Here is a 71,366-nt window from a genome sequence, read left to right on the forward strand (position 1 = left end):
TCTGTTCTAAAGAGCTGGCAGGTTTACCAAGTTTGGTGTTTTGGGAAGCCAGCAGCCCTATGCCTCCCCCTCCCCCTTTTTTTTAATAAACAGAGAAGCCTTAAGAACAATTTAACAAAGTCGTTATTAATCTGCACCTCTTTAAGGGCCCAATTGTATTTGAAACTTGAGGCAGTGTATCAGCACATAATTTAATGCAGTTTACGTCTCTGTGTTGGAGAGAAAATAACTTCAGTGTGTGGGATTGCCGTATCTATTACAACAATGTTATTTTGGGCTTTTATTAAGTTCCAGACTGGCCTGGGCCAGCATAAATCAGAAGCATTGAAGTTGCTGTGCATTCAGAAGCGTGTAACTGATTTGAAAATCTGCCTTATGAGGAAAGGGAGAAATTATCAGAAATACCAGTATATTTATTTCAAAAGCGGGTGTTTTAGTAGTCGCCCCACCATGCTATGGAAGGCAATCAGGAGCACGTGCCCGCCGCTGGGACTGGTCCATGTGAACGGTTTCACCTGGGAGCAGTGAAATTTGCAGTGCTGCACCTGTGCGGGTTTGTTACAACAAGAAGCATGGTGTTCTGGATTTTTTGAAATGAGGTATCTTTACAGGGGTTGTTTTTCATTTTTTTGAGCGATCGGAAGCACTGGTGTGTGGTTATTGAATCTGACTGGAACATCTGCTGGGCAATTTTGCTTTAATACAGTCAGTAGATGCTCTTAAATGAAAACTTATAGATTATACAGTATAAACCTGGTCCTGCTGTCGATGCTGGTCCAAGGAGTGATCCTTGCTGTTACAGGCCAACTAAAGTCAACACACTGCAGGATAACATACTGTAAGGAATAACGGTGATCCTGCCCCCAGTAACTGCACTGGCAATTCCATGGATTTAGAAAAACGAAAAGGAGGAGTTTTTCTACTTATTCTGCTGCCCTTTTGCTGTTTTTTAATTTTCAAAGCTTCTTTCAAGACTGTTTCCCTTCATGGATGCGAGATGTGTTTGTGTCTCTTTAAAACCGATAAAAATATCAGCTCAGCTTTGTGAAAAATACTGAACTGGAGCCAAAATGACATCTAGCATGATGCGGGATTATTCTTGGAAGCCTTGTTTAGGCTCAGCATGAAAGGCTGAAACACACAGGCTTTTGCAGACACTCAGGTAGGGTTTGTCTCAGAGGTAGACACGTAACAACAAATGAAAATATTTTCCTGGTTACTTGAAATTTAACTGAGAATCCAGATTCCAAACAACATAATTATTTTTTGGTGTACAGTAGTGAATGTGTTATAGTATTAGGAACAGACTGATACTACTTGAGAACCAGAAACTCCTCATAGTCTAAGACTGGAATCTTGCAAATGCTTATCTGTGTGAATAAGTTTGAATATTCACTAGTAAAAGTAGCAAGTGAGAAGCTTAAACTTCGTGTGCTTACACTTGTAGTCTGGTGTTTGAACTAATTTCTGCGTTTATAGCTAAGATTGAGGGGGAAAACAAAATCAACTGAAAGACAGAAAATACTTAAAACTTTTTTTTTTTTCCCAGGCTGTGAAAGAAGATGTAATTCTGCATGTGGAAACTGGGAAGTGGATTTTGCTGGTAAGTACATAAGATTTTCATTCCTTGATGCTTGAACCTGGTGCCCCAGGAAGAGGTAGAGAGGGAGTCAAGCACACGGAGGGACATGAGCTACACTGAAGTGCTGTAAACAACCTTGATTTGCTGCCGGCTGTTATGAAATAGCATCAATCGATACAACTGAGGAAGAATTTTGATTTTTATAACCAGTAATTTTGATTACAAGGAGCTGTAGATGTCTGCCAGCTATTATGACAGCTCCCTTGCCCATGCTGTAGGGTATCTCCAGTTTTCAGTTTTGTTGGCCTACAAAGTGGAATGAACTCATTCTCATGCTGTTGATGACCGTATAGTTGCTTCTTTCAGTTTTTTCCTCTATGCTTTTATTTCTAGCCAAATAGTCTCCAAGGAAAATTGGTAGAGGCAGATAGTATGGCACAGTAGCTGAAAGCTTAGGACACAGCCCTTACAAACAGCTAAAACAAATTACCGATTATTTGGTGTTACATCATTATTTTGACACAGTACTGAAAGAAAAAGAAATACAAGTTGTTTTCAGGTGTACGAAAGCTTCAATTTTTAATGCAGATGTGTCACTCTAAGTCATGCTGCTGGTCAGTCATGTATCAACCGGTGAATGGGAGGCAGTTTGGCTTTATTGCCCACAAACTGTGGAGCGATCACATTGTGAATACTCCCAGTTCATTTTCTTGTTTTTCAGTCTCTGAGGAGCTATCTCTGAGTTTCATAGAAGTACCAAAAGGATTGAACTTTGCTATCCCCACAGGGCTTCAGGAGCAAAAGTGTTATTTGGTGGCTCAGTTATGGGGGAAGTAGTCAAAATGGGGCTTGAGGTGTCTGTGGATGGAAAAATAGTTGGGTCAGGGCTGTGCCTGTCCATCTCCTCCTCTTCTAATAGCTCCGCAGTGAGCAATCAGTTGTTGTCAGCACCTCCTATGTGTGAAATAGAAATTGAATAATAGAGATTATGTATTTTTTTTAAAACCCTCTTCCCTTTGCCTGGTTATTTTTTTTGGTTAAGAGACCTTGTTTAAAAAGGTTAAAATTAAGTAACAAAGGGTAAAGTTAGTCATCCTGAGAAGGTTATGAACGAAACTGTAGGGAAGGTCCTGCCTTTTTCCACCTGAAAAAGGTCTTGTAGCAAGTGTGTCCCTTGGAGTGGATGAGATCAAGATCTTCCCAGTCTGACTGTTGGTAAAGTTTTATTTATTCTTCTGTTACCTCCATGAATCCAAATATCAGAAACTGAGAAAGTATTTAAGAAAACCTGTATGTCATGTAGGCATGTATGAAACAATTTTACAGTTACTCTGTAGATAAATGTTAGATTGAAAACTTGCTCAAAATATATTTTTTTGTAAAGATTTGGTTTTTACAGCATTTGAGAGCAGTTCCTGGGTTTTTTTCCATGTTTTGTGTGGCTTTTCTAGCTCAAAGCCTCTAGATGGTGGTGCAGCTACAGCACAGGGACGTGCTCCCACCGTGAGGTTTGTGTACGAACCAGCTCTAGAGGGGTCTCCGAAGTTCTTCCCCTGCAGGTTGTCCCTGCAGCCGTGACTGACGCTTCAGGACTCTGTGCTGCTGCTGTGACTGTACAGTGCACTGCAAAGGGGCTGGCACCGGGGGAGAGGGTCTGCCTGAAAGTTTTGGAACAGTTTCTGCTGAACAGTATTGATTTCAGCTCTATTGAGTTCACTGAGTTTTCCCAAAAGGGCTTTTTAATTTAACTGTTGCTAAAAATGCTGCACAAATTACCTGACAAGAGTGCTGCAGAGTTACAAGCCCATCAGACAGCCCCTTAAAAGCAAAGCAGTAAAGTTGGGTGAAGTATTCACAGCCAGATTTAATTCAATGAATTTACCACAGATTACTGACAAACAGCAACTGACTTTTTATGAATTTGTTCGTTATCTCGAATTGTTTAATGCCTGGTTTATGCAATGCAGTTTTAGCTTCAGGGCTGCTGGCAGACTGATCCACAAGTATTGTTTGAGTACTACTGTTAGTACTTCTTACAGAAGAGCCCTATAAAACTCAACAGAGGCCTGGTGTTTTATTTCTGGGCATGTCTATAAAATGGAGCAGAAAGTTATATCCTTACCATAAAGTTCTATGGCTTGGTTTAAAGTAGGTATAATTTTCTACTGATTTCTATATGTTTTTAGTAGAATTTATGTGAAAAAAAAAAAAAAAGGGGGGGGGGTTACTATTACTCTCAGGTTTGGTAGTTTCTGAGCAGAGAGTTGATAACATGGGTAAATCTTTGGGAATTGATCTGTTTTATCCTTGAGTTTGGTTACACTGCAATTATGCTGATGCCCATTATAAGACCATTTTTCACTGTTGGAGTATCAGACCCCACTTGGTTCTGTCTGCCGTTATACGCCTCAGTTGTCATTTCAGGATTAAAAAGGAAAACTGCCTAAAATGCAAGGACATTAGATTTCTTTTGAGCAGAATTACACACCTGTGTCTGCGGTAGCTCCTCGAGGAATGAGGTTTCATTAGTGAGAAGGAGGCTCCACTCAAGTTCCAAGGTATCTCCAAATTCACAAGTGCTTTTTGGGGTCCAGACGTGCACCTCTGAAGTGATATGACCCTGTTACGGACTCCACTAGTGTTGTTCCGCTGACATAAATAGCTTTGGCTATTTGCTTAAATAAATTGAAGATATAAAATTATCTTCTTACAGGTTGCATTGGCTTTAATTTGTTGTATTTGTGTTGGTTTTTTAAAATGTTCCCCACTGTCTTATTTGGGTGTAACAAGAAAAGCTACAGGTCCATGGAGAAGGATTAACCCTCCTGGATGTCTGGTTGACAAGACCTATAACATCTTTGATGTGAACATGTGCATTGGGAACCAGTAGTTTACTGGCTGGATTGTGCGGTATCTTCTTTTCATGTAGTAAAATGTGGCTGATCATCTCATTAATTCCTAGCGCTGTGTTATCAGTGGGTTCAAGGCAACCTCCCTACCAGCACTGCCCGTGTAACCAGCTGCTGTCACATGTGGTTTGTGGCCACATCGCTCTTGAGATTGTATTATAGGTTTTGCTACTTTTGCTTCTGGAACCTGCCAGTGTTTCTTATATTCTACTTGAAATACGAACTTCCAGCGAGCTGTCGAATGGCAGTAGGATGTTGGTTTACCTGCTAACTCGTGCTCTGGAACAGAGATGTCTTCAGCTAGAGGGATATAAAAGGAATTAAAACCTCTCTAGATGACATTTCTATAATGCGTTGGTGTTTCTGTAAGGCATAATAAAATATTCAGCGCTTGAACAGATGGATATAGCCACATTTCTTCTGAAGAGGTTATTTTAAGGATGTGGATTTTACTGGATTAATAGGCCAGTAACTTGGCAGAACTCATCTTTTTGGTGTTTAAACTTGGAGAGTTAGTTACGATTTCCAATGATTTAGCTGTAAGTTACACCATTTACAAAAGATTAACTTCTAAAATATGGATTTTTTTTTTTTTTCCTTTAATGAAAATCCTATTTCCAGATAATTCTAAGAACCTTAATTCTTTTAACTGCCAGACTGATTCCTCTGGGCTAAACTTTGACAGAGTTGGGTTATGGTTGGGCTCAATGATGCTGAGGGTCTCTTCCAACCAAAATGATTCTATGATATTTAGGATTATCAGGTTAACATGTAATGGATGGTGGGAGGCTATGAAAGAGAAAGCAGTTGTTAATGAACATCAGTTTTCAGTAGGTTTTTTTTTATAAAAGAAATCTATCTTGACATATTTCTTGGTTTATATTTGGAAGCTGGCACATGTTGCCATGAGTTCGTCAAAATAAACTTGAATTTAGCCTTAGAAAATTCATTAGAACTCTTACAGGCGCGCTTAGCTCTTCCCCTTTCCAAATTTTCAATCTAAAAGGAAAAAAAATGTAGCTGAGCAGAAACTTGAAGTGTCTGAGGTTTGACCGTGAGAGTGCAGGTTCTGCTGGGACGGCAGCGAGAGGCAGATCCTCTGCTGCCAAAGGAGCTCCGGGCAGGGACGGACCAGGCTCTGGCGGCCACGGCGCTGCCCTGCGGGGAGCTGCACCAGCCGTTCAGCAAGCTCACTGTCTGCAAAAAATAAATCCTTTGATTGGAATTGCTCCTTTTTGTACGTAATTTTTTTCTAGACGCTTCTGTGCTGTTCCAGTTCTGCTTAGTTTTATTTTCTTGTGAAATGTGTTGCTGTTAATACGACTTTTCCCCAATAGGCTGCAGGTAATTCCTTATCATTTACGTGAAGCAGAGTTTGTGCTGGTCAGATCACTGAATTAGCTCTGTTATCAGCAATGATAGTGGGGAAGTTCAGTTGTGTTGTGGATATTTGAGAGCCAAAAAAAGTACCTAAGTGGACTAAAGAGAATGTGGGGGTTTGAAATTTGAAATGTTATTTGGACAGAGGTGACTGTTTGCCTCGCTCAGTGTGGTGTTTCTAGGGGAGCACGTACAAATCATTCTGATGAGTTCTGCCTTTTGTACAAATGCTTCACAGTAAATTGCCACGGATTTTTTTCTTTCAGGTCTCAGCATGTGCTTTTATTTGTGTCTTCTGATAATCCACTGTTTCATTTAAAGAAAATATTTAATCAGCATTTAGAATAGGGGAGGAAAACTTCCTTTCTTTTATATAGCCAATTTTATTTTATGTCATTTCTCATAGATGAAGAACTAAGGAAACAGCCAGTGCACCAATCCAGTATTCCTGGTTCTGTGTATTGCTCTCGAACATCTCAGTGGGCAGGATTCCCCTTAGATAACGCTTTGGAACATGCTGAGAACATACATGTCCCGTATAGATATAGCAGCTGTATTTTAAAACTGCTGAATTTTGGTTTTACTCTTGCAGCTTCCAAGGCGATGAGTCCCTCAGGTTTTGACGAACAAGGCAGAAATTGCTGAGAAAATCACTATTAAGTTTTTTCTTTCCCTTGGAAATAAACTCGGCACAACCTTAAGGCGCCCATGGGGTTCTGCTGGCCCTGTGACACGCTCACCGCAGTTTCCTCCTCAGGATGCAGAGCTGCACCCGGGCTCGTGTTCTGCACAGAAAAGCAGCAGGAGTTGCACACACTGGGCAGCGTAAGGAACCGCGTCTGTACGGTTCGGTGAGCCGGTTGTCCGGACAGCTCCTTCACTTGGGGGAAAATCGCGGTGGTTTTTGCCCAAATGAAAGGGCAACCGTCTTAAACCTTTGAACTTTACTTGTAATACAAAGCTTCAATTAGATAAAATACTATAATTAGCAAATCTTTCATCTTTGGGCATAATTAAATCTTTAAGGATTTAATTCTTAACCAATTGCTTGTAATGACAAGTTCATAAATAAATTAATTCTTCCAATGAGTGTCTGGCAGAAATCAATGAGTGTTAAGAGATTCAGAATGAGGGGACACCGCTACACAAACACGGCTGCTTAATTACGCTTTCATAAAGACTCTTGGTGATAAAGCATTAGCTTGTTCAAAAGATTACGTATTATTTACAGAGAGAGCATTAAAATATTAATTTCAAATACTGTAGAACCCTTTTTGGAACTTCCGTCTTTACCCGTCTCTATTTCCCCATGGTTTATGGTTTGCTCTTTGGTTGATGTTCAGTCCTGGGGTCTCATTCCTGAAACTTTTGCTCAAGAGATTCCTACATTTCTGTTCTTTTAACACTTTATCCTGTAGCAAAGTACAGAACCATTAACTCCAGCGTTTTCTGTTGTTGTAGGAATGGGCAAATGAAGAAAGTGCTGTTTTCTGGCTGACACGTGGCTGTGTGTTTCAACAGATCTAAGTGTATTCATGGTCATCCAGTGGTCTCCGTAAAAAATATCAATATCACCTTTGCGTATGATTAATATGCATTTACAAATTAATGTGTAACTTAGAAGTTTCTTGCAGATGTTACTAAAATGCTCTGAGTTAGAAAAAAAGAAATGTAAAAACTGACTGTACTTCCAGCTATTTATGGGGTTTGCTTGCCTTTTTTTAGGCTGTTTTCTGGCTTGAGGTGCGCTGGCCACTCCTGACTCGTACCCAGTGTGCAGTGTGCTGAGCATGAGCCTCTAAGAGCCAGCAGAGTGGGCTCTTTTTTAGTGAATACAACAGTGTAGTATATTTTTCTAGTAGAGAAGAACTAGTGTTCAGGAAATGTGCAGGTTTTTGTTGTTCTCCAGTGGCCCTCTACACCGAACCCTGTTCACACTGGGTATATTGTTCTTGCCTTTAAAAGAAGAAAAATTTTGTCAAAATTAACTTATTTTCTGCCTTTGCTTGTTAATTTCTCTAATATTGAGCAGCTGTGCTTCTCTTTGGCAGTTTGCATGTTCGTCTTTGCTGTGAGTGTGGCAGCGACATGGCCTAACCTGTCAGAACTTTATCTGCAATTTTACATAACGATATATGGGTGAAAATTTGTAATCACTTAAAGACTTTGCCTTTAACTCTTTATTTAGGCTCTGCCTTTCTTAGCACCCATCCTCTTCAATATTGAGAATTGAAAAATCCCCTTTGGGCACCCACACCTTTACCTTTCTACAGCACACAATCAAATTGATGTGGTTGTATTTAAAGATGACAAAGTCTCAGCTGACTGGTGTGCAAAGGGGCGGCACGCAGGACAGTACAAGATTAGTTCGTTGTGATATTTACCGCAGTGGGACCCAGCTTAGTCAAGACTTGCAGCAGCATGAGAATAAATTTATTGTCTCTGTAGCAAAGTATGAACCTGCATAAGGAAACTGGGCCTTAAAAACTTATATATCTATATATCTATATCTCTATATATATCTATATATATATATAGATAAGATGACAACAGTACCCTTGAGGTGGCAAAGCATCTGCTCAAGAAACACCTGATTTCAAACCACCTTTTTAAAATGTATTTCATCTATTATTCTTTTTTCCCCAGGTGTTGGTTATGTCCTTGGTCATCTCACAGTCTTTCTGCCTGCTGTCTGGTAGAAAAAATCTGAGCATGTGGGAGTGAAAGATGAACTGAGAAGCAGAATTCCCTGAGGAACATTCCTTAGCTGGCCACTCTGAGCATCTTCAACTGCTCCGAGAAGACCAGCTCAATACATTTCAGAATAGTCAGTTCACTCTCTGAGCACAATAAAAAAAATCCCTCTGCTGTACAAAAAAATACTATATAAGTTTATTATAATTTAGGAACATGAGTTAAAGTATCTTACAATAGCTTAAAATCCATGGCAATCTCTCCTGTCTTTGTGTCGAAATTTATAGCATATTTGACAGCAGTGGGGAATTCTGATGGAGTCTGTGATTCAGTAACGGAACTGAAGAAATAGACAGCTTGCTTGCAGTGGGGGTTCCACTCGCAGTTTCCCTACAGGAGAGAGTTAAAAGTGAAAGCAGTCAAAACTCTACCATCTTATTGCCAGACAGTAATAATGCACTAAGAGTTTTTGTTCCCTGTTCAGCATACAATGATCAGATAGTTATCACTTGCATTGCCATCCATTCCATTATAGGAATACATAACTTGAAATACCACGTGCTACACTGTAGAGGAAAAAATTGATTTGGTCAAAGAATATTTATATAGAATACTGAAAATACTTACTCCTTCCCTCAAAAATTTTTGCTTTTGTTAAACTAAGAAAATAGATGTGTATGACTAAATTCTACTTTGAACTAGCATCATATTTAAGTTCTGAGTTTGGTTCCAAACTATGGGAGCATTTGGATCCAATTCAGACTCTCGCATTTAAGGTACATCTCCCGATCCCCCCAAAAATATGAACAGATGGTTCTACTAGTTCTGTCTATACAATGTTCAAACAGTGTAACAAAGAGCACCTCCATAAACCAAGTGGGGCCAACACAGACCCATTCTTCAACACTGTAATCCCATAGACTTTGGCATAATAAATCAGATTGAAGAAATACCTTTTCATTTGAAATCTGCGTCAGTCCTGTACTAACGGAGATATCGGTGGTAAGGTGATATTCCATCCACAGAACGGCTCCGTGGCTCTTGCCTTTCCTGGGGAGAGGTGGAGGATCAAAACCTGTTACTTTGTGCACCACTCACAGCCCAGTGTTCCCTTCAGAGACCCCCCCAGCGTCCCCTGCTGCTGAACTGTGAGCATATACTGACCACACAGCCCAGCTCAGCTGACGTGGCTGCTCCACCACAAGCACACTCACTCCGGGTGGTGCCTGGAAATGACAGCTGGTGCAAAGGCACAGAAACCCCACCCAGATGGTTCTGCATTTTGTGAAACCTTCAATTTTGTTTCACAAAGAGAAACGTAATGTGTTTGAGTTACATAACCTCTAGATATAACTTCTTCCCCCTGTATTTTAATTCTTAACAGAATTTCAAGTTTGAACAGAATTAAGTAAAATCTGTACTTACAGTGAAAAATATCTCAGAAGACGTGACAAATATCAAGGATGTCAGAATTATAGTTAAAAGGAAGAGTGGTATACACATTAAAGCTATTAAACAGAACAATCTGGAAAGCTAAATAGGAGCCTTTTCTAGAAGAACTCAGCAACAGGGAACAAACAAATATTAAAAACATCCAAACAATGGTTTATTTTATGTAAACTATAACTCAACCTATTTAAGTTTTAAATCATGGTAACATCTAGAAAAACATTATTTTTTAAAGACAGGCATATTATCTACGAAATTACCCTGTTATACCCTGTTGTGAAGAGGCACAGGAAATGTGTGTCACAGTAACTTCCACAACTTCAGGTCACATTATCAGAAACAGTAAAGTTCCCACTAATTAACTGTAACATACAAGGACCTTTAAGATGAGGTAAAGAAATGGATGATAACAAGATATTTATTGCAATGAGAAAACTCACCGTAACAGATTTACAGAACCCTCTGTGCTGAGACCGTGGGGCGGGACAGTCTCTCTGAAGTCAAATGTCAAAACTTCCTGCGGGTCAGAGAGTGACTTGCAGGGATATTCCCACAGAGGGTGAGGTTCTGCTTCCTTGGATTCCCTAAAATTCAGAGAATTCTGAAGAAAGAACATAATAAAACTTTCTCAAAACAATCCAAAGGCAAACAGTCCTCGTTTTCAAGTTAATTTTGTGTCCTGAACCCACAGTATTTAAGCTTTCGTACTACATGGATGAACTAACTGCTGTGACCAGAGTCCTCAGCAGTGAGACAGAAACAGGCACTTTCAAAATACAATGAACTTAACTTTTCTTCTCCCTTGAGATGAATTCTACTCTAGAACTGCGTGTACTCCACAGTGACTACAAAGGCATCTAACCGGCTAACTCAAATACGGGTATTGACAATAGAAGTGGATATAAATAAATCTCGCCCTTCATATACATTTCTTAGAAGTCAAAAAGCCCTTTTCTCTTTCAAAAGTACCTGCAAGGCCAAGCAAGGGCAGCAGCATTCATCTGTGAACAGCTCCCAGATGATCTGATTTCAAGCTCACAGTAATATTTTGAGAATGGTATATTTCTTTTTGAATGAAGTATTTTTAAAACTGCAAAGTACTTGAGGGCCTGACAAATGAGAAGAAACAACCCAAACCCCATGTCCCCAAAGCTACTGTTTTGCAAGAACTAAACAGCCACCATATTTATGAAAAACGAAACCAACGGTGTTCTGCCTAACATACACGTTTTTCAACAGTCACTGAATAATGTGTTAAGCTAAAGTGAGTTTTGTTCTGTTTTCTCGACTTCTTACCTGAATCATGTCATCCATAGTCTGGACATCAAAACCTTCACAGGTGCCGCATGGACTCCGGATTCTCCACAAGTCCTAAAAGAAAATCAGGATTTTGTTTGGCTTTATTAAAGGAAGTATGTTTAAATAATTGTAGCTGTAGATCAGACATTTGTTAACAAGCCAGGTAAAGACTCTTTGCTACCTATACATTCCTAAACCACAAGAACCAGAAGATAGTGTAATTCTGGGAAAGTATTTTGCCAGTCAGTTAATTCTTTAGCCACTGTTCTCAACCGCTCTAAACGATCTGCCACACTCCCTACCCTCTGTGCAGGGTTTACTTTAGCGCAGCACGGATCTGCCCAGATCAAACCCCGCTGCCCAGCACAGGTCAGTGCTCCAGCTACATCAAACATCCTGCTGGACTACGAAACTTCCCTTTAGCGCTCCAAAGATCAGTAAAATCATTTCAGGCACTTCACACTGTGCCCCTCGTTGACTTTAACAATCCACTGGCCAGACAGTATTTCAGTTCAGCTTTTGTCTTTTCTATAACTGCATTAACGGTCTCTTAATAGAACAAGAACATTCACTAACTGTGGATATATAAATTCTATTGCCTGTTCACTGTTGCATATAGCAACCTCAAATGTTCCTGCTTTACAAGATGTCAGCAAAAGCACTGTAGATGTCAATAAATGCTGTTGTAATTTAGGCCAGAATACAGCATGAATTCATTTTTTTTTAAATGTGACCCCTGTTATGCTCAAATTCAGAACTGTGCACAGCTCAAGTTGTAAAAACAATTCAATGATGAATTCTGCCTGGAGTCTTATACTCATAAAGCATCACTGCAAAACCTGTTATTTTGCAGAATATCTAATTTTGTAAATAACCACATTCCTACATGCTTCAGCAATATCTCTGTAATCTAAAGAAATATTTTAAAACACTCAGCCATTTTATTTAAAATGGTAAAACTATTCAAGTTAATTTTCTGGTGAGATGGCTTAAATAGCAAAACTCATCTTTAAGATGTCAAATATTCTATTCTCAGGTGTAAGTGCAAAAAATATGCAAGCGGACAGTATTAAGAGAGATAAACTTGTCATTAAAAAATCCTGGAAGAGTACTCAATTTTAAGTGAATTTGTGTAACTATCTTACGGACAGTTCTAAACATTCTCACCTGAAACTCCACAATGATCATGTGCAGAGACGCAGACTGAGGCAGGACAGTGACATCGCTGGTGAGGTGCTGGCTCACAGCTGTCCGGGCGTACCAGAAATACAGGTTATGCCACGGCAACAAACTTGTAGTAAAGAACGGCTCCCCCACAAGAACAGAAATCTGGGCACAGAAAGATAAAAAGCGTTATAAAAAAGAAAACAATAAGACAAGCTGTTTACATATTCAGTAGTTGAAAATGCAATATAGCAAATGCAGTCATCTAGAGAAAAACTTCTGCTTTTCTGTACGGATTTAATTACTGCACATGCTGTACACAGACATCTTTTTGGGGTTTTAGTTAGCAAATTTTACAAGTAATTTTCCTGCAACCACGTCTGAGAGCAAATATTGCAGTTTTAAGTTGGAAGGGTTTGTAATGAGTCATAGAATGTCAAAATTTTTAATTTAAGGATGTTAGTACTTCTGAATCCAAACAGACTGCAAACTTCTGAGTGGCTTGAGAAACAGAAGCTGTAGCCCAGTAGAACACATGCACTTGAGCCAGTTTAACTGCCCTCACAGCTGGTGTAGATTATGCGGAAGGGAAAGTCATACCCTTTCGAAAACAAAGCGAAAACCCTCCCACATTCTTTAGACTACACCTCATTGAGTTTCAGTGGGACGAGGTCTGAACCACCTAACTCATTACACTTGATGTGAACTGGGATATAATGGGATTCATGGTGGTTACAGTAGGTCAGTAGGAAATCAAGATTCATTGTCACCTTCTGCTCCCCACCACCCCACTGCAGTTCAGTATTGGAGAACTGTGACGTACCTTTTGGTCTTTAAAATGAGAAGGTGTCAGCAACTCAGGACGTGCTTCTATTATTTTAATTTTATCTTCTAGATTATTTGCTTTAAAAAACTTAAAAAAAAAAAGTATTAGCATACCATCTTCATCAAAAGCTACAGTTGAGACCCAAACCCATACCAAAATAGACGGGTATCCATTCTTGAGAGGGGAGGTATCTCTGATGGGATCTGTTCCTCCAGGTATTTGCATAAAGTTCTGGACAATTACCAGGAAAAAATAGGAATAACTCTCGCCACCCAACATATCCCACCTCCCACAGTCCTGTCAGACTGTAACATCAAACACGTTCATTAAACTGAATTAATCTCCGAGCAACTGATGCCAGGACAACCAAAGGCTCTGGCCTTAGAAATACCAGGAATTCATTTACAGCTTTAGCAGAAAATGGATTACTCACTTTTTGCATGACAGAACAGGACACAGCAGAGTTCTCCAACGTAAACACCTAAAGAAAAAGACACAACAGTTAGTCAACCAGCTTTATCAATTTTAATTAAAATAAAATGTAAATAATGAAGGGACTTCTTTGATGCCCTAGTGAACACAGCTCAGAAGAACATGCATCTATTCCACAGCCCACTGACATGTACCTTTTAACAACAAAAACATCCGCAGTAACTATAGGGTAAACAACACTGTTTTCACAGCCACAAAGAAAAAAACCCAACAGAATGCAAATATTTGTTTTCCATTTTTAAGATGCATATAGCATATCAGCATTTGCTCTAGGCATGTATTATATTTACACTGGAACAAATGCAAGCATGTTGCCACTGTGCTGAACCAGCCTCCAGCAGCACTTACTCTCCGTAAAAACATTGTGTTGGACACTATCTGACTGTATCTGCTGGGAAGAGCTCAGATGTGCAACACGGCACATCAGCCTTTTGAAATAAGAGAAAAATTCAAAACCAATGAATAGTTAAGCAATACAGTGCTACAGGGCTAGGAAAATATTACGGAAATCTCTGTGTGTGCCCTGGTTATCTGTAGCAGGTCTAGTCGCTATTGAAGACAAAAACACAGGGGCCACGGGTTGCTGGTTTAACTCAGCGTGGTTGTTGATTTCTATGAATTGCCTGGCACCTTCCTCTGGATTATACTGCAGTACACATTCACAGATATTCAGTCCAACTATAACAGATTTTAGTGAAGAGCCTCACGAGAGAACACATCGAGTCAGTTACACACATACATGAGGCAGCCAGGTGGCTCTGGGCTCTCATTTACACCCAGACTTGGGATCCTTACTGCTCCTATCCTGCTGCTACAGACCTTCCATGTCAGCCTAGATAATAAATGTAGTTATGGAATTGGAAAAGAAAAAGAATTGCCATGCACTTAGGTCAGTAGAAAGAGTTTTTCCAAAAGCACCAAGATACAAGATGGCAAACAGGAATCCATGGGGAATGAGGAACACCATTTTCATTCAAGGCTACACACTGGTAAAACCGGTAATTATTATCTCCCTAGACTTCAGCTTGATCAGAGATGAACTTGCCCTCCACTTCCACATAACGGGAGCCTTCTTCTCACTTGTCACTGGAGAGGCACTGGAAATAACTAAATAATTGCCTGGAAATGTTGAACTATATCAGAACACTAAAAATACTAAGCTAAAATGCAAAGATCAGAAAAACGGAAGGGTACCTGCTGTGCTCCGAGGTGGTGGGCCAGCACCGGCAGCAGGCTGCCATCACTGACACAAAGGCACACACTATCTGCTTTCAGAACCTACAGAAAATAAAGTCATTCTTATTCCTGTTCAACATGAAAAAGTTTTCAATTCTAGACGTTTTGGTGGCATTTTTTTCGCACTTTATACACTTCTATATCAAATAAGGACTGGGAGATACAGTGATTAATATAAACACTTCAGGCAGAATAGTGTAAGAAATGTTCATATATTTCCTTTGATTTAGGTTGGAAAAAGTTTGCACAAAAATGTATTGAGTGTCTTTATTCAACTACCAACAGTCCTTCTAACAAATACACAGTGCTGCTGGAAATTCCTATGCAAAAATAGCTGCTTAAGTTTTAAAAAATACCGAAGTTTTCATGACAAAATATAACTTGTATCTGCTGATGTAAATAAAATATACTTTGTGAGCAAAGTTCTTTGGCAAGGAAGAAACAAATTCCATAAATAATTACTGCAAATAAAACAACACACACATTTATCACAGAAGCTAAAAACCCTACCGGGAACACACACTCACTTTCATCAAAGACTTGACGTATTGGCACGTTCGGTTCTGATCATTTAATTGCCCAAAGCGTGGTCTATTCCAAAGCAGATGAGCCTGACATCTACAAACAGGGCTCTCAACACGAACATCCGCTTTATTCTCCTCTTCTCTAGAAAAAATTCAACAAAGTATTAGTTACAGCATCAGTAACATGTTTTCACAAACAGGTACCTTTACTAGGATTAATGCATATGGATTCCACTGTTACTTGTTCAAATGTACTAGTTCTCCAGGGCCAACTTTCATCTTTTTTTAAAAGACAAACCCAAGAACCCCCAGATTTCCTCACTAACTGTCATGGTTAGGTATTTCAGGCTTTGATCTTTTAGAAAAAAATTACTTCTTTGGATTCCTAAGTAAAAAAAAAAAGACACATAATGGAAAGAGAATTCAAATTATTTCACTCCTCCACTTATATGCCAGCTCAGCTGAGCTATGTTTGAGGATTTCCAGGAACCGACCACGAGTGGTTTTGTTCCTCCGTCACCGAATGCCACCAGGTACACAGCAGGAGCCTGCAGTCCAAACCTCAACTGTGTTTTTATGCATAGCTTGTTCTTTTTCACCTGTGCATTGCCCATAAAGTGGCTTTTAATAATTTTCTAGTCATTAGGTTCTTATCTTGCTCGTCTACAAAACGGCTGTTCTAAGAGCAGCAAATACTTGAGCTTGGAATAAAATATCAACCTTTTTCATACACGTGTATTGTTACCTGGCTTTCTGCAGCTTATACCACACGGAGTACTCGTCCCGACAGGCAGTCAGGTACAGCTGCTCACCCTGGAGAACGGGCTCCTCATTGGGAAGAAAATACACGCACTGCATCCAGTGATCCCTCCACTGAAAAGGGTTGACAAAGAAAACCTTCGGAATTAACCCATGAATAATAAATGGAAAGTAAACAAATAGCAGGAAATCAAGTAGTAAGAATGAGCACAACTTTTTGGATATACGCTAGTTGAAAGAATCCAGCCTTGCTGATGTGAACCAGATAAGGGCCAATACCATATATTGAACAGATATATCTTATACAGATTTGTTACAATGGAATAATCCTGACAGCACTGCCTTGCTGACTAGCTAAGCTTGTATTTTAATCAAATGAAAAATCCAAAATACACTTTGCATTTATTAACACAGTTTCGCCTCTATAGTTCATTTATGTTAGAAACCTGTGCTGAATTGCTGACAGTGACCAGTGGTTGGAACCTCTTGCATAAAATTAGGTCACTTAGTGTCACTCATACAACAGCATGACTATTTTGTGTTTCAAAAAGCTATTTTCTGCACTGCAAATATTTCAAGCTGATTGGTCATTCTAAGCTGACCAAATGCCCTGAAGCTTGATAGTTTCAAATTTTATTCTCAAACACAGTAAGTGCAAACAATGATTTTGTTGCTTCTTTTTGATTAAGTTGATCCTACAAGTAAATACATTCATACAAAAAACACAGGAATCCAAATTAATAGTGACCTCCTGTTCCTCTCAATATCAGTATCAACTCAGTGTTTTCCCACACCAGCCTTTTTATGGGACTATAAATATATTACCATAAGCTTGTCACTTATTTCCAGATTTAATAGAAGAACTACATAGAAGCAAATCACAGACTAATATTTTGACCAGGGACAGAGATCAGTTAAGGAAAAATACATGGAAATCTTTATTTCTTTAAAATAAAATAGTCTGGAAGACAGCTTCAGTTTTTAAGCTTTACGTTAAAGCTTACATCTAAGTTTTACACTAAAGAAAACCTAAAATGGGTGCATACTGAAGTTAACATTTGTTTACTTATCATCTTCCAATACATAAAACATTAGCAAAGTTCATGTTTAGAGACAGCTGCTTAAAACACCCAGTATGGTATTTACTCAGGATAATTACTGGTAGTCATCTCATGATAGTATCCAAAGGCTCAGTATTTTACCTGGAATGCAGAAGTGGATTTTACCCAGTATGGAGCCATAGTGCAATTTATCGTCCCAGAGGGGTCCATGTCAATATCCCACCAGGAAAGTACAATTTGTGCCTTGCCAGATTTGACAGGCTCCAGCTGCACTCTGTAGCAGGTAGAAGCACTTCTTACTGGCTTACTGAAATCCACACTGCAGAGAAGCAGAAAATTGTAAAAAATAAATAGTTTGGCATTCTTCTGAAATTCTCGGTAGCTTCCTAAGCTAAATATACAACTTTTATAAAAGGCATAACTTTTGTTTTGAAGAAAACAATGCCTGCCTTACCTGAACATTGTCACCACATCACTAAGGATAGTGAAGTCACTTGAAGGCATCTGGTTCAGCTGGATATCACAAACAGAAGGAACACCTGGACACTTCTCCACTTCTGAAGGGGAGACAATAATTTTTTCACCATCCTCTGCTTCGACACGAACAGGAAAAAGTTTGTTCCAGGACCACATTCTTTTGGATTCCACTAACTGGACATAGACTGTTGCCCTGTGAGGAACTGCCTCACATCCTTCCTGAGAGTTCAAAACAAAGGGTAAACACATTCAACTCATTTGACTTATTAACATGCATGAGAATTAAATCAATTGAAATGTGAACCAATTTAAAGAAAAGCTGAACTGGGAGCTTTGGAATCTTAAGCACAAAGAGACTTTCGTAACTTCAGAGTGATTTCTCTTTGTCTATCTGTAACATACGATACAAGGAGTAAGAAAAATAATGTCTCAAATATTTATGCAATGACAATTTTGTGTCCATGTTTAAAGAGTAGAAAACATGTAAGTTCTAAAAAAACCACTGTGAACTAAGAGCTACCTGTAAAGTCCAATAACAATGTTTTTACAAAAAGGACTAACTACAATTCAGAGTTATATACGGAGAGCAGTAAAAAGTTACAGAGTGCTATTGTCTTTGTATGTAAAACTGGTGAAATGAAACCTAGACACCTAAATGAAGTATTGCCATCCACATTTTAATTAAAGGAAAAAAACAGAAAGGGTAAAAGAGAAAGCCCTAAAACCTACAGATTATATGTCAAAAAAATTGATTGATTTGATTACAGTGTTTAAAGCACTTCCACAGGCAAAAAGCATGCAGAGTAGCAAGAGCACCTTAGGAAAAAAAACCACCAACAATCAATGCCTGGCACAGATGAAGCCCAGCAAATTTAGGAGGACACTTTCACTTTTTAAACCATCTTGGGGCTTATTTGCCACTGAAACAAAGTACTACGGAAAGCTCCAAATCAGAACTGCACACCTTTCTGAAAGACATTTGTTAACCAGCAAGTTATTGGTTTCAACACGAAGCAACTAAGCATGATTTCAGAGCCTGTGATGTAAAATATGTACTCCAATAGCTTTGTTCTAGGAATTAATCTAGTAAATTATTCACTGGATAAGAAATTAGCATATCCGGTGGCACATTTACAAAGGATACAGAAGCCTTAATAAAGTCTAATCTCTATTTTACTCCAAGAAAAGACATAAAGAGCTTTTCTAGGATAAATTTGACAGTCTATCAGTTTTTACTGTTACCTGTACAAGATACTTGTGTGCATGCTCATAGGTTGGTAAGGCTCCTTCTCCTATCAGCTCTGTATCAAATAATTCTGTAACCAGGATGTTTGCACGACATTGCATATCTCCATCTAAAAAGACACAATTTAATATTGTAATATCAAGACTTGATGCAAGTCTTCCAAGAAGATGCTATCCTGAAAACATGAGTAATTAAAAAAAAACTTATTCTTGTTACAGAACCTGCTGAAGTCTGCAAGTTATCTTCCTTTAGAAGTTTACTATTAAATACAAACAACTACTGAAATATTATTACAACACTTCCTTTTGAAGTAAATTGCCAATGTACTTTCTAGAGAGTAAAGGATTTGCTTGTTTTTATTAAAAAATTAGGAAAATACGTAATTCTCCATAGTTTTGAGGTACTTGCCAATTTTTTTAACCCCGGCCTATTCTTCTCACCTGGGCCAACTGTGACTTCAGTGGAGTGCTTGTTGATCACCTTGATTTTGTCACGAAAACCGTTTTTCTCCACTATCTTCACAGCAGCATTAGCCATTGGCTTGAAAACCTATAGAGAGAAAGAGTGTAACAAATCAGCTTAACTTTCAAAAAGTCCTGCAAAAATTTTAACATCTTCTGTATCTTTCCCTATATTAGAAGTTCTTTACCATGAAACAAGACAGCAAGCCTCACTTCAGAAGTTCACAGAGCTCTAATGTCAGTGTTACAAACCATCAGCTGTCTCCAAAAGCTACTCCAATACACATTTATAAGACAAGAATACACATTAAGAATATTTTAGCATTTACATTAAACAAACTTGTTATTTTTAAAGATTAAGGTATATTTGCATCGAGAGGCCCCAAAAGATGTATATGTGCTCAAGCTATAAAACAAATAGATACATAAAACTGAAGCAGTCAAGTATGTAAAAAATCTGCTTTTATTAACAGCATAACTGTGAAGAAAATTTTTATTTCATTTAGAACAAATAATAGAGACAGTATATAGCCTGAAAACAGCCCAACAATGAAGAGTGTGTTGAAAGGGCTTAACATACCCAGTTTTTAAACTCAAAAATTTTAAATATTCTACTCAGCCACAAAACTTGCACTTCAGAAACCACAATACAAAACAGCAAATGCATGCACAGCACTGATCATTCAGACAGAACAACTGCACTAAATCTCTAAAAAGAGGTTATGAACATGCATGAAAAGGTATGTGCAAGCAGCAGCACAGGCTGACCTCAATGGCGTAGCAGAAATCTGCACCCGCTGCAGCTGCCATCATGGACAGGAGTCCTGTGCCCGTCCCGATGTCCAGAACAATTGCCTTCTCACCTCTCGCTTTTACTCTGCTCACTGCAGCACGAATACCTTCGTAATACTTTGTGTTCTGTGGAGAGGGAAAAATAAAACAAACAAAAATATCAGCGACCTTCCATCTATTTATACTTTCAACTTGTGTGCAGAAATCTTGCATTCTCAGGATAGGATTTATCGTTAGAAGAAAGCCTGCAGACATTCTTTATGCTATAGTCATACCAAAGCAAGTGTTTTTGGAGGGAGACATTTAAAGCCCAACCGTTTTTATCACAGTATTCACTCATCATTGATCAATCAGCTATTTACAGTGCATGCATAATTTACAAATGCAATATATTTTCTAGAGCACTATAGTCAGATGTAAGAAAGCATCTGTTCATCTAAGAGCACGTCTGGTATCTTAAAGGGTACAATGGTGAACATTTATTCTTTCAGAAAAACCTGTAAAACCATGCAGTGACAGCTATTCTAGAGAAAGGCAGTCAGTATTTTCTCACCATTCAAGTTTTTTGCTTCTATACTTACTCTGTCTTTATCATGAAGCATGTCAGCATAACGTGATCTACAATTAAAAAAAATCCAGTCAAAGTACCACATACTGCAAAGCACTACAAAGCTATTAGATCTCACATAATCTCTTTTCTGTTATTAAGGCAACTGGTCCCCATGTCCCACAAATGCACAGATAACTGACAAGTTCTTTGAGGATCTGAACTGCTTCCCAGAATAATTTCAGTGATCTGGTCATCAGCATATAAATGAACTAATTAACCACTGGTATATATCCTCTCTTCAGCAATGGAGCCAATACACAGACCTATGGACAAACAGTTGTGAAGTAACAGCTGAGACAGACAGAGGTTCATACAGAGCGACACACAGCAACGAAAGCCTAATACTGCTCTATCATTTGCTATCAAGATTTAAATTCCTTTGATCCCCATTTCTTCACGGGTTACACTACTTAAAAATACCCCAAAATCTAACCTTCCAAATTTCTCTTGCTGTTACATTAAGCTCTTAAAAAGTTACTACAGGAACAATTGACAACTATTTGTCATGCTGGGGATTTAAAATGAATTTAGACAATTTTTGCAATTTAGACAATATTTAGACAATATTTTGCAACAACTCAGTCACAGCATTATTATGATAAGCACCTCAAAAAACGTTTAAAAAATTCAGAAGGGAACGCCTTGGAAAATACTTTTAAAAATTCTTCATTTGCAGTTTTGCCCTGTACAGCACAGGACACTGTAACATTTAGACTGTCCTACAGTCTGTTCATCTCATGCCCTTGGATCTTCTACAGAGATAAACCCCAAATTGTCATGAAAACAAATTGGGTTTGCTCTTTTCTGCAGCTTCAGTGGAACAATAAGCTGCTTTTTCCAGCATACCTTGCAATTTCCTGATGGTAGTCATAGTTCTCATCCTCTTCTACCCACTCCATTGCACCGGTGGTTGGATTAGCTCTTCCACAAAAGGTCTTCATGATCAATCTCAGTTTGTATTATTTATGTATTATGTGTGGTTTTGCTGCTTTGGCCTCAGTATAATACCCAAAATACTGGCTATGGAAAAAAAAAGACCAAACACAACAACAAACAAACACAAGTGAAAACTAAAGACATTACTCAGCTATGGATATGTATATATACTCTCCCTATTACCAATTTGATGACCTCGAGGGTCTTTTCCAACCAAAGTGATTCTATGATCTGCCTCAGCCAGAAGCACTGGTCACTGCCCTGTACTTTTTCTGTAAGAATCTTTAAGAATCATAGAATCATTTCAGTTGGAAGAGACCCTCAAGATCATTGAGTCCAACCATAACCCAACTCCAGCACTAACCCGGGTCCCTAAGAACCTCATCTAAACGGCTTTTAACACCCTCCAGGGATGGTGACTCCACATCCCTGGCCAGCCTGTTCCAATGCCTGACAACCCTTTCTGTGAAGAAATTTTCCCTAATATCCAATCTGAACCTCCCCTGGTGCAACTTCAGGCTCAAACCTGTCACCCAGCCCTGCTCAGGAACTCAGCCCAGGGAAAGAAAGATCACCAGTGAGTTCTCAAGGAACAGCCCCCGTCCCCAGGCGATGCTCTCGGGGTCCCCACAGCCCGAGGAGGGCCCCGCAAACCCCAGGCAGCGGCAGGGCGGCCTCTCCGGCGTGAACGGGCCGCGGTGGGAGCCCGAGGCCGGAGCAAAGCGGCTGCTCAGCCAGGGAACAGCCCGGCCGCGAGAGGAGCTGCCTCAGCCCAGAACTTCCCCCACCTCAGGAACGGGCTGCGACGGCAGACGTCGAGAAGGTTCTTCGCGATCCCCTGCCCACAACCAGCGTGGCAGCCCCGGGAAGCCGCAGCCTCACCTCCCCCCGCCCCGACAGCGCCCCCACAGTGCCCAACATGGCGGCCCCCACCTACCCCACAGCGCTGTCCGCCGCCTCCCCGGCGTGCCCCGCGCGGCGGAGCGGGAAGGTCCGCCCTCGCGCCCGCCCTTCCCGGCGTGCCGCGGGCGCCATGGAGCAGGCGGCCGTGCTGCGCGTCAGGCGGAAGCGCGGCGGGCCCGAGCCGGCCGAGGCGCTGCTGCTCGCCTGCAAGCGGCTGCGCACGGACAGCGGCGCCCAGCCCGTGGAGAGGAACCTCTTCAAGCTGGTGGCGACCGTGTCCTCCAAGGTACCGCGGCCCTGCCGGTGTGGGCTGAGGCTGTGCCTCAGGCGGGCGGGGGAGGTTTGATCCCTGTTGCAGTGCTGAGGGGTCTGTTGGAATCAGCAGCTTTCCCCGGGTTTACAGGATCCCTTTCGGGATCACTTGTGCGTGCGAAGTTCTTGCCAGTAGCCTGAAGAACGGCGGCTGGATGCGAAGCGCGGCCTCTTGTCACCGCCGGCCGGTTGCGCAGCAGCGAACCTGTGAGAACAGACCGGTAATGGCAGAATGCCAGAGATTGGAAGGGACCTGGAAAGCTCATCCAGTGCAATCCCCCATGGAGCAGGAACACCCAGATGAGGTTACACAGGAAGGTGTCCAGGCGGGTTGGAATGTCTGCAGAGGAGACTCCACAACCTCCCTGGGCAGCCTGGGCCAGGCTCTGCCACCCTCACCGTGAAGAAGGTTCTTCTCAGGTGGAACCTCCTGTGTTCCAGTTTGTACCCATTGCCCCTTGTACTACCACTGGTTGTCATCAAGAAGAGCCTGGCTCCATCCTCCTGACACTCACCCTTTACATATTGATAAACATGAATGAGGTCACCCCTCAGTCTCCTCCAAGCTCAAGAGCCCCGGCTCCCTCAGCCTTTCCTCATAAGGGAGATGCTCCACTCCTTTCATCATCTTTGTTGAATGTTGTTAGTGAAGGAACATAGTGCAGAATGACCATCGTGACAAGCTGTGTTCAGCACTGACTTTTATACCCTTATAGATTGTTCTTCACATAGAGACTACAGTATAGTCAATACGTGAGGCCTGAATTCCTGATGGTTTTGGTGCTGAAGCTCAGCCCTGTGAGGTTAACAACGTTCATTCGCTGTGCGACCTTTTATATTGGATAAAACTGCCCTTTCTTGGGAACTGCTCTTTATACAAGGCTGTAAAGGATATTGTGCCTTAAATTTACGACCATCAGTTTTCCAAAGGCACGTGTTTTTCTTTGGACAGTTATTCTGTATCACAAAATATATTAAAATTGAAACAGTTTTACAGTTTACAAATACCTTTTTTCCTTATAGCAAGAGAATATTATGATGGTTGTGTTGCTTAAAGCAGTAGTAGAAGTTACTTGAATGTTGTTAGGAATATTGGTACTGCATTCCTCAAAAGTAAGCACCGGTAAAAGCAGTTACTAATCACTTCTAGAAAGGAGTATGACTTACTATGTTATTATATTCCTTCTCTTTTTTCTACCCAGAATGAACCAGTTCAGAAATACGTTCAAGAAGTGATCACTCGAGACAAAGCAGCTCAAAGTCTGCGACCCTCTTTAGGAAGCACTCAGCGAATCATTCAGGAACTTCGTTCTTCCAAGGAAGTGAAAAGGAAGGAAAACCGTTATCGCGTTGTAGCCAGCCATCGACCGAACTGCACTGAAACAGCTGCACCTGTCGTAAATGGTGAGGCTTCGATTGATGGTGCCACGTCAGATGCTGAGGAAGATGCATCACGAGAGGAGAGCAGTGCTGCAGATAAGGGGTCGGACTGCTGTGGGAAATTCCAGTTGTTTGATATTGAACAAGAAGAGGAGGTGGCAGGAGACGTCAGTGTAACTGCTTCAAACCCACAGGTCAGCAAACGAACTTAGTGTACTCAAAGTACTTTGGTATCATTGTTGACTGTTAGATGTGGACTGACTGCTGTCAAAGGTTTTCTTTGCATTGTAAGTATTCCACTATTTAATAGGAGCTTTAGCTAGGTATTTACAAGTTGGAATATTGGACAGGGAGCAGCTTTCATGAGGATGCTTAAGTGCACTTATGTTGTCGGGACAGACAGCCGTGTGGAGTTGGATGCTACAGGAAGGGCTTGTACCACCCTGGTTTTTCTGTACCCAGTTCTGATGTATAAATTCTCACATTCATCTGTCCTGTGGATCTCTGAGATTTTTATGTGGTTTTTTTATTAACTTCTTCTCTACCTAGAAAAGAAAAAATCTAACTCGTTCATCCACCCAGATGCCTTGGAATGTCACTTGTAGCCAAGATTCACTACCAATACTTTTGAGCTTTCCATTCTCAGAATTCCAATATATGGTTTTATTGTATATTTTTAGCAGTACTCCAGGTGTCTGACAGGCTGCTTAAGCCCCTACATTCTGTTTTCCTTGGTATTATGAGCTAAACTTATGTTTGCAGTTGGAGGAATATCTGCTCAACATCTAGAATGGTTTTAAGCATGAAGAAGCTCAGCCTTCTGTGCAGGATTGCCCTGCAGACAGAGTCTTAGGAAGATTTTGTATTAAAGAGACTCGTAACCATATGGAAAAGAGGGTAATAGAGCTATATATGCTTTGTTTAGTAATTCCATCAATGTGTGTAAGTACATGTGGATGCTTTACTTACGCAGCACATCACAGCTCTGAGGAAAACTTAAAATGCTTAACATTAATGAAGATGCTTGGTGAGTTAACAGGTCAACGAGCTGCCATCCTTCAGAGTTTCTTACAGGTTATTTCAGGGCTTTGCCACCAACCTTTAGTATGAACTCTTGCTTTCTATTAAGGAAGTAGCTCAAACAGATTTCAGATCTGTTAGTTAGCTGCTATTTATCACTGCTGATTAGAAAAACAGAAATGAAACTGAGGTAGCATGAGAATTTTCCTCTTTTAGAGCTAGCAGTAAGTGTTGAAGGCAAGAAGTAAGCTTTCTTTTTTAGTCTTTAAGTGTTCAGAAGTGAGTAAAAGGCTGGTGTGTAGCTGTGTAAAAAATAATTCCTCAGAATGATTTATGTAGTTCAGGAGACACCACTGTGGGTTGGACATGATATTCTGAAAAGCTCTAGCAGAGAAAAATATGAAGGTCTACACAGGCAGGTTTTTGCTGCAAGTGCAGGTCAGTAAAGTAAATACATTGCAAATAATGTATTAGGAAGGAGAAAGCATGAAGAAATTGTGTTAATGTTGAAGTGAGAAAATAATACTGTAATCTGCTTGCATGTTATCTGCACTGCTATACACACGTTTCCTGCAGTGTGGCAAGTGTAACGCTCTACGAAGCACAGGCTGTCTTAAAACTTGTGTTTTCAACCAACATGTCATCAGAAATATGTGAACGGTTCTATGGCATTAGTCACATCTCTTCCAATAGTTTCTAATGAACTTGTCCCTGAAGTTTTGTCCTGTTATCTGAAACACGGCATGAGTGGCTGCACTACATTAATTAGAAAATTCTTTGGTGTGTTTCTGTTCTAGGTTGCTATTGTTCCAAATATTGGCGTTCCAATGGGAACGTGTTTTGGTCTAAGGTTTCAGAATATTATCCTTACGGAGCTGCTGGCGATAACTAAGACTTTGTGTGCGTGGCTTCAGTGGAAATACACAGTTTTTAATTTATTTTTTGTCAGCAGAAGACCGATCCAGATGTAATTCTTTGCAATGCAGCAGAGATGATCCGTGAGCGTTTAAATGTTTCTGAAGATGGTAAAAAAGAACACCCTGAGAAAGAAGATGAGTATGTTTATGACATCTATTATATGGAAACATCAACTCTGGGTTGGATCCAAAATATCCTTTCTGTACAGCCCTATAGGGAAGAATATGAACTGGTAAGCGTGTGGGAAACCAGATCTTTCTTAAGTAGAAATGTCACAAATAAACAGACTTAGAGTGCTATCGTTAAAAGCTGCCATGACAAGAAAGATCCTTTGAGATACTGTGTGTATGCTCAACTGAGTTCTGTGCGGGGCTTTTTGTAGCTGCTAATTCTGTTCCTCCACATTACTGTTGAATCAAGCAAATTATGACACTGAAAACTGAAGAGATAATGCTCATGTAGTCAGAAGAATTTGTCTGGCTTCAAGTTGCTAAATTTTGGCACACAAATGTAAACTTAATTCATGTCTCATTAAAATGTACTTGAAAATGCAGTTGGGTAAAAAAAAAAGGAGCAAGGGGAGACACACACAATTTTTACAATATTTGAGGACTTGACTTACGATATTTTCCTGTAACAGAATTGTCCTCAGTGACTGTGGACTTAGGAAGCTAAATCAGTCTTTCATTGTATAGATACTGTGATCAATGGACTTGCCTATCAGAAACCTGAAGCTTTTTTTTTCCTTGATCTATTATGCTACTGCTGAAGTAAGATTAGACATTAGCCTTGGCAGTTAAAGGCCAAACTGGAAGGTGACTTAACTGATTTCTCACCTAAAGCAGATTGCCGTGCTGTGGTGAATATACTGACAACAAATTTTTTTCTACAGTGTGCTTTGTGCAACTGTTGAATAATTTATGCTTGTGGTACTAAGTATCTCTTAGCTCTTTATGATCTGTGTGCTATCATATAGGTGGATGATAAACTGCTTAATGCCAAAAGTCTGTATTTATAATGAATGTTACGTTTTGTGTTGACATGCAGGTAGATGATGATCATGTTCCAGGGGAAATATATGAAGACGAAGATGATGAAAATGATGAAAATAACTGGCGTAATGATTATCCTGATGAAGATGAATTCTTACCTGAGGAAGATGGTGATGGAGAAAGAGGTATGCCTGTCATAAATACTGTTTGCATTCATATAGATTTCATCCATTTTACATGCCATCTCTATAAAAAGCAACTAACTGAGCACTGCTGGGGTAGTGTTCTGGTCTTATAATGGGTTAAACCTGCTTAGAGAAGGATCATCTTTCTTGGAACTACAAGGGATCCTGGTGTCTTTGCAAAGTCAAAATTAAGAAATCCATCTCAGGCTGCTGCACTTGCAAAAGATTGCTTGCTTTGAGAAGGAATACTTGACTTTTTCTGCATACTTGTGAAACACTGTCTTTTCTTAACTCCCCATCCCAGTGCACTCCATGCACAATTCAAATTTCATCTAATACAGAAGCTGTTCACATGCTGTATTTGCTAATGTGAGTTACTCAAGAAGCTTACAATAGTCTGGTTGACCTAATTGTTTAAATAAAAGGAAGGGATAATCTGAAAGTGTTGATGCTCTTCCTTTAGATTCTGAAGAGAGCTTCAGTGATGAGGACCAATGTTACAGGAGAAGAACATGGAATAAATACCGAGAGGATATTATACGGGAATTTGGATACGATGAGATGCAGGATTTGGATTCTGACTAACAGCCGTTTTTTTGAAGGTGAAATGCCTACTGAAGATGAAATTCTACAGTAGCAGTAGAACTGAAAATCCAGATGGCTGCTGATGGCTGTTCATAAGAATGTTGAACTAAAGAAAAACCTGGAAAACCACTTTCCAGTAAAAGTTATTCTCATTAGGACAGCAGGAAACCAGTAGTTACATGGATGAGCTTTCAGCTAAATTTTTGCCTGTCTGGCCACCTGAAACTGTTGGGTGATGAGCATGGTTCAGCCTAACACTTCCTGACTAGGGTTGAGTATTAGATACTAGATTTGGATTCCAGTAAAAGCTAAAACCTTTTACTATCTGAGCAGCCAACTTAGCTGGGTGTGAATATGCCACTTCACAATATAAATTCCCATTCCAAGCAAAAGATACTATATGCTTTAAAGTAGATTTTTCTTCCCATTCTGTAATGCTGAGGTTCTGAATGTTTGGTTTGTTTTTTTTAAAGCTGCCATGTCCAAGCATTTTTACCTGTACTGACAATATCTCGACCTTATATATGTTACATATGGCAGCACTGTTGGCAGCACTGTTGGCAGCAGCCCTTTTCATCATGACTGATGTGTCAGATTTCACAAGATCAACAAGGCGAAGTCCTGGAAAAAGGCATTCTCTCCCAGTGCTTTCTACTGTACTTATTCCTAAGTTTCAAGTTACCTTCTTTACAAGTGTTTGAGCATATGAAATGCCTTGATTTTTCTGTTTTAGTGATGGATCTCTCTCCAGTAATTTTACTATCGGAGTAGAACAACATATGTGCATTTACATTGTAAATAAAGAATTTTTGACTAAGTTTTCTTTACTCATTTAAAGATTACAGGAGTTGGTACAGCTGAAGCCATGTCAGCATTTTAACTTATATTCTTCTTTAGAACAATTTAATCATCTTACCTGTTTGGACACACAAAGGATTTCAGCACTTTCCTACTTTAGTCTGTAAAAACTATCTAACAGGATGTAGATCTACATCAGTGATGAGCTGTAGGTTGCAGTAATGACTTCAGGTTAATTAGTTCCAGCTGCTGATGTCAAGATAGCAAAGGCAAAATATTTTTCCTTGCTTTCACAGAAAGGTTAATACGGCTATTATTTACCTATGCCACAACCCTGGCCTGTTAAATCTATGCTGCCCACGGGACAAATGTCTCAACTTAACTGAATCCAGTCTAATCATATGCAAGATTAAAAAGCTGTGTTATAATAGCTACATGCTAGTTTTCATTAAATACTGAAAAGACCCTACCTCTGCACATGAGTTCCTCAGCTAGAACTTAACTATCTTAAACGTATCCCAAGACTCCATTATATGTTAGTCTTCACCATTTGCCATTTTCTGTAGGGTTTTTTTTAAGATAACCTGGTCAGGGAGTCAGTACAAGAATCTATATATTCTCACTGTTATTCAAGTGGCTGATGAAAATGGGGTGCACCATTTGCTTCAGTCATATTCTTGTGATTACAAGATTTAATTCAACAAAGATGCACATGTGGACAAACTCGGGTCAGCTGAGGTAAACATTCTGATCTAAAGTAAAAATTCCAGGTATGCTTTGAAGTGTATCTCAGTCCGCTAGCTAAACAGGCTGGCTTCATGTTACCTTTTGCTGCACCAAAATTTGCTATCAAGGAGTCCTGATGTTAGGCTTGCAGCTTTGGAATTAAAAATACTAATTAGCATCAGTCTATTGCAGTACTACCTTTTATTCTTATTTTATCTCACTGCTACTTAGCTTTCAAGTTGCTGCCACAGACCTGTATTTCTTCTATAGAAGAACACAAGAAAGTGGTTTATTCTGTGTGTTTCTGGATGGTCATCTTCCAGTGAACAGCACTGAAATTTAGAAAGGGAATTGCTGACTGCTGAGGTAACACTGCTAACGTGTGTTCACTGAAACAGTTCAGAAACAAATGCTTACAAGCTTCAAACTGAGCATTTTAATTTTGGAAGTTTCATAAAACCTGTCATAAGGTGACCATGTACTAACAAGCTAACCAGAAAGAATCATCAAATGTTAATCAAAGCTTTAGCACCAAGGTGCGTTGTTGATTAAACCCTTGCAACAGTCAGATACCACATTTCCACACAGCCTATGGAATAAAATACTTATCTTTAAGGGAGAAAGGCTGGTTCAGTCTTTAAATAATATAGCACAACTTTATTCATTTTTCTGCTAATAATGACAAATCAGGTAGTTTGTTGTGACCAGTTGTCTTCTGGGATAAGGACTGAGATAGCACTGCAAATCAACTTCATGCAAACAACCATCAGAATTAAGCTGGAAATGCCTTTTGGTCTTTTGAGTCAAAGTGGTTTTCAGTCTAACTTAAAAATGCATTACTTCACCGCCTGTTTCTGCAGAAATCTAATTTGATCCATTAGCTCTTACCATTTTAACACCAATTCTGAAGAAGAAGGAACAGTATTGACGCAGAGCTTGTGTGCCTGAAATGAGTACATAATCATAATCCAATAACACCATGCCCTGAAAACATGCCGCAGTTTAGGAGGGTGACACAAGGGCACAACTTATGTGGGAATCCAACTGCAAGTAAGTACATTTTCAGTGTTTCTGAAAGACCACTGGAAATAGTTTTGCCGTTTTTCCCAGTTCCTTCTCTTCCCTTTTGTTGTCATAATTGCCTTATCCTCCCTCCCGTTTCTTGTACCGGCTTTGAAATTTTAGTTGGATTTGATTTCTGACTTTTTTTCAATTGTATCCATCTCTGTTAAAACACAGGAACAGAGCAGCTGCATGTTTCGTGTGACTGTACCTGCAGAGGCAATGGGAGATAAATCAGAATAATAGCCACCTATCTCAGTACTAATTACACAACATGCATCTGACTAATGAAAGTTAGCTGTCCAGAATGCTGCCTCACTTCTCTTATGGGAAACAAATATAAAATAAATACAAGAAGTGTCTTCCACTCCATTTTTTTTTTTTTAAACAGATGCTTAAAACTCTTCTGTTGATATCCTAGGGTGTTCTTCTTCTGAGGCACCCCACCAAGTTACCAAATATTTTTTTCTCTATAATGAAGAGTGTAAAATTGGTAGAACAAAAAATAGAACACTATGTTCAAATAGCACACAGGAAAGTAACAAGATCACTGGGTGTTTGCTCGTTGACTAGCTACTGCAGCACCACATCCTGTTGCATTCTAAGATTATGCTATAAAACATCCTTTCCACATCCCTCATCATGGTTTTCTCACATAGTAACAACAACAACAGTGTGCTGCTGGAGAGAAATGTATAATTTAACTGCAGCGATTCAACATAAAGCAAAATTCCATCTGTGACTGATATAAAATCTACCCATGTTCAAAGATAAGATCTGGGGTGAAAACATATCAGTATACCCCTCTACTGGGCCTGGCTGGGATGCAGTTAGCATTCTTCAGAGCAGCCCATATGATGTTATGTTTTGGATATAAGAGCTGTCTCAAACTAGGCAAAGGGCTATTCCATGCCATATAATGTCATGCTCAGCATTAAAAACAAGTAGAGGAAGAAGCGTGAGCATGTGCTGGGTGTCTTCCAAGGCGGTCGTTGCTTGGAGACTGGCTGTGCATCAGTCTGCTTGTGGGAGGTGGTAAGTGGTTGCCTTTGCAGCAGTAGGGGTTTTTTTCCCCGCTTATTTATTTCACTTACTAAACTGCCTTTATCTTGACTAACAACTTTTCTCTCCTTTGCCCTTTCTGTTCTCTCCCTATCCTGTTGGGGGGCTGGTGATCAAGCAGCTCTGTGGGTCCTTACCTGCTGGCTGTGGACCACAACCCTTTTCATCAACACACTCATATTCACTTATTTACTTTTCCTTTTTCCTAACAACACCTACACCTACAAAGAAACTTACGTAAAATCTTGTTGATAAACTGAGGTCTCTTCGATGCAGGTAAATAGACTCCCAAGAAAAAGACTGGAATTCCAGATAAAGCAATGGCAATTCCAATCAAGGAATTTATGGTGTCGCTATATAGTGGCACTACCACCAGAAACACTGTGCATATACAGAATATTATCGGGAAAGCCAAACTCAGCTGGAAACAGAACAAACACAACAGAATGTTATTGAAATATTCATTGTCTATGGTTACAAATATTTTAGTGAAAATTACAGACTTTTCCTTCTCAACGTCACTTTAGGAAATTATCTGCTCTTCCTCTTATACATCTGGCTATTTGGAACCATAAGCAAATTGCAGAATTATTCTTGAATAGAACTGCTGCTAAAAATTGCAAAAGCAATCAAGGATGGTCACTCTGCTCTGTTTAAAGAAATTGTACAACAGCATGAAGTGTTTTCAGACAAATCCAATAAAACTCAGGAAACAAGAATTACTTTTTCGTGCAGACTATCAACTTAAAAGTATGAAAAGGTGCTAAAAGGACCAGATACTGAGCTGAAACAATATTAGAGCTAAATGTGGTCCATATTAACAGCATTAGTTAACTTAAGCATTCCTAATTAGAGATTTCTAATCCAAGAAAAAAGGCAAATGAGTATGTTAGCCTATTGAGACATTCTCCAGTTGACAGAAGGGACACTCATTGAACTAATGAACAATAAATGAGTGCATGCTATGATAATAATCACTGCTTCTTACCTAGCAGGCATGCTAGCTCTCATGGTACAATATAAAACAGAAGCCTGATCAACTTGTAACCTTTACATGTAACATGTACGGTCCAGATTTTAGACAGTAATTTTAAATTATGTGGAAGAGAGGAATTTTAAACAATTCTGTAGTAAGTAAATATTACCTTAAGAGGCCTGGGTCGATCTGGTTCCTTCCAACGTAGATATAATTGCCCAGCAATAGACAGACCAACAAAAAACCAGTAACTGAAACTGAAGTAATTAATAAGCTTGAAGACGTCTTCCACAGCCAGGTAAATAAGGGTCATAGCACACTGTCAGAAAAGAACAAGAGTGAGAGGAACAAAATAATTTTGAAACTTACTGTTTATGCTGCTTTTTGTCTTCAAGTAACACCTTATACTCCTTGGTGTTTGGCATGATTTTATTCCTCAAAAATCACACTCTCAGAACTATCACCTCAATGACAGTAAATCCAAAATTCCCTCTTGTGATTTTTTAGAAGATTTCCTGTAAATAATTCATATAGTCACATCTGAACAGCTGAAAAGCAAAGCAAAAATAACTTACATTGAAGAGCAATGCTGGCACAGGTGTGAACCTCTCTGTGTGGATCATAGACAACAGATCGGGAAGGTGACCTTCTCGAGATCCTACAAAAAATAGCCTGAAAAAAAAAAAAAACAGAAAACATTCTGAGGCCACAGGTAGGAAAGAATGTATTACAGAAAATCAAAGGACAATACCAGTCAAAAATAACTATTTACACCACTAATTTCCATCCTTTAAACGGGAACACAGATTCAACCCTTCTTGTAAAGATGCATGCTACAACAACCATTAGAAGATACACGAGCTTTCAGGAACATGCTGTTATCATCCACTTTTAAAAAACAATCCTACACATAAAATAGAAAGCATCTACAGCAACACAAATAAACCTCTATTGTTTTAAAACATTCTAAATCTAGCACTGAAAACATCCCAGCTTATAGTAAAATAGTTTTCAATGCCCATCAGAAGAGATCACCTGGTCTCTAAAAAGAGCTCACTCAACCAAAAAACAAACACAATTTTATTATCAACTGCAAATTATTCTATATTGATGACTTCCCCTGGTTATGTTCATATTTGTTCTTAATACAGAGATATTGCACATACATTCAATGGACAGGAAGATGTTACAAATAGATTTATTCAGACATTTTAACTTTCACTAGCCACATCCATAATCAGTACTCAGAGGAAAGCTTCTATACTGTATCTTAAGCTTTTTGACTGCAGTTTAATAGCAGTAGCAACTCCAAAAACTTTACTCGGAGAAAAACTTTAAAGATACTAAGTCAGTAAGTTTTAAGTAAATACATTCGAAAACAAGAACCTGCTAGAATTATTGTACCAAGTAAAATGGAAGATAATCCAAATAATGAGAGGTCCTGAGGACTCACCACACAGACAATATTCATTTGATCTTTAATTGTGCTCTGCAGACAGCTAGGAACGCTTTGGGGAAGTAAGGCAGTGGTAAAGCTGTATGTGCACACACACAGAGGTTTATTTACCTCTGTTATTTTACTGTGGCTATTCATTATAGGTTCATTTATGAAAGTATTTCTGCCACTCTCATAATAGATGAGCATAACAGTAACAGGTAAAAATACTGATGAACATTTGTCAAAGAAACATGTATGTACTACCTCGATGACGCTAGGATTGAAGCATTAAGTCCACCAAAACATGAAAAGGCTACAGCAATGGGAATTGTCCAGCTGAAGATACCAAATACCTGGTCAGCGAATGTCTAATGAAAAGGAAAAGGAAACATGAAAATATCTGCAACAAAGCATATGTAAAACAATGACATCAAAGCTTCTGCAATAGGTTAAGTGCGGAAAAATAGTAATATAATATGGACAATCCATAATGCAGCACAAAGAAGAACATGGCACTTTTATGTCTGTATGGATTCTAAGTCCAAACTTCTTTAGCCAAGCACGTGAACTCACATTTTCTACTCACAAAGGAAAATAAAATGCTTTTAGAATTTACTCACTAATCCTAATACATTTTATTATTTAACTGAACTACAGAACTCAAGCATAACATAGTGACTACAGAGAATAAAGGACAAAAATATTACTGCATATCCCAAAAGGGAAGTGCATATTGCAGAAGATAAGCATAGCCATCAGCACACCTACTGTTTTATGGATTCTATTTTATTTTCCTTCTTTTTAATTTTCCTAAGCAACTTTTTTTTCCTTCAGCTCCAGCAGCAGGGCTTCTGGGCTCTACTCTCACAACATGGCAAATGACAGAGCAAGTGTCTAATTAGCAGTCATTTGTTAATGTTATTAGACAATACTTCAGGCTGACTGTAGTGACTTTCCATGATAAAGCTCTGAAACCAAGAAGCTGGGAGCATTAAAGTTTCACAGCAAGCAGTAAGAATCATCAAGTGCCAGTGATCTGGGATCTATAATGAAAATGGGTAATAATTTGCAAGATACTGTTCTGGTCAATCCTGTTCAACCTCCTGGATGGAGAAAAAAGGGAGAGACTTAGAATATCAGACAAAATGTTTGAAAAATCAATCAATTTAATAAATAAAGACTGACAGCTATTCTAAATCCCATCTTGGTCCGAGTGTTGTACATGTCTGAACACCAGCATGTCTGGAGTTGAACCGAAATCCACTCATGCTGTGTCCAGAGGACGTGGGTGGAAGCCTTCCTATCCCAATTCTACCTACTGACAGCTAAATTACTTCCATGATTTCTTGTACAGAAGAAACCTAACAGTCACGGTAGCAAAAGGATCATGTCTACATTAGACAGCATACTTATATATAAGTGATATTCAAATAAACCTCAAAGATTTTGTGGCTGTTAGAATCTTTTCCACCTCAGCAGGCAGCAGTCATCTAAACCTTTTTATGAACCTTTCTCTAAATCACTTTCTTGGCTCTCTCTTGCTTTACCAATTCCAAGATCTTTAGACATAAAAAGCACATATACTAGTTCAGCTTTCTGCAGATTTGTCTTTTCTATTACAAAAAATTTCTTCAGTTTTTAATATTTTAGTATTTTGAAAAAACCTGCCCCTTGACCTCCCATTTTAACTATTGGTTTTCACCATAATATTTATGAGCTAAGAAGTTCAGTCAAAGTGGATTAACATTCAGAACTGGCCTTTGCTCGTAGCATATAAAGTTAGTTGGATTTAACAGTGGTCAAATTTTTCATTAATTACTCCAGCAACAAGACCACCAAAAGCAGTGCATTATGTTCTGGTGACTGAATGTTTTTGTAGGTCAAAAAAGACTAAATGACTTAATATAGATTTTTTTTTTCATGACATGAGTGATTGATTTTCATGAGACAAAACCTCGCATATATCGTCAATCATTAAACCATAAAATGCAGAAAAATTTACTGACATAAAGCAAATCTTGGCCGGTTAAAGTTTCCTGTTATTTGTCTGGGTTGACAATGTGCTTTGTTCAGCACATTATCCATGTGAAGGTTCAGAATCCAACTCCGCTTAGCTGTACACCATCATCTACACCAAAAAGCTATTTTTTTTCTGTCCTTTTGTGTTATTTAGTTGAGTCTCAGCAAAGGCAGATAGGATATCCTGCTGCTAAGGGACAATGCAAAAGTGTCTAATCACTTCAATGGGAACCCCGCCAAAAGGTTCCAAGGCAACGCACCAACAGTGTTAGTCACCCTGATTCTTACTAAAGCACCTCTCGTCCTGAGCTCTTTTGGTTTATACATATTAGTATAGTTTCCCTCAAAATGGAGCTTCAACACAGGGGAAAAGTGCACAGATTCCCCCTGAAATTACAAAAAATAAAATGAGAAAAGTATAAAAGAACTAATCCATGTATGAATTATATTCCATGCTGAAGTCAGAACATCAATCTAGCAAAAGATCATGCCACAAGAAATGTGTTCTGTATGCCATGGATTACCCATTTTCAGTCAACTGAAACTGAACAAGCAACTATTAATTTACATTATTGTACATAAAAGACTTCTGCTGCTCAAGAATAGATAATTAGTAGAACCCAAAGTGCTTTTCTCCGATCTTTATTGGATCTAAATGCAGCTCTGAGAAACCTGGTCTCCCAAATGATCCAGCGAATGAATTAAGACAACTTCCCCGGAACAAGTAAGCATGAGGACAAGATGAAAATTCTAATAAGCAACTGTTGTGGTATTTTAAAGGGATGTTTCAAACCTTTACCGCTGATTTCCAAAGACAAATAGCAAGTGAAATTACTAGACACCACACTTAAAACTGCCAGAGGTTTGGTTTGGTTTTTGTTTTTTTAATATACAAAGCTAAGACGCAGAACTCACTCAAGATGTTAGAGAATTAAGATGTTTAGTAAGGTTGCCTAAAGGACAAGCATTTAGGTAAGTAATATTAACAGCTAAAGTTAAAGAAAAGAGAGAAAACGTATGAATGTAATCTTATGCTACAGGATGCAAATTAGCTAATATATCATTTAGAGAAACTGTCTCCCCCAAAATGCAGGTTGGCATTTGCTCTTCACAAGCATTTCCCATTTTCTTTTGAAACTACTAGTAATGGCCCAGCATGGAATGCTAGTGCGGAATGCCAGATGTGGGACTAACTGAAAGGCCATTTCCAACCTATAATGTAGATCTAGTCTTTCTAAGATATGCTAATGTTGTTTCACACATCTTAGCAAACAACAATCACTCACATGAGCAGTAAAAACCACAAAGAGTTAAGGCAAAACTACAATATCACTTCCACAAATTATACATAGATCGAGATGTTACAGATTCAATGTATTCTGGATGCAAGCTATATGATGTACAACTGTTGAGCCAGCTCAGTCTAAATAATTAATTTCCCTAATTCTGTCCAAGCCAGACTCTACAAGAGAGAGAATAACCCTAGTGACAGCCTTTACCAAACACTGTCATTCTGAATGTACTTTCTAACATTGTAGCCGGGATTCCTGAGAGAGCAAAGGGTGGAGCATTAACTTCAAGAGCTTAACTGTTCCCTAAGTAAGGTAATGCAAAAGAGTATTTCACTTGAGAATGATATAAAAAGTTAAGCTTGGTTTGCCAACTAGATCTGCCTGCAAAATGATCTTTCAGCAAAATAAAGTTGAAAGGTACCTGAAGTTTGGCTAAACTTTCTAGTGATACCAACTTGCTTAACATGCCAAGTATACTCCCACCTGCCTTCATTGCGGGTATTTTCTGAGAGGGTTCACCCTTGTTTCCAACACAAAAATCAGCCAGGTTTCCGTATTACTACTCAGACAATAAACACGCTTTTATATTTCAGAGTACAGAGTCATAGATCCTTCAACGCTCCCATTTTAACAATGCCAAGAAATGTTTTCTCCAAAGCTAAGCTACACTCTCTTGTGAACAATGACAAGACCAAAGATCTCTACAGTGTTTCTTGCAGAAATTGTTACTGAAAGGTAAGTAAAAGTGGCCACAATAAGCATTCAACTGTGTGCATATGTCAGAGGGTTATTTTGGATAAGAAGGGCAGAATAAAGTACAAAAAGCAATCAAATTATCAAGCACATTCACCACGTGCACTGTATCAAGAGAGTAAAAAACGGGGAGGGAGAAGAGTTAGTGGCTGCTTTCTGCTAAAACCGCAATTGTACAGTCATGAATCCTCCACAAATGAGCTAGACCTGGGCTCTGCGCTGAGCACCTGACCGATTCCACTTTAACTATCACTACTTCTGGGAGTAGTGAAGTGCATTTATAAAAACAAATGAGCTGGCAACGGGAAAGAATGGAGCATTCGCAAAGGTATGCGGAGGATGACAGAGGAGCCTACCTGGAGGCAGCTATAGCAGAAGCATTTAGTCCACCATAACAGGAGAAAGCCACCACTATGGGGATGGATTTCTTCTCAGGTTTCTTCTGAGAAAGTCTAAAGAGCGAGAAGGATTAAGATATTAAATTGTCATCTCTGCTACAGTCTGACAAGTCCTGTAGTCCAGATTTGAACTATAACTGTTTCTAACAGCTGGGAAACAGTAAGAGAATTCAGTGGCTGATACAGCACTTGCAATTACAGATAAAGTTCTTGAACCATTGGACATGTAAGATATACATATATACACGCACGCTGTAGACAGATATGCACCTGGAATTATTGCCCTTAGTTCTGATTTTTTTTTTTCCAAACCATCAATAGGGAATCAAAATGAAGAAAGAAGCTTCCAGCCATGCACTTCTCAGCTGAACTACCCTCATTTATTTCATCATGACTAAAGTGTTATATTACTCCCAGAAGAATGGTCAAAAAACAAATTACAGCTTTGTTTCAAGACATGAATGACTGATGTAACTACATTTTATTTTTATCTTGGGTTAGTTTTATCTCATGATCATCAGCTGGTAACTTGTGAATGGTGTGTGAGAACCCTTTTTTGTCCTTTTAGAGGCCCAAACAACAGTTCTATACAAACAGATTGACCTAAAAGCAGCAGTAACTGCCCCACATGAAGAGCAGCCACAAAAAAATACACAAGATACCGCCTCACATCCAGTAATTCGGGCACACAGATGGTAAGAAAGACCCACATTTATGTTAAGAATCACAAGATGAGAACCATTTCATCACACTTAGCTGCACACAAAAAGTGCACTTAGAGGCACACAAAACACGTCAGACTACACTGAGAGCATATGGAGCTGCAAGCACATGCCAGGCTGGCAAAGAACTGAACAGTATTGATCAGATGGATAAATGCAAGGAAAATGTAGACTAACATAAATGAGAAACTTATACAAAACTATACCCAAAGGTTATAAGGTGCTTCTATTAGGAAGGCTTAAAAGGCATCTACAGAGCCTCTTTACGTAGCTCATTTCAAGATCCTCTCACACGTGCAAACTGTTCCAGGCTCAGTTCTATAACATTCTTACCCTAAAAGTCATATAGAGCAGTAAGGAGATTAATATATTGGAAGTGAAATTAATTCTCCTTTGACTTCTATCTTGAGGCAGAGTATAAATACATTGCCACATTACAGGATTATTTGGCAGTCAGAACTACAGTCTCTTTTCTCAATTTTCAGCTTCTCAGGCCTTTAAGGAGCTATTTCCTACAGGAAAGAAACTCTGATTTATGGCAATAAGGAAGCCACACATGCAAAAAAGTTACTGAGTAGATGAAGTTTTCTTCCACTCCCATAGATTACACCTGTCAAGACACTGTAAGACATCTGTTCAGTTTGACCAAATTAGATTTAATGTCACATACATTGGAGAGTGCACATCAACTGAAAAGAGAGTCAGAAAATTGTAAACGTGCAACAGAAAGCAATTTATATTATCAGGTTTCCTGTAATTCTTGTTTCAGCCACCATTCTGTTGATTGATTCTACTCAGACATAATTATCTCCTTGTATTATTAACAGTGCCTCTTCTGGGAGAAAAAGATAGCAGGGCCGTGCAAGGTTCAGCATGAAATTCCCGCTTCATCTTTAGGTCACTCAGTACAATCTTACGGTAAGAGAAACCAGCACTACTCTACTGCCTCAACATATTGCATGTCTACTGCATGTAATATGGCTCTTCTGCATGGCCCACATTAAGATTACAGGTGTCAGCTCAAACAGTAAAATAGTTTTGGTTTTATCTTCATGAAGGTCCTGAAGATAATTGATCTATATCTTCTCAGTTATTTATCCTGTTCTGAGCATTTTTAATAGCTAGCTGTAGGATACGGGTTCAATGTTTTTCAAAGTCTCTTACCTTACTCATATTGAAAATCTTACATACCACTGTTCCAAGTTCTGGCTCAGCAATTCGGCTTGGCCTCCAAAGCCAGAGAACTTCTACATAACCGGCACCAGGAGTGCTGCATTAGAAATGAATTACAGCTAGCTCCAAGAAGACTCACTAAACAGCTCTCTCTAAAAGCAACTGCCTGTTCATAACAAAGAGTTCTTCCACAAGGTATAGAACGTGTATCTCATCCAAAGGAACCTTTCTGGGAGGTGCCAAAGCAAGCAAAGAAGGGGGACATGATGCTGGCAGCCAAAGACAAGCAGATTTTCCTTTTCGTGAAAGAAGCCAGTGAGTGGCCAAATGGAGGAACATAAGTAATACCCAAAAGGTCTAAGAGTAACTCAAGAATTTCTGGATGAATTCAGTTAGAAGAAAGAGACTCATTGTTCATTAAACTATATATGAAATAAGAATAAAACAGCTAAAACACACAGTCTCCCACATCCCTGGTTCATTGAGGGAGATGGCATGTCGAAGCAAAGCAAGTATGCTCTAGAATATGAGCACACCAGGGTAAACTGGATTGATCAATGCCGGACTCACAAGATGGTATTCAAAGATGCAACCAAAGTCATCATCTTTATCTGTGATCTACTAACAAAAGCCGTACAGCTCCAAGAAAGATGACAGCCAGCTATGCAAGACAACCGTTTGCTTCAACGAGGAATCATTTTTAGCTTTTCCAAGTAAAAGTGAGGTGCCCGATATCACCTATTGCATGAAGTCAATCAAAAAAGCCCAGACGACCAAACACAGGAAGCAGGTAACTATGCACTAGCAGCCCGTATGTTCTTTCCTGTTAGATGAAGCAGCCAAAAAAGTGCTTGTAGGGCGAGCTGCCCTCTTCACAAACAAAACCCTAAACGGTTCTCTCAGATGCAAACAATCATTGTTCAGTTACAGGGGAAGGTGAGATGAAATTTCTGCTTTTCTTCAGTTCAGTGTGTTCGTGCTACAGAGTAACTGCTTCATACGCATAAAACTTAGCAGTAAGGGTTGTGATGGTTTGCATAAGGAGGTAAAACAAAATAACTGTGAAACCCTGATAGGAATCAGAGGATTTTCAAATACAGACCATTACAGTCATTAGTTCCTTTTCCATATTCACTAGAAAGCTGTGGGTGCATTATGAGTGTTTTATGTCGGATCACAAGTACACTTTTGAAGCAACTCTCCCAGTTAATATCCCTTACTGCTTTTTAGGTCACGTTTAGAATTGGAACTAAAGGGAGCTCCCCTTTTAGAACATGCTAAATTTGAAGACGTGCTTCAAGAGCATACCATTACCTGCTGCAATCCAACCCCGCATCAGCATTTGGTCCATGGGACCTCATTCACTGTAGTCCAAAGTAAAATCCCCCTGGAGTACGTATGGTACACGTATGGTCCTCACTGACAACCCTTCTGCTCTACAAAAGTCCTTCTAGAGGTCCACACTACTTGCTACTCTATTAGTAGATCAAGCTTAAAGTTGGTTTCATAAAACTGGGCAATTCATATCAGCAGCAAAATGGAATCTTCAATGAGTCATGTGTTAAGTATTAAACTTCAGCTGCACTTTCACCTTATCATTCTAAAAGTACAGGCAATCCAAAGACCATTGTTTGCCAGGTGATGAGACATCTCAGCAAAAATGCCTTTAGATACAACATTAATTAAGCTTTTAAGCACAAGTATTTGGCAAACCCGAGATCCAGTGAAAAAGTACAGCTCTAGATTTCCAAAGTCATTAATTCTGTTAAGTTCCATTAAAAGTAGCACAAGAAGTAAATCCCCTAATAACTTTGGAAATTGCAAACATAGTTTTTCATTCTTATCCTGCTTGCCTGGTATCTCTGCATGCAATTTGATTGACTAAGCACTTTATAGCATTCTTAAGTGTTCCTTCGTTCTCCTCCACCTGTGATGCATCCTGTACCAGAGAAAAAGACCTGATCTGTCCAGTTCTGAGTATTACAATTTCATGTAAAATTGCACATAATGTATATTTACATAAATGTATACACCCACAGAAAAATAAATTTATACCCACTTTTGGTCAATAACAATGTCAAAGAATAAATAAATGAAGTGTATATAAAATCATAAGCATTTAGGCCTGGGTTTCACATGTATAGTAAGGCTCACGTATCCCTTGTCCCTCCTTTATGTGGCCACCACTCACTGCTGTAGTGCTGCTACATGCTGTGTACAGCACCACAGACTGGACAGGCCCACAGTGCATCAATCCTGTCATTCCCCCAAACTCCCAGGGTGGATCAGTTTTCCTGATCCCGTTCACCAAATGGCCGTATAAACCTCTGTGATGACAAAGGGCAGGACGAGTAGAGTCGACACAGAATACTCTTAGGAGATAGGCTGGATTTCACTGCTGTCAAAGGAGTGTATTTTAGAAGTCTTTGTTAGAAAAAAAACAATAGTCTATTGCTTTACAGAAGTCAGGACAGACAGTGGACTGTGTATTGGCTTTTAAGTTTTGTCTGGATTATTTAATTCTAGACAGGAATTTAAAATTCCGTTATGAGTCACTGGAAGGTACTTCACATGGCAAGAGCCTGGCCCAGGTTGCCCAGTGTGGTGGTGGATGCCCCATCCCTGGAGACATCCCAGGCCAGGCTGGACGGGGCTCTGAGCAACCTGATCTGGTGAAGATGTCCCTGCTCATGGCAGGGGTGAGACTGGGTGAGCTTTGAAGGTCCCTTCCAAACCAAACTATCCTGTGAGTCTGTATGGGATACCATAACCTACAACAGAAATAAATATTCCTGGAGATTTTATTACCACTTCACATATGCTAACTCAAGCATTAACTGTCCTTGTTTTATTTAATTCTGAAGTGTTTTACCAAGTTTTTCACAATATGTTTTATGACAACTTTTTATTTCCATATTCCAGCTAAAAAGAGGCAAACAAAGTTTATTTACTTTCAATACATTTTGAAATATACATCTGCATAAGTACACCTGAAATAACAAGTTACAGCCCATATTTACCATAAACTATTTTGAATGCATACATTAAATACAAATATTTCTCAAGCGTGAAGTCAAGTAAGAGCTTTTGCAGAACCATCTGCCTAAATACCTGAAACAAGAATTTGCTTATTTGCTAAGCCAGTTTTTAATCATACTAATCCTCTGTGGGAACAGAGTGAATATTTCCTTCATTTTGATGTATTTAAAACTCTCCATTGTCTGTCTACTTACATTTTAGAAGCCAGTTAGGAATCTAAAAAGGAGGAAAGCCACTTTTCCTCCAGTTTAAATAACCAAAAAGAACCTTAACTTTTCCAAGTCTCAAGGCTACAGGGTACAGTAACAAGAACTATCCAATTAATTCACTAGCTACAGGGCATAAAAAATTCTTCACTTTTGTTGACTGATTAGCTGTAAGACTAAACCACGTTTTGACCATCTTTTACTTTAAGCAGCTCATACATTTTAATTGGATTCAACCTTCCAGCCATATACAAAAATAATTAATTCCAAAATATTAAAATTTGTTGCAATTAATGCAATATTGGTAAGACGGTGGTTAAAGTTATTAAAATGAGATACAAAGCTAAACTTTGTCATAGCTGAGCTGCAACACATGCATTTACAAATACGCACTGCATCAATTATTAGCTCAATGGAATGTAGCTCAGTACAATACTGTCCTGCGTATTGCTCCTGCTTTCTAAATACTGCAGCACGAAGGAACAGAGAAGACAGTTATGTACTAACGAGTTTAATTTACAATCAGCTCAAAGTGCACAAGTCTAATAAGTTCCTTTTCAAAATACACTGAAAAGCTGCATCTGTGCTTGTTCTAATAAATCTCATAATATGTTATTTCTATATGTTCTTTAATTAACTACTTTTCTATTTAAAATTAAATTATTCATGATGAGTTGTTCTGTCCTCCTGTATTCAGCAAAGTGATACAATAAGCTAAGGATTTTTCATGTTTTGTTCCTCAAAATGAAACGCATCCCTAAAAGGTGAAACGTAAATAATACAGCAAAATACCACGTGGTCAACTTACCACTGCCACAGCATCACTAGAAAGAACAGCTTCAGCATCCAGCACTGTATAGTAAGCTACATTGGTCATAATATAGATAATGGTCACAATTGGCATAGACACTGCAATAGCCAATGGCAAGTTCCTGTAAGGCAAAAGAAAAAACAAACCCACAACCCAGGAAAAAGAAAAAAATCCATTAATAACAATGTAAACTTATTTATTTGTATCTTACTAGTAAACACATGCCTAGAAAGCAATAAAAATTTCTTGAGTAACATGAAAACACTGCAAGCCTTTACATGTAAGCAGGTAAGTTTTAATTTAAACCTGAGGTAAACTCACAGCCCTGAGTCTGCAGCTCCACAGGGAGAATCTCTGCATAGCAGAAGCAAACTTTTAATTTTAGGCTCTGGTTTTGCTCAGCCTTTTTGCTTCCCCGAAGCTTGTAGGGATATTCAAATGTCTCAAAAAGGAAAGCAGAACTGAGAGTGTTACTCTTAGATTTGCTCAGTTTGAAATTAAACATGAGATGGTGACACAGATAAGCATTTGCCATGAACATCTTTTCCAATAACAACAACTCAACAAAAACCCAACAAAACAGAAAAATGAAATGCACTTCAGAAGTTTCCTCAAAAATTTCCTGAAGCCCAGAACTCCAGCTGGGTCTGTCCGATGCTGTGAAAGCAGAAAAGCAAACGAACACCACATGCCCTCCATATAAATCAGTAAATTAGTAACTGGGAGTTCTGACTCTGCGCACTCAGAGGAGATCTGTGAACCTCAGCGCAGAGAAGAAACACAATTAGAAAATCACTTAAAAATTAATTCAGATATATTACACAATGCAACAAAAAAGCTGAAATAGCATTTTTAAGGTCTTTGCATCACCCAACATTAAAGCCAAGGGCCTATTTCAAATTTAACTTGAGGTTTGCAACTTTTGACCAGATAAGCATGAGGGCACTGTAAGTCAAGTGAATACAAAAAATATGTAATTCTTGGAGTAATTGTATAGAAGACTGAAACATCTCATTATTCTCAAGAATTGGCAATGTAGAAAGCTGAAATTCGATGTTCACTTCATCAGCTACAATTGTTACCAAGAAAGAAGCTTGTATTAGGCAAATGAATCTAAAGACATTTTCATCAGCTAAATATCCTGTGAGAATTTTTTTTTTTTAAACTATGCATCTAATACCAGAATTATCCAGCTGATAGAACAATACATTAACTTTAAAAAGATAAACAGGCATTGCAACAGCACTCAGAAGGGAAGCACTTTCAGTAAATAAAAATTTGAAGGACCAAATGACTGATGCAAACACAAAATGTACATCTTTTCTGAATACATATAACAAATCTTTGCAAGACAATTGAAGGACACACACTCTCAACCTGAAATGCAGTCTGAGTAAATATAGCTATTTTTAGATTTAAAATACTTATCTGCTATTTTATCTTTTTATTAGATAACTTTTCTGGTTAAATAAATGCACAGCATAGAACTCAGGGATAACAGAACAAACTGCCAAAGTCAAAATCAGATGGGAGAACTGAAAAAAATCTCTCTTCCATTCTTTATCTTCCAGTTGTAGCAATCTGAGCTGTTGCTTATAACAGGAAGTAAAAATGATCAAATGAGATTCTATTTTTAACACAAAAGGTGTCTGCTTACAGACACGTGACTGAACAAGATTAGTTTAGTCAGTCACACTTTTAGAGCATAAATTCATGGAAAAGATAACATTGTTAAATATGAAATCAGAATTACTGCACAGATAAACACAGTCCAGACGACACTTACATGACTGTTTCTCTGCAATAACACATATTGTCATTAATAGCAGCAACCTCTTGAACTGAAAGCTTACCAAGCACTGAATACAGCATCCTGCAATCACCTGATTGGTTTTAGTTTGTTGTAGATTTTTCTTTTTTTTTTCCTTTTTTCATTTTTAACGTAGTTTAAAACTAGCAAATCTTTGCTGATAGTTTTTCACAGAATGTTTGGTTTTATAGAGCAGTTCTACTTGTTTATCTATAGGCTCAGAACTCATTAGTGAAAGCCCTAAAATGAGTAACTTGGGAACTATCCAGGTTTAGAAAGCCCAAATAGTTTACCTTTCTGGGTTTTTGATTTCTTCTGTTACAAAATTGAGTGTATCCCAACCAGAGTAAGAGAACAAGGCAGAATAGAGTGCGAGGGAAATGTCTCCAACATTAGAAGAGGATCCCTCAAACGAGTTCTCAAAGTGTGATGTATGGCCTGTATATGGAAGAGACACAATGAAGTACAGGATAATAAAACACAGCAAGTAATTTTTTTTTAATTTGGCACACAAATACAAAAAAAAAAGTCTCAGAAACCCTAATTTCTTCAAAGCTGGTTATTAAACCCTTTTTCCAGTTCTGCTCTGTACTTCAGCCATGAGAATAAGCATGGCATTTAAACTACTAAAACATATGTTCTGTGAATTACACTGTTCTGTAATCAAACACCCAGTTTGTACACAATGGCACAACATGTTCAGGAACATTAAGTTCAGACTAAGCTACAAACAACTGGCAATGACAGCACGCAGGCTAAGGGTACCTTTTATAATATATATATTTATAAAATAATTCACTCTATCTTCCTCTATACTTTTAGATTTTCAATCATTTAGCCTATGAAGAAAACAAAGATTATAGTTTATTTTAGATAGCTATGACAAAAAACCCAACACCTAGACAGATGTTTAAGTTTTAGCTATTAAAAACAGAAAACTGAGAACAATTAACAGAACATAAAATATTACTGTTACTTGAGATAAAATTTTCCCATGGTAAAATAAAAAGCCTATTTTGCACCAGTATTTGTGAGAACTTGTGCCATCTTTTGACTTTAAGCAAGTCAAGACAAGTTCATCAATGGCAGTTTTATATATTCAGACTATTTTACATATACAGGCATATATACATACTTGTGTATATATGTATATATATATATATATATATATATATATACACAGAAATACTTTCACTTCTTTCTCTTTTTTACCAAATCAGATATTGCTATTCCCTTGCCACAGACATAAGCAAAGTAACTGATGAGTTAGAAACAGCAAAGGGAGGCAATGTCAAGGAAGTTGGTAGAGAACAAGCTCAGAATCTGCAAAACAAGGGATGGGCAGATGTGCTGAAGATTAGAAATGCCAGCATGGTGCTCACATATATATATTCTTCTTCTATTCACAGTAATTACCCTGCCCATGGACTTTCAACAATAACCAGTTAGAGAGCAAAGGACACAAATTGCCCCATTGCCAAGGAAAGACCTTTATGGCAAGTTTGAAAGCAGGGTAAATTTTTTAGGATAACACACCAATAAATTATCTACAAAGGAAGCGATATGAACAAAATTAACCTCAGAATTCATGTAATTTGAAGGCACAATGCCCAGTGTACACACAAATTAACAGAAAAAAAATAAAAAAATTCAAAACCACAGCAACTTTCTAACCCTCAACAGCTATAAAAGAACTCTGGATCAGAGCAAAAGAGCTGCTGTTTCACAAATCCACGTGCATGTTCTTACAAGTCTATTTTTACTTTAAGTCACTTTCAGACCTGCACTAAATTCATTTTGTAAAAAAACAATTCAGCTGATCCCATTGTAAAGTAGTATGTTCCTTACAGACGTTTACAGCTTTCTCCACTCCCATTGTATTTTGCTAGGTCTGTATTTTGCTGTTTTAATTTCCTTTACTATTCCGTACTGCAGGCTGTAAACTGCACAACATTGCTGAGCCATCAGTTACCTTCTTTTACCCAGTTCAAAGTCAACTGAGATAGGATACATTCTCATGATATAACATCATGATAATGCCTAACATTGGTATTATTGATGTTTTCAAAGTAGCTATATAATGCTTGTTCTGAAGCATTTGACAACACACAGAGGTATTTTACAGCCTTTAGACCAGTTACTCAGTTTAACTGATGAATACAAACCTAGGCTTTAATTTTAAAAGCTTACCCTGGCATATTTTAACAAGTCCGGTTATGATGATGACAATAAGAGCCGTGACTTTAGCATAAGTAAATATATCCTGCACTCGTGTTCCCCATTTAACGTAGGCACAATTTATAAATGTTAGAAGACCTAGGGGAAAAGAAAAAAGTGAAAATACTATTTGAACAATATTCAGTTTAATTAATTTTTTAAATATTTTAGATCATAATCTAATATGCACTTACCTGTTATTACTAATACTGAGGTTAAACTAAGAAAAATACACTGGTACTGAAAACACACTGGTTTAAACAAAACAGTAGGAAACAGATGTTCTAAAGATTCATAATACATGCTGTTTCAAAAGATGAAAGACCTTCCCATTCTCTGATAATACACCCACTTTCCTAACATTACCCCTCAAAGCTGCACTCCACAACTACCCTGAAGAAACCACTACATGAAACCATTCATTTCAATTTATCAATATTGTTCTGATTAAGATTATCTAGAAACTCCTTCAGGCCAACATAGTAAGGGAGTGTTTGAAAAAGTTTTTCCCCTTGCCCTGTTAGTCTGAGGATGAGTTTAACATCCATGGAGTATCTGCAATACTGAACATGGTCACAGGCAATTCAATACTCTTCCAGTTGTATTGAACTCTGATCAAATAATGTATGCTTTAGGGCTAATGCAACATTAATCTGGTTTTTTTAAGAACTGGCAGGAACTAATGAAGATTCTGAATATACTCCTCCCTCTATCTCAAAATAAATCAGCATCAGACCTATTTCACAAGATTGTAATGGAACCTGAAGTGAGACTTTCAGATTTCACAACTATTTTAGTAACAGTGGGTGACTAAACTCATAGGATCAACTTTCCCAATAAACACTCTTCAAGCTATTGTTGAAACACATTGCTTTCATGGTTACCAACATTTTGCCTTTGCATTTGTTACTTTTTCCTCAAGTGGAGAGCCAGACAACCTCTTGCCTGATCTCAAATGCTGAATATCGAATAAGATTCGGTATCTTCAGTGTTCTTTATTGAACAAAATACTAATTCAGCGCATATTCTTCTTATCCAGATTATCACTACATTATTGACACTAACCCAGAAGTTTAAATATTTTACCCAAATCTTTTTTTCTCCAGCTAGTAAAAAAAAAAAAAAAAAGTTATATTATACTGTACTTTTTATCTCCAAAGACTTTTCTTGTACTATGTGTTTTAAATATGCATATAACTAAAAACTATACTTGATAGCTTAAGAAGTAAGGTAGTAGCAAATCAAAATTAAATTAAAAGACGTGATAAAATATTTACTTTCCCATAATCCAAGAATGACATGATAACATGATACTATTAAGATAAAATTTGCAGTTACCGAATAGAAAAGTAATAATTTTTAAAAGCTAACAAAAGAAAGGTAATGATCTCAAAAGCATGGCACTAGTATACTAGACAGTCTGGCCAAGTGGAATAGCTGAACCAGATTCCACTGAGCTTGGCAAGATGAGGGGAAAAAAAACAGTTGTATCAAATTTCAGAAGTCAGGACTGCTGCAGCTCCCAGAGAGCCCTCAGGAAAAAAACAACTCTGCTTGGTCTCAGCTCTTCGGTATTATTTTTTTTAATGCAACTTTCATTAGCAGCAATTACTATTAACTTCTTATTTTAGTGAGTTGGACTTGGTCTCTACTTCAGATTAAATGCTACTCTGGTATCTTAAAAAGAAAAAGAAAAAAGATAATCAGGAGCCTGAACAGACCACATCCCCTCCCTCTTTCTCTTACTGAAATTACTATGTTTTCTTCCACTTAATTATCATTTAGCTACCTAATATTCCTGAGAACTGCCAAGTTCAGTTCTGCAGCACCACGCACCACCCCATTTCCAAAATGAGTGATGAAGTAATGCTGTATAACACTAAGGCAGATTCACACTAGATCTAGTATTGTTATTACTACAGTTAAAAAACAAACAAAAAGGACCCCCACAACAAATCCACTCATTCTGAAATACAATCTGTACCTAACCAACGTTCAGACTTTCTCTCCCAGCAACTTCACTAATAAAGTGTTAATCTTTTCCAGAGGTAAGGATGTGACACAGAACATAGCCCTGCTGGGTCAGGGAGGAGTGTAGGCTTTAACAGGAACAACTCAATTACGTTGTTGATCAGGGTGAGAGTCTCAGCACTGACGCCTAGAACAGGGCAGGACAAGCATTTACACCATAAAATGGACCATTCTTGCTTTTTGATAAACTGGTTTTTATAAGGGCTAACTGCTTTCAGATGTGAGATATCTTAAATGGAAGAGCAGATGCCCTCACACTTCTGAATCTGTGCCAGGATGCCTTGGGACAGGATCAATTTAATGAATGTGAACATGATATTACAGGTCCTTCATTTCTTTCCTGAAGTTATTACATCATCTGGCCACACTTTTTGGGGGGAAGGAGGAAGATGAAGGGAACAGAACTGAACAAACTGACAGCTTTTTGCAAGAAGTTTGTAATTATTCTTCCCGCTACCTGGACCAGCACATTAGCATATTCCCAACAAATTAACTAACAAAAATTGAAGGGGAAGCTATAATCTTCACAATTAGTTTTAGAGGCCAAATATTTGAAACACACACCACTGTTTTCCATGTCTTTGCCCTCTTAGTCCTACATAGATAACTGTAACAAAGAACAACAATACAGCCATTTCAACACACTCCCTGTTGCCTCAAAAAGGAACCAGGCAGGAGCAGCACATCTCCTCCCTGCAGCATACTGTTGGCAGTAAAAACACGCAGGTTCTGTATTAGCTTTATGATAGGACCATCAGGTCAAGAGGGACGGCAGACTCTACAGCACACGATGATGATCGCTGTATGACAAAGGACAGCCAGCAGTCCTGATGTGAAGCATGTGGACAGTTGTTCCTCTATATTGACTAACAGAGGTGGCTGCTTGATTTGATCACAAACATGTTGATGTTTTATGTGCACACAAAATTTCCACTTTTCAAAACAGCTTTACAACAGGTACTGTTATACTGATGTCACAGTTAATCATGAGCATAAATAGTAGTCTTGAATAAATGACCTTCGGAAACCCTACCAGAGTAATTATTTAGGCATGTCTACATTGAGAAGCTATTGTAAAATAAATTACAGCAGAATTTGTAGCGCAAGAGCTATTCTGCAACAACTCTTAGACCACACCAAGAATATCTTGAGGTTTGATTGAACATACCTCTCTGAGGGAAAACAAACTTTTTCCCCCATTTTTCCCACATAAGTAAACTTGGAAGAGTTAAATACCTTATCTGGCTTTTGAATGAGAAAATGGTAATTCACTGACAGAATATCTGCAAGTTATTAATATGCTGGAAATTGTTCTTTTCCCCACAGTAACTCAAAGCATTGCAGATTCAGTATGCAACAACACCTGGACTTCGTAGGATTTGTTTCAATTAAGCTTAATCCTGAGTGAAAAAAATACCATAGTAAACTTTAAATACTTACATTCACAGGCAGCTGCTATGAGTCGGCAAGCCAAATATGGAGGATCACAGGAAGGGAAGAAAGGTTGAACTATGTAGTTAGCAAAGGTGATGGCAATAATTGCCTGACTAGTTGGCTCAACAATTAGGAGTGAGGTCCACAAACGAATAAAAGCAATGAAGCTCCCAAATGACTCCAAGATATATGCGTAGCTGGCTCCTGACTTTGTAATAGTGGTTCCAAGTTCAGCATAGCAGAGAGCACCAAATACTGAAAAAATCCCTCCAATTGCCCAAACTACTAAAGACAATCCATAAGATTTGCTGTAGATGAGAACTCCTTTGGGAGAGACAAAGATACCTGAACCAATCATGTTGCCTACTATGAGGCTTATCCCATTTATCAAAGATATTTCTTTCTTCAGTTGCATTGTATTTTGGTTTCCATCCTGCATTTCACAGCTGTCGCTTGGATCTGTCCTGTCGGATTTACTGACGGGGCTGTATTCAGCCAGTGAACTAGGCGACTTCGTATAATCTGTCCTTTCTCCCATTGTGGAAAGACTGTGAATTCTCCACAACTCCAAATCACAATCTAAAACAAAACATAGACAGCTGAAATAGTTATCATTTTTTTTTATCCCAAGACTTTCTTGCTAAATCTTCTTTTCACCCTATGATTTACAAACATAAACTGAGAAATTCCCTTTTGTTGCTTCATACGTTTTCTTACACAAAGGTAAATTCATGCATAGTTAAAATAAATTGAAAGACAACAAACACAGAGCAAGAGACAAATTTCAATACAACCTAAGCTGAGAAAGGAACTTCTGCCTTCAGGAAAACAGCAGCAAAAACAAACCAAACAAACAGAAAACCCAAAACCTAAGGAAGGTCAGAATTAAGGTATTCCATCCCTGAAAAGGAAGAACAGACAGAAGCAAAGAGAGGTGATACAGGAAATCAAGCACTGTAAGACCAAGCTGGAAGTTCCATGCATTAACACAGATTTCTTGCAGTTCTAAAAAAATTAAGGTAATTATTGTACTTACACATGTAAGTTATGAATGATCCAGTAACAGGTTGCACATATTATTAGTGCAGTGCGGGCTCTTGCTAAAGACAATATGAAGATATACTTACCCCAGAATCCCTTTGATCCAACTCTCAACTTCTAACTGATACTATAATTCACTCTCTCCCTGAACCTGTTCCCAGTTCTCACTGCCCCATTTATCTAAGAGTGCAGGCTGTACATGAAAAAAGCAACAGATAGTTTCCATCCAAATTCTTCCATTAGCAACTGTATTTAACAGTACGTGATAACACAGAAATGAAATAATTTTTTTCCTCTGCTTCAGACCTGTTTGGGAAAGAGCCACCTTCTCCAGTCTCCAGGAAATCCTTTCATGCCTTCCAAATGCGCATTACTGCTAATACCATTTATTACCATAAGAACATACTGATAGTTAGCACTAATTCTGAGTAAGGCCCGTTTTATAGAAGTTCAAGTAAGAAATAATCTATTCAAGGAACAGTCTCGTATGGAAATCAGCTTAAATTGCAAATGGTCCTTTGATTACGAGGTTATCAGCTGCATCAAGAATAGGCCCTACATAATTACCAGAATGTACTACCACTCAATTGCCCTGCCCTTCATTAAACCCTCAGTGCATATGTTAGCCATTTAGAACAGAAAAAATTTAAAAGTCTAGGCCAATTAGAATAAAGGAGCTGATCTAGTGGAGGGGTGGAGATTACTATAAAGCCAACATTTGTATACTACAGTACAGAAAACCCAGCTTGACATCCCTGAACTAGAATAGTTGTAAGGATGTGGAAATGCTAAAAGATTATTTTCCATTATTTCAGTTTATTTTAAAAAGCGGAATGGAGTGAAATGGAGTACAAATCATTTATTGAAACACATTACATCATTCATCTCCAACTCATGAATCTTCTAGCTTTTTCCACATTAAAACAGAGACTGTATTATTTTAAATAATGCAAAATGAGATACTCAGTCTGTTTAGTCAGATGCCTTCTGATTTCTTTTCCCCTCAATATTTCAAAGAAACACTTTAAAGATGGTTAATTACTAAATATTTTATGATTTACATAAGTCAACATCTTATCTAGTATCACACACATAAGTCATTAAATTCCACACTTTTAATTAGATTAAAAACCTTCCAGAAACTAAACTCTACTATTTCAGAGCTTGAAAGCTCTAGTGTCATAATCAGGCATGTAAAAAAAATTAGACTAATTAGGACAGAGGTATCCACACAGCTTCTACAGATGAGTGTGTCCAAAACTGCAAAGGAAAATGAAAGAAAATTCAGCTCACCAGTTGTTACTGGTTGTCCTTGTTATTTATTCTTCCATCTAACTTGTGCCAAATTCATTTGCAACCACACACTGGCTGATTTTCTGTTACTGGTACAGTAGACCTAAGTCTTCAAAAAGAAACGTGGCCTATGAGCTTCTAAGATTATCTTGTTTGCTTTCCAAGAGAAAGATCAGTTATTACTGTGTAAATAAGTTTATTATAATAATCAATTGCGAATATGATACACTTGTCAGAAAGCACAGATATGTAAAACAGGACAAACAATCAAAGTAGATGCCTTCATGACTAATTTGACCAGAAGAAGATGGATTTAAAGAGAACTTGTGACCTGTAAAAATAACATTCAACTTCAAATTGTGTCTTTTCATTTCTGTTTTGACTCAGACAGGACACTAGCTGAAAACGTATTTCAGAAGGCAAATCGCTCAGTGGAAAAAATAAGAACACTACAGCTATTATTATGACATCTGACTGACAGTTTGAAAATATGCCATGTTCATTCTCAGCTCTTCCAGCTAAAGCATAAAACTGAGTAATATGTTAAGAATTGACCTATAGATGTAAATCATAGCTATATGATTTCTCACTCCATATATCCTAATCATCAATCCCATTTCTTCCTACAACGCCTTTGAAAGTATAACTTGTTCAGAAGCATAAACTTTGAATACTCAGGCATTTTGATAATTTGATTTGATGTGTTTATACACAGGCAGCTTTGCACTACCAGTTACCGTGACTTACCTCATGGTCTGAAGTTCAGACGTACATTTAATTACTTGGAACTACAGACCCTGTCAGTGGTACGCCTTCACCTCAATTAGCAGCACGTGACTGCAGTTCTATACAGTTTCCTTACTGATGACCTTGGCTGTTTCTTACCCTTATCTACCCAGGAAAAGAACAACCACCGTCTCTCTCAGCCTAGCTTGTTTTGTCTCCCAGTACTTTTCCTTCTCTCCGAGTCTGCTTTTGTTACTCCTAACTTCAGGTATCTACTGACAGCTAGGATTTGCATGAAGGTGTGTGCAACAGCTGACTCAAGATCTGGCATGTCATTTTCTGCTCTAACCTTGTTTGTTTTATATCCTTGAAGCCTTCAGGGCAGGAGTTGTGTATTTGCCTGAGTTGTGTGCCTTATTACACCACTTCTACGATAGAAACAAAACAATTGGCAGGTTTTTTTTTCCTACAAGCAGTTCACCTCATCTTAACTGAACTAAACTGAGCAGCTTTGACCAACTAGAAAACAAAAGAAAACAAAACCAAAAAACACCTACAAAGAAATAGGCAGCAGAGACTAGAGAAAACTAGAAGCTATGTCAAGATTAGGAACACAGAGGAAAAAACACATAATAAAATACATTATTCTGTCACAAGACCATCACTTCTGAGGAAGCAGAAGACAGGCTTGGAAGAGAGCAACCAGAAAGGAACAGTATATATTTTCTAACATACAACAATCCTGTAATACTGCAGCAAAAAACACTGTTAGAATGACCTCTAATGCTCCCAAAGCCTCGCCACAGGACTGCTATGGCTAGCACAGGCTTATGCCCTCACACAACTAACACGCGGATTTCCTCATTGTTCACCCTTGTGCAATACAAAGTCTTAAACTTTTTTTTGCTGATCGTTGCAGCTGTGAGGAATCTTTTTGCTGACAGAGCAACATTTTTTCTTTTTACTGAGATGACACTGCTGTTGATATAGAAATCTTTGATATGCAAGCGGGACAGAGAGACCTGACACTAGGAGTCCTTCATTGTCTCACCAAAAATACATAATCTGATAAAGCCTGTTGCACTTCAGCCATGTACCAATGCAACTGATGAAGGTGCGGTTAGCACAGTGCTAACACCACATTACAGGCTGGCCCTCCTTTAAGAGAAGGGAAAGAGGAACCATCTGCCAAGATCCCTCCTCTCCCACTGAGCAGGACAGCAGCTGACCGTCATTTGTTCAACTGGGGCTGAACCTGCAAGCTGGTTAATGACCTATGTGAAATACCAAACTGCTAAAAGCCTACAGTGTTTTGCTATACTCTTATACAATGCCTGTTCATTAGCAGATATCTCTAGTGCCTCTATCTTTCAAAGTTGTCTTGCCTGCATAAAACAGATCTTGTCGTAACATCACTTTACATATATACTCCTATTTCTGAATGCAATGACTGGCCCTTCGGGTAAGAGTGAAGACTGCCCTACACAGGCAAACAGCATGAAAGTCTTCAGAGTTAAGCACCAACAGAGCAAAGGTTTCAAGTCCCAGAAATGCCTATTCCTTGCAATGTATATAAATAGGCAGTTAACAGTCTGAACACTTAAGTGGGAAAGGCTTAGAGTTTGTCTAGTATGTGTTTTTCTTGTTTCTGGTGAGAGAAGAACCACTTCCCTGCCATACATACAGTCAGCAGACAGGAAGCCCTCTTAACAAAAGCCATTCCCAATGTAAAGATCTAATCTGTTCAACCAAGTCTTTTGTGCTCACATAGGAAAACACACTATCTTTAGCAATATAAAAACAACATAAACCTTTAATTAAATAGAACTGGTTGTAGCTTTTTTTTAAAAAGGACAAGGTGTGTTTATCATGTAGAAAGGTATGAAAGAGAATTACTACATCAATTATTCACTTGATAGTCAATCAGTGCTGGTAGTAAGTCCTGACTATACACAGCTGTGACATAGCTCCACAAGAGATGTTCAGTAAATACACATACTACCCACATGTTCTGACAAATCCTGAATAAGACTATGAACATTAAATGAGGGACAGACCTATAATCAGCTTACAAACATATATTCAGTTACAATACTTCAGACACTTTTCAAAATTTAAAGTACCTATCCTAGACAAATCCACCTCAATAACATTAACCTAGATTTTAAATCAAGTCACTTTAAAGTTAGGGAGCTGCATTAGCTACAAGTGAAAAAATAACATGTCAATATGTCCTTCACACTTCTCATTTATTTTTATATTTCCAAGGGAAAAAAAATAGAAGCTCACAATTAGGGACTTTGTAGTAGACTGTCTTGATTTAGACTGAAATGAAGTTCAAAGCGCTCAAGACAGATGTAATTAAAGAAACACCTGGTAAAATTTATACAATAACTCCCAGTAAAGGCAGAAGGGACAGAGTTCATTAAAATAATTTATGTTGGAAACCTCTCAAAACAGAGACAAGTAATGTCAGAAACCACATGCTTACTTAGAAATCTACACCTATGTGTACCCTTCAGCTGTAACTCACAGTCACACCTAATCAGATCGCATTTAATAAGTATCACTGAAAAACCACATAAAACAATCAAAATCACTACCAAATGCCAGTAAACAAAGCCATGCTCGCCTGAGGGCATTAGTAAACCTATTTCAGTTCTTCCTTAAAGCCGGTTATTAACAGAGCAGGTATAATTACAGGTGCCTGTCACCAAAAAAACATCCTGGTATAAGCCGACCTGAGCACGCACCCTCATACCCGCCTGCTGCCAAGCTAAACAGAACACGTGGCTGCAGAAAACCACCCTCCGGTGGGGATGTGCGCGACATGACGGGGCTGTCGCCGGCGACAACGTCCTGAGGACACCGGCCCTCAGGATCCCGCCATGGGAGGGGGGATTTGGGCTTATTTCTCCCCTGGGTGGCCGCTCCTCTCTCCCCAAGCGGTGGTTGCCCCGTTCTCCTTATAAAATAAGCGATGTTCAGACATAATCCACGCCTCCTGAACAGCCTGGGAGGGGAGCGGCGGACACCTCAGGGCTGAGGCGCGGGGCAGCCGCTTCCCTCCCGGGGCTGTCAGGACTGAGGTACCCACAGGTGCTGACGCACCCTTTAAAAAAATAAAATTAAATTTAAAAAATACACGACATTTGTCGCACTGCCACCCCGCACACCTGCAGCCCTCCCAGTGGGGGCAAGACCAGCAGCCCCGGATGCTGTAGAGGCGGCGGAGGCGCCGGAAACCTCCGCGCCCGGCGCAGGCTGCGCTGCCCACAGCCCCCCGCGCCCAGCCGGGCTGCCCGCCGCCCCGGCAGCCTCCCCGCCGTGGGAGGGAGATCGCGCCCTGCCGCGGTGCCAGCCCCGCGGGGGTCCCGCAGGATCTCCCCGCCGGCTGTACCGGCGCGGCCGCCCGCGTTACCTCTGCTCCCGCCGGCCGCGCCGTTGCGTCTCGCGGGGATGCTCGCTCGTTGCCACACGACACGTGATGGCGGCCGCTCCGCCCCGCCCCACGGCCCCGGGCCCGGCGCCGTCGCCTCCACTCCCCCTGACAGGAAACCGCTCGCCTCGTCTGCTTGAGGGAGACGCCGCAGGGCCCGGCTTGCCGCCCTGCCCCGCCGGGTTTACCTCAGCCCTGGGGGTGAGGAGGGTGGCGAGTCCTCTGACTCGCGCGGAATGGGCGATCGCTTTCCCCTCCTCTTACCGGGAACCATCCTTCTTCTTCCCCTTTTCCTCAGGCGCAAGATGGAGAAGAGGCTTTAGCGCTGACGGCTCAGTGGAGGAGCCGTGGGCCCGCGGCCTGTCCCCGGGGCTGCCGCAGGTAGAGGTCAGTCCTGACGGGTCTGGGGGACACGGAGCTCCCGCGAAACCCGGGGGGATGACACGGCACGAAGTTACATGCACATGAGTTTGCTCGAAAATGAGGGGCCTTAGAGGGTCGAAGCCCTTAACTCTTGATGATATTTTGGGGTAAGACTATTGGGTGGTAAGTGCCAGTCATAGTGGATATAGAAATAGTTTTAGGGGACCCCTACAATATCACCATTATTGTGTTCCTGCCCTCGAGAGGAGCACAGCCATACCCGAAGTTTGGTTCCAATAAAGTGCATCTAATGGATCTCTGAAAATAATGATTAAAAGTGCCCAGAGGTATCTGAAAATAATAGTGAGTAAGCAATTTGCTGTTCAGCAGGCTTATCCAGGGTAATGTAAGGAAGGTTTCCCTATTTTTCTTCATCTACCAGGTTAATATTTTTAGCATGTCTAAGCCAGTGAACTACAGGCTACAGCCCCCTCTTAATGTTCTTTTAGTGCCCTTTTGGCTGTTCCCTGCTAGGCAAAGAGAAGGTCAGTGTCTGGAAAGACAATGGGGCTCAGGAGACATGATAGTCTTTGTCTTGCTCAAAACAATCTAATTATCCCTCCCCCAGACCATGATTATTATCTACAGTCTCAAACAGATGAGTCACAGGTGGATTTTTTCCATAAGATACACTGGGGAAAAAACTTTAAGGGCAAAAAAAAAAAAAGTATAAGGTGGTAAAAGAACATGGAAAGACAAACTGTGCAGTGTTAATATCTATGAATGTGCCAGTAAATGCGATGGTGTAGTCCAGTCCTATTGCCATGTGGCTTACGTTTCTGATTCCATGCTACTTCCTCTCTCAAAGTTTGCCCCCTTTTTTTTTTTTTAACTTAATTGTGCCAGACAATCAGCATACAAAGCGACTGCTGCCTTCCTCTGCATCTCCAGTTATTCCTTACGTTGCGTTTGGACAACAGTGAATGAAGAAAGTTTTGTTAGAAGTTGACTTTTTAAGTGCACATATGGGAGAGAACTACATTAGACTTAATTTCCAAACTATACAGCACCATTGCAAAACAAACTGTCGTTTGCAGGTCATAATCTGAAGGACCAGTTTGCCTTCTTCTGGGAGCTTAACAGCCCTGATATATAACTTCTTTGTTTTTGAGCCAGGTATACAGAACTGATAGAAGATAACTAGGTACGGACAGCTGTACAAGACATCCCTGGAATATACCTCAAGTCTGTACAATATGAAACTGATTGCTGTTATAAAGATATTATGTACCAGAAAGCAGTTGTTAGATGGTAATAGTGTTTAGTCATTGTTACAGATATGGATAGTGCTCTGTTTTCTGTAATACTAACACAGCATCTTTCCGGTAGATGGATACTTGCAGTGGTCATCTCGCAGATTAATAAAAAAATTGGTTCAGTGTGAGTATAAAATATGCAGTTGATTTCAGTTATTTCTAGACTGCCTTTTGAGTTCTCTCATATATTGAATCTACTGGAGATAACACTCATTTTTCTGAAAAATGGACTCATAAAATATGAGCCGATTATAAATTTGCCTTTAGGAACAAGAAATAGGTGAGAGATGAAGAGGCATAGGAAACAAGTTAGTAGGCATATGCTGGAAGTATAGCTGATGACATTTTATTTTAGAAACTTGAAAGAGATTTATTGGAAAAAATGCCCATTTGGGGATTTCAAAATAGAAGTTCACTATTTGAATTCTGAGAACTTACAATATTGTAGAGGTTGGTATGAAAGACCCAGGTTAGGACATCATCATAAGGCTAATCGATGCTTCTAAAGTGTTTGCAAGTGACCAGAAACAAACTTCGCAATAATCATCCAAATAAATATTTTCATCCATTTTGGTAAGGTTCATAACTTTATAAATTACTTCTCCAGTTTTACTGTGGAAGGCTAATGTAAGTCTGGACTCCTTACTATATTTATTGTCTACTTGGTACAGATTACCTCTACAAACTGTATGTCTCATCCCTGATTCTCCAGGAATGGCCACTGGTAAGTTACATTCATACAGGAGTGTGCATTCTCTAAGCACTAGCAGAGAAAACCTAAAAAAAAAGACTTTGTTTCCACTAGAATTTTATCTGATACTAATTTAATCAAGTTAACATCACACCTCATTTAGCTTCTGAGAACAAAGTCAAACTGAGTTTTGATAAGTCTGAGTTTTGCCCTGTCTGCTTTTTCTGTCTGACTAATATTTCCCCTTAAATACATCTTAGAAAATGTAGCTCAACTCAAAAAACTTGAAGAATAAACAGATTAAAAACCCTTAAACAAACAAAATTTAACTTGCATCAGACTAAGGGAAACCAAATCCACAGGATATTAATTAAATGGTTTTAGAACATGACAAAGCCAAGGTAAAAATTGCTGTTAAATCTAAGTGAATCTGAAGCCGGCTTTGTGCTTGTTAGCAAGTTAATTCTGATGTGCAGGGTGAATTTAAGCACATCCTTACTGCATAAGTCCCCCAAGAATGTGTTGCTCATGCACTTAATTCATGGGAAAATGGGCATGTACTGAGCTTCTTAAAGGTCAGCATTGAAGTTGTGTTGTGTATATATATGTAGCGCTCATTGCTACGTGGAACTTTTGCTGTTAACTGCCATGGAGATGTTGCTTTCAGCCATGTGTTGGTTACTTTTGAAATTTTGTCACACAGAGTGAGTCTTAGGACCACTCTCATGCTTCTTTTGAAGTGGACATTCCGTGGACACAGGAGTTATTTGTAGGGATCACAAAATAATATGGAACATTAGCCAGATCCCAGCAAATGACAATTTTTATAAGTACTTAAAAGCAGAGGTTCTTTTTAGTAGTTTTCAACCTTCACCATCTCAAACAACAGTGTCAAGCATGTACTCTGTAGTCTTTCGGGAGACCAAGAAAAACAGCTCAAAAATGAGTGTAAGTGCCTCTGTTTCCTGTCATTGGCTAAAGCTGAGTGTTTTGTTTTACAAACATTTGATTACAAAAACGAATTAGCTGATCCTTTGCCCCTTCTTTTTACCTTCCTCTTTTCATCATACAAATTTCTGCTGTAGGTGGTTTAAGCAGAGTAAGTATTATTTATAAATGAGAGTGACTACAAGCACCAAAATACTAGGCAATTAAAAAGTCTAAATTTAGGCTTCTAAATTTATCTTCCCCTGCTCCTAGCTGCGTATCTCCTCCTTCTCCACTGTCTTTCAGCATTCGACTGGCTCTGGCACTTGCCTGGCCCCCTCTGTGAGCCAATTGTCTTCACTAAGCTGACAGAAAACAATACTTATGTGGAAGTTAGTTTTTTACTATCATAATTACAATAGTACAACTATGGAGTAAGCTAGGAGCAGAGAGAAAAGGAAGAGGAGGAGGTAGTGGAAAATATCCCCCTTTAAGGACCAGAAACTGTGGGATGGCTCTGTCTTGTCCAACTGCACTGTTATTTGAAGGCTCTGAAAATTAACATTGGGTATTCTTTTATGGAAGCCTTGTCTTCTCTACCTCATGTTTTTCCCGGTCAGTTTTAGGCATTTATTTGGAAAAAATAGTCCTTTGTAGATATTTTTAAATAAATTGTGTTACTTAATTTTTTAGACAACTAAATCATTCAAATTTGAGACCCTACCCTTTGATGATCCAAATTGTCTTATCTATGTTTAATTAACTTCATAAGGACCTGGCTATTTATTAATGACAGCGGGTGAGTCACTGTCTTCATTTCCTTGGAAAACAATATAGGAGTTAGAATCATTGTTTCAGCATGACTTAAAAAGCTGTAAGGATTTTTAAAGATAATGCTGTTTGTCTGTGTCTTTTTTGAAGGCTAATAAAAATGGTTATGTATAAAAAGAAGCTAAGGAGGATTTCTAGCTGTAAAAAATAGCTTCTTAAGAATAAATATTTTTTTCTTGTTTCAGGTCCCAGATTAGTATGTGGGTATGCACAGAGGATGAAGCCCTTAGTGGTAGCATTTGTAACCCACTTGCATAGTATTTAGATACATTTCTTTTGGACAAGATGGTTTGAAGACGTCTTTTGGGGGTTTTTTGTGTGTGTTTTGCAACTCTCAGCCTTCTAATATAACTGGTCAAATGTTGTTCAAAACAGCTAAGTTCTTGTCTGTTACAGATTCCACTGTATTATTGTCAGTCCTTCATATACTTCCACACTTGCAGTACCTCTCTCTCTGATTAAAAGCAGGAGTATGGAAGCTTAGAAGGTTCTGATAATACTCAGCAGTAGTTACACTGATACCCTATTTGCGAGCAGCTCGTTACTGGAGGCTGGAGCCAATGTCACAATTTTGTTTGTATTATCGTGCTGAGTCCAAACTTTACAGTTTAAATTCAACCAGATGTTCCTTAGCACAGCTGCTTTGGATCCAGCATGCCGCAGTACAACCCCACTGATGTGTCTTTGCTTTTAGTGCACTCCTGTTAACTTTTCTCCCAATTACTGAATTACCCCGAAATGTTTGTACAATACAAATAAATTTATACCTTTTAGAAAAGAGTTCCGTCCCATTTTATTTATTTATAATAGCACAATACTTTACAGTGGTGGGAACAATTGCTGGGTAAACAGATGATAAGGAGTCTGTTCCCAAAACTTTCAGACTTCTGCAAAATTGTGTAGTTGTATTTGCTCCAAATTTAGGGTGTCTTTAAAGTTTTCCAGAACATAAACCCAAAGACCTTTCTATATAGATTCCCACACAGTGTATGCAAATCATATATGCATATGTATGTTGACCTGAATTAATACAGTTTGCCTATAGAGGGAACAGATTAATGAGTACTCATTTCAACATGGAAATGGTGAGAGTTAAAAAAGTTCTGATTCTAGAGTTTATATAGCATAGGCATTCATTGTAAAATAAACAAAACCATGTTGTTTCACAAATACGAGATCAGAACTGCCTTGATGTTTTTGCGAGTACTTGCCAAAGACTCTGTATGCCATGAGCAAGAGCCACAAAATGTCTCAATATTTAAAAGTACACCTTAAAAACTGACTTGTAAAATATTTTAATGTTAATAGTCTTGAAGATTGGGAAATTGCATTTTATTGAAACACAGCAGGATTTATTGCCAGTCCATTTGCCTTTGCAGTAAATAGGATAGCCCTATTAATGGATTTAGTCTTTTGTCTGCCAGCACATTTGTTCCAATTTCTAATCCATTCTTTGCTAATATTAGAAGGTACTCAGCCCTAAAATTAAAATTATGGTTGGCTTTGCTAAATTATCAGAAATTATTTCTCAGCAGTCTATTTGTGTGTGTTTTGCACTTTGCTCCTTTGTTCCACACTCGGCTCTTGATTACTCGGTGCATACAGTTTCCAACAGAGCAAATCATAGCAGACTAATTAAGAGCTACCAGGAGTTTCACAAGTTATGCAAGATCTCCGCAACTATGAAAAGCCTTTTCAGCTCCCCAGTCACATACTGTAAAGTGCCATAAATCAAACTTCTGAAAGCAAAGTTGTGCTGCAGAGACTTAGAAGTATATTTTAGTTCCAGCAGGAAGTAGTTACTGTTAAAGTTAACTGCTGTTGGTTGGTTTTTTTTTTCAGTACTGTTTTTCTTAGTTTAAATCCCACAAGCTGAGAGCATTTTGAATACCAGTAACATTGATTTAATGAGACATGATCACGTATGCAACATTGGTGACGTTGTTGTCTTCACATTCACATGAATCTGGAAGAGCAAGTGAAGGGAGAGCAAGCACTTGAGCTTCTATGTCAGAGCTCAGTATGATAAGGGAAACTAAACCTCCCAGTGATGAATGTCATATTGCTACTTGTGGAGGTCATGGAGATATTTTTACCTCAGTGTCAGTAGTATGGGAGAACTTGGAAGACTTCAGCTTATTCTGAACGTATAGGAGATGGCCAAGTTAATTGTTAAGATGGGTCATCAATGTCATCTCATGCAAAAAACTATATGGTTGTAGTCCTGTAAGTGTCCTCACCTCACACATAAATCAGATGATCATGTCGGTTGCTCAGTGTCACACTGCATCAACAACTCTGTCCTTGTTGCAAAGGACTAATTTTATTACTGAAGGGTTGTATCACTGGAGAAATTGTTCTTTTGGATTATTCTCTGCTGGAATAACACACATTTTGGTTGCCCATAATCTTTTTTTCATTAATACAAAAAACAAAGACAGGTTTACATTAGGTGGTTGTACTCAAACAATCAGAAGACAGCTGCATTGCATTCAGTATATTCTGCACAGTAAAATTACAGCTGTGAAATCCTGATAATATTGTTTTGTTTTTTAGAAAGGCTTCTTTTGTCCAAGAAGAAACATCTGTGAAAACAGCCAGCTGTAAAAACAGACAAGAAAAATCCTTTCTATGTGCCCAAGCATACCTTAAAGTAACAAATCCATAGTGAACCTTCCTTTACCTCTGCAGTTGTCACTAAGCAAAGTAATTGGTACAGCTAATTGGCACTGTTACAAGCAGGAGAGGCCTGGCCGCAGTATATGGATTTGCTCTTGCTACCAAAGGTGAACATTAAGGAACACTAACAAGTGGCAGCTTTCACTGCTGGGGGCTGGTTTGGGCAAAGAAACTGGGAGTTGCTATCAGATTAAAAAAAAAAAAAGTCTCAAACAAGAACAAATTAAATTGCTATATTGGTATACTAGTAATGGAATAACAGAAAGCATTCCTACTGAACACATTAAAATAAAATGCAACAGCTGATGAGATCAAACCCTGTTTTTTATCTTATATAGAAAATGAAATCAAAGACTATCCAAATTTTTGGTTTTGAAAGACATGGTAATATAAACCAGCATCCAAATCTCTCTTCTCTTGAATCTTTCATTAATTCTATACCTAAGTGAGAGTTTTCTTTAAAACAAATACATCTGCAGCTTTGAATACCGGCATACAGTTGGTTTTAGCGGAGGGAACAGGTTTTAGCCAGAGATGCCAGGCTGCATGTGAACCAGCTCTGCAGGACTCAGCGCAGAAGGGAGGAGACAGGAGTATTGGCTTGTTTTGCAGAAACCTTCCCCGAGTTGAAATATTTCTTTGGCTGTAAATCTTTTTGTCTCGTACAGGGTTTAGTAAAACTTGTCTGACACATGCAGTCTATCAGAAAAACAACCAGATTTCTGTGTGAGGTCATACCAGTTCAGCACAAATCATGTTCAGCTTCTTTTTCTATTATTTTGCTTGTATTTTTCACATTGTATGTTTTTATGTTCTTGTGGTTTCATGCAAAAAGAGGGAAGAAATATATTAACATGAAGAAAATCCCATTGCAAAAATAGACAAAGTGGCTCTCTCAGCAAACCTTTAAGGGATTCACAGAAAACTTGCTTGATAAAGATTGCCTTTTAATAAAGATGGAAAAGATTTTCATTGTATTTGAGAGAAGATGATGAATAATTATCTGCAGAGAAGCAAAAATGTAGGAGGACCTTCTTTTCTTTTTAGAATTCACAGAAACTCTGTAGAAGGTGGAAATAATCCCTGGGACTCTTTAATTCAGATTTTCTCTATTCTGTCCTCCTGCTGGCTGACTTGCTAACAGGCACATAACTTCAGAGATAGATTTCAGTGAAATAAATAGTGACTGAGTTACAGAGCAGTTATAAATATTCATGCTATTTAACACCCAGCAAAAAGACGTTCATTTCTCCCTTAAATCACTTCAAACATTTGTATTTTGCATAAATAAACAACAGGCCAAGGGAAAAGTCTTAGCAAATCACTTGTTTATATTAATTTTGTCAACTAAGGCACTCTGGCTCAGGGAAAGAAGTTACATGAATATTGCTTATTGCTCTGGGTGTGGGAAAGGAGTCTGCCTTCGTAACAGCCTTTAAATCTTTTTGAGTACTGGCTTGAAAGCCGCTCCAGAATCATAAAGCCACAAACCAGACAACTGGTTAGGATCAGGTCCTGTTTCATCACCGCATGTTCGCTGCCTCCGCTCCAGACTCCTATCTTCCCTTCACCTCCTGTTTGCTAGACCAAACACACACAATTTTATCAACTTGTCCCTACTTGTCAGGTTTTCTCACTGCTTATCAGCCTTCCTCTCTTTTCTGGGCTCTCCTCAGTCCGTCCTTAGAGGTGAATATGCTTTTCCAGCTAAACCATTGTCAGCGTGGAATGGAAAACAATGGTTCCTTCAGCACCTTGCACGCACACCAGAGACCGTGGCAGGCACTCGCCTCAGTGTTTTCCTTCCAGTTTCCTGTTCTTTTGTGACAGGATGTTTTCACAACACATCTAAGTGGCATAAAGACAGTTCTGTTGGAAACATATTTTGCAGCTTTTCCAAGGTCAAAAGTCTAGCACTTTCCCCCCTCCATTATATTCCTTAATCACTTCTCTCAGCTTGCCTTTTTTTTTTCCCCCCCAGGTAACATTCCACTGAGTTGAAAAAAAGGCTTTGATCCCTTTTTGGTCAACAAAAGAAAGCAAATATAATGTTGGCAGTTATTCTGTTACCTATGAAACCTAAAGAAAGGACTAATTGTACAGAACTTTCTGGAGTACAGCCAGGTTACTTCTGAAAGGGTGAAATTCTGCTGCACTTTGCTTGTATGGATATTGCTGTTGCTATGTGGAAAGTTCACGACCAACACCTGGAAACAGGTGTTGAAAGACTTTGGAATGTTATCACATTTCAAGGGGTGAAGAAGTTTCTATTCTAAATCACTAATTATGATCTAATCCAGCCTGGGTGAAGGATTCCACGGTTTCTTCACCTGATGTATCTCTTACTTCTGTGGAAGAGGAAACATCAATCAGAAAGCCCAGGAAAGACGGCAGTTTGAGGCTATGGGTCTCTCTAACTCTTACTTGGGAAATAAAGGCAGGAAATAACAAAATACTGATCACAAATCTCTATCACATCAGCACAAAGCGCTGGAAGTTGTACATCTGAGCTTCTCGTCTATCACTTTTGTCATGTTGGGATTAAGCAAAGTGCAATGCTGCAACTACCAGCAGCCTGTCCTCAACACAAGCAGAATATAACTGTGCAATCAACGTTTTCTTGCTGCTATGCTAACTTTAATGTAACACGAATAGCTCATTAAATATGTTCTTTGCACACCTTGTCAGGTAATTTAATTTATGGTGGACTTACCTCCAAAATCCAGGATTTTTGTTTAACTCAGCTGACATGCCAGCTGTCAAGTCAACCGCTCACTCAGTAAAGGGAATGTAGTACCCAGCAAGGCAAGCAAGGGATTACTTCCTTTGATAAAGAACAAAATCAGCACTATGCCCACGCCTTTTGAGCTCCAGTATAACATTTTGCAAAAGGGGTAGGAATAGAATGAAGGGGAATATTTCCAGCACATTTTTCCTGATGCATAAAAACCCCAGCAGTCTTAGAGACAACATATATTACTGGGGGAGACCATAGTTAATAGCTGTTTAGCACTATAATCAATAAATAGCAGTAAAGAAACCTAAATTCTCTGTTCCCATGCTGACGGTGGCTAGGTCCTTCTCTAACATACCAGTCCCACAAGTATTGATACATGCACTGAACCCTTCTTAGAAGTCTGAATTAGTTCCAGTAACTAAGGCTGTGCAAGCATGGAAGTGTTTACAAGATTGTGTAGAATTCAGACTTGATAAAAGTCCTTGAGGTTTAGTATGTTTTGCTTAGTGCTTTAGGTTTTATACATTTTAGACTACCTACCTGGTGTAAAATTCTTCTCTGTATACTAGCAGTTAATTTTTACATTTTTTGCATATTAGGATTTTATGAATATGTACTTGTCTTCCTCTGTTCTCTGGAACCCTGTTTTTAACAGGTGATAACTATTGAGTGGTATTTATAGCTTTGTTTGTTTTGCTCTCTACTGGAAGGACTAATCTTAGACAACTCATCCCAGTACCTTAGCTTAATTTTCCACAAATTAACCTCAAATTCTAGTGCAGACATTCTTACATTGCAGGAAGTATCCCAGCTAAGATAAAGGAGGTGTATAGATAGGAAAAAGGGCAAGGGACAGTGATCTTTTTACAAGTCAGCAGAAGCTAGCTGCAACCAGCACCGAGAAGAAAAACATATTACAATCAAGACAGAAAAACAGCCATCTGCCTACTCCACTTACAGTTCCTTTAATAAATCTAAATAGCTTCATAGACTTGTAATACGACTTATCATTTTTAACATCTATTAATTCTAGTTTGTTCGTTGTTGTTTGCGTGTTTGGGGTTTTTTTGTTTTGTTGTGGTAACTGCAAGACAGAGTTTTACTGATCACTTTATATGGTCAGTCCTGAAGTGACTTGTTTTTATTATTCTCTTTGCTGTTTTCTAGGGTTACCCATGTTTTATATTTCCTTCCTAGGACTCTATTAAAGTATCGTTTCTTCCCATAGATGCTAAAGAACAGTTTGATTCTTCTACTCTTGCTCAGTGTCATTTATTCTAAATTGTGTTGTGACAGCAAGAGAGCTGCAGAACTGAGAAGGACAATAGAAATCTCAGCTAAAGAACTAGCTGAATACAAGCAGAATGCCATAAGCTTTAAGCACTTTTATATTTCACATCAGTGATCAACACATTACATTAATATCTTTGTTACATAGCCAACATGTTATAGACCTTATAAGAGTATGTATTTTTGGTGAGAAAAAATTAAATGATGCTAGTTTCAAGTCACTGTAGTCTAGTTTTGTATCAAAACTTTTTATACCAACAGCAGTTTCATTTCAATAAACTAGTAGCATCCCTTCAAATACTAACCTTAAATATTTCCAACAGCTGCAGCTCTCTAACCCTAATATTTACATGTTTATATTACACAAGAGGGAGTTAGGAGGAGGTCCATGCATGTGGCTACATCAACTTAAGTATGTTTATAGCAGGGCTTTGGCAGTAGTATAGCTAGTTAGGACAATACTTTTAGCCAAAGTATCAATTAAAAAAAAAAATCTAACCATACATTGATTACAGTTGAGCAAGATGGCAAAAATCTGATTGTGGATAGAGTTGACTATTAAGCAACATAGTTAAAGAATTCTGTTCAAGCTCTTTTGAACATGAAGTGGCAAGTTTTTCTTTGTTTTGCAATTGATTGCAAACTGTCTTGTTGGGTTATCTTTAAAAAATTTGAGTAAGCATGACTAATATATCCAGCTGTAAGGTCATATCCTATTAGAAATGTTAAATTGGAAAGCTAAATACAAAAAGAACTAAAATCTGTCTGGAAAAACAGATAACTTGTGCTCCCACTGGTTTGATGCCAGTTCTACAATTAAGACTGCGCTTGGTTCTGGCATCAAACGATATTCCCAAGTAGGCAGCTGCTTCAAGAAAAGAGCCAAAACTCTTTCTGTGTCAAAAACAGAAAGACAAACATCAGCATAGCCTGCCAACTGGCACATCAATCACGGAAGTATGAAATGTCCAGCAAGAACAACTGAATGAAATAATTTTTGAAAACTGATAATGAAGCTTCAACAGTATTGCCAGTTTCCCATCTTACAAGTCTGTAAATATTTCCCACAGGTGAATGATTATCTGTTTGACTCTGATTATTTTATGCCTTCTAAACACACAAAATACCACAACAGCAGTTCTTTTCCTCACAAGCAAGATGTCCTTTTTAGGAGACTGATCTAGTGTGTTGAAAGTTCCCACTTAGAGTGTAGATTAAAAAACTTCAACAGTGAAGTACATGTTTAGCTCCTTTAATAGGCAAACTATTTTCAACACATTCTGATAGACATTGCTTTTAATTGTAACAATATATTATCTCAAGGCACTCTTAATGAACTTATGTGGAAAAATGTACATTTGTAGTTCCAGCAGCATCCTAGCATATGATGTAACAAATACATCTTAGATGTGCCTAGAAAATGCATCATCACTGTATTGAAAATTGCAACCTGCTGTTCCAAAGGAGCCCCAGTGGCCCAAGAGGAGCCCCAGTCTCCTCAGGAGCCCCAGGAACTGGCTTCTTAAATCAGGGGTCATGGGTTCGAGTCCCAGCTGTGGTGACCCACCACCCTTCCAGTAGGTGCCTCTGCTCAACAGGTGCGAGGCCCTGGATGTGGAATGCAGCAACTTCTGAGGAATATAAGGGGGCAAAGGCAGCACGTTGCTGCCCCTCCTAGAAGGAAGAGTGTGCGTTCCTGATAGGAATGAGGCTTCGCAAGCAGAACCAAACTATAACATTGAGAAGTGACAAAATCACGCAGCAAACTCCATCAAAAATAGCCCCACAAAGCAAAAGAAATGTGGAATTGCAACACATGCCTTTCTAAAGGGAACAGGAGCCTCAATATGCAGGCCTGACCCACTTTGGTGATG

General features: G+C 38.8%; 4 protein-coding genes across 12 annotated transcripts in view; 1 reads left to right on the forward strand and 3 right to left on the reverse strand.

Annotated features, from left to right (window-relative positions):
• Positions 1 to 8,736: 8,736 nt before the first annotated feature.
• Positions 8,737 to 22,970, reverse strand: PRMT7 (protein arginine methyltransferase 7). 3 transcript variants are annotated; one of them, XR_010465807.1, is made up of 18 exons: positions 22,686 to 22,849; positions 21,808 to 21,981; positions 20,933 to 20,969; positions 20,328 to 20,477; positions 19,539 to 19,647; positions 19,095 to 19,207; positions 17,830 to 18,071; positions 17,517 to 17,694; positions 16,301 to 16,428; positions 15,559 to 15,697; positions 14,990 to 15,073; positions 13,737 to 13,784; positions 13,301 to 13,390; positions 12,481 to 12,642; positions 11,311 to 11,385; positions 10,455 to 10,598; positions 9,519 to 9,615; positions 8,737 to 8,955 (listed from the first exon to the last, which is right to left on the reverse strand). XR_010465807.1 is itself a non-coding variant. In XM_065028341.1 (18 exons), exons 2-18 carry the CDS (start codon positions 21,900 to 21,902, stop codon positions 8,797 to 8,799), a joined length of 2,067 nt encoding a protein of 688 aa, XP_064884413.1. In that variant the 5' UTR covers positions 21,903 to 21,981; positions 22,835 to 22,970; the 3' UTR covers positions 8,737 to 8,796. The 3 variants fall into 3 exon arrangements, 2 of the variants coding, with proteins under 2 accessions (XP_064884413.1, XP_064884412.1); XM_065028341.1 differs by having other exon boundaries at positions 10,455 to 10,615; positions 22,835 to 22,970; XM_065028340.1 differs by having other exon boundaries at positions 10,455 to 10,615.
• SLC7A6OS (solute carrier family 7 member 6 opposite strand) lies at positions 22,885 to 29,009 on the forward strand. Of its 2 annotated transcripts, none has more exons than XM_065028348.1 (5): positions 22,885 to 23,086; positions 24,315 to 24,686; positions 26,462 to 26,662; positions 27,478 to 27,607; positions 28,071 to 29,009. In XM_065028348.1, the coding sequence occupies exons 1-5, from the start codon at positions 22,931 to 22,933 to the stop codon at positions 28,190 to 28,192; spliced, it is 981 nt and encodes a 326-aa protein (XP_064884420.1). In that variant the 5' UTR covers positions 22,885 to 22,930; the 3' UTR covers positions 28,193 to 29,009. The 2 variants fall into 2 exon arrangements, with proteins under 2 accessions (XP_064884420.1, XP_064884421.1); XM_065028349.1 differs by having other exon boundaries at positions 22,886 to 23,086; positions 26,465 to 26,662.
• Positions 29,010 to 30,129: 1,120 nt separating this feature from the next.
• Positions 30,130 to 58,780, reverse strand: SLC7A6 (solute carrier family 7 member 6). Of its 3 annotated transcripts, XM_065028347.1 has the most exons (11): positions 58,641 to 58,780; positions 54,494 to 54,602; positions 52,166 to 52,738; positions 48,668 to 48,793; positions 46,771 to 46,915; positions 44,665 to 44,788; positions 34,519 to 34,622; positions 33,392 to 33,488; positions 32,986 to 33,135; positions 32,078 to 32,261; positions 30,130 to 30,989 (listed from the first exon to the last, which is right to left on the reverse strand). In XM_065028347.1, exons 3-11 carry the CDS (start codon positions 52,695 to 52,697, stop codon positions 30,898 to 30,900), a joined length of 1,554 nt encoding a protein of 517 aa, XP_064884419.1. In that variant the 5' UTR covers positions 52,698 to 52,738; positions 54,494 to 54,602; positions 58,641 to 58,780; the 3' UTR covers positions 30,130 to 30,897. The 3 variants fall into 3 exon arrangements, with proteins under 3 accessions (XP_064884419.1, XP_064884418.1, XP_005504813.1); XM_065028346.1 differs by lacking the exon at positions 54,494 to 54,602 and having other exon boundaries at positions 58,641 to 58,772; XM_005504756.4 differs by lacking the exon at positions 58,641 to 58,780 and having other exon boundaries at positions 54,494 to 58,240.
• Positions 58,781 to 70,728: 11,948 nt separating this feature from the next.
• LOC102087693 (receptor-interacting serine/threonine-protein kinase 2) overlaps positions 70,729 to 71,366 on the reverse strand; it is a 13,751-nt gene continuing 13,113 nt past the window's right edge. For all 4 annotated transcript variants that reach the window (XM_021290800.2, XM_021290801.2, XM_005504759.4 and 1 more), the window contains one exon: positions 70,729 to 71,366. This exon is cut by the window's right edge and continues 1,397 nt beyond it. The gene's annotated coding sequence lies outside the window, so the exon portion shown is untranslated.

Source organism: Columba livia, chromosome 13, assembly GCF_036013475.1.
Source record: "Columba livia isolate bColLiv1 breed racing homer chromosome 13, bColLiv1.pat.W.v2, whole genome shotgun sequence".
Lineage (NCBI taxonomy): Eukaryota > Metazoa > Chordata > Aves > Columbiformes > Columbidae > Columba > Columba livia.

Excerpts from the sequence above, each read along its gene's own strand:
- PRMT7 (XM_065028341.1), bottom strand. The coding sequence starts at position 21,902 with ATGAAGACCTTTTGTGGAAGAGCTAATCCAACCACCGGTGCAATGGAG. Across the intron at positions 20,478-20,932 it reads TGCTTCATGATAAAGACAGA|AACACAAAGTATTACGAAGG; the intron begins GTAAGTATAGAA and ends CCCTCTCCACAG. Across the intron at positions 13,391-13,736 it reads CCTGTTCTGTCATGCAAAAA|TTTTTTAAAGCAAATAATCT; the intron begins GTGAGTAATCCA and ends TTTTTTTTTAAG.
- SLC7A6OS (XM_065028348.1), top strand. The coding sequence starts at position 22,931 with ATGGAGCAGGCGGCCGTGCTGCGCGTCAGGCGGAAGCGCGGCGGGCCC. Across the intron at positions 24,687-26,461 it reads TAACTGCTTCAAACCCACAG|CAGAAGACCGATCCAGATGT; the intron begins GTCAGCAAACGA and ends ATTTTTTGTCAG. Across the intron at positions 27,608-28,070 it reads AGATGGTGATGGAGAAAGAG|ATTCTGAAGAGAGCTTCAGT; the intron begins GTATGCCTGTCA and ends CTCTTCCTTTAG.
- SLC7A6 (XM_065028347.1), bottom strand. The coding sequence starts at position 52,697 with ATGGGAGAAAGGACAGATTATACGAAGTCGCCTAGTTCACTGGCTGAA. Across the intron at positions 44,789-46,770 it reads GAAATCAAAAACCCAGAAAG|GAACTTGCCATTGGCTATTG; the intron begins GTAAACTATTTG and ends TTTGCCTTACAG. Across the intron at positions 33,136-33,391 it reads TGCCAGCATTGCTCTTCAAT|TGTGCTATGACCCTTATTTA; the intron begins GTAAGTTATTTT and ends CTTTTCTGACAG.